Source organism: Neovison vison, chromosome 1, assembly GCF_020171115.1.
Source record: "Neovison vison isolate M4711 chromosome 1, ASM_NN_V1, whole genome shotgun sequence".
Taxonomy (NCBI): Eukaryota; Metazoa; Chordata; class Mammalia; order Carnivora; family Mustelidae; genus Neogale; species Neogale vison.
In genome coordinates this window covers 121,251,844-121,323,932 of record NC_058091.1, presented here as the reverse complement: position 1 = coordinate 121,323,932, position 72,089 = coordinate 121,251,844, and the positions used below count along the sequence as shown (strand labels likewise).

Here is a 72,089-nt window from a genome sequence, read left to right as displayed (position 1 = left end):
GGAGTTTAACTGTATTTTTCACTTTTTTTCAGATGAACTCCAAGCAAATCTTGGTACGTTGTGTCCTTTTCCCAGAAGTTTCTGTGTCACATTTGTAGGAGACATTCTGGTTCTTAGCTCACTTGTTTCTTTCTTTCTTTTTTTTTTTAAAGATATTATTTATTTATTTGACAGAGAGAAATCACAAGTAGACTGAGAGGCAGGCAGAGAGAGAGAGAGAGGGAAGCAGGCTTCCTGCTGAGCAGAGAGCCTGATGCGGGACTCGATCCCAGGACCCTGAAATCATGACCTGAGCCGAAGGCAGCGGCTTAACCCACTGAGCCACCCAGGTGCCCCAGCTCACTTGTTTCTTATGTTGCCTTTCAGATTGGAGGAAATCTGTTTACCTGGCTGGTGAGTGACTGTCCGGATGTCCTTGGGTCTCTTGCGCCCTAAGCCATAGCTTTCCCTCTCCGTTTCATGCAGAGACACATGGACCCATCCCTGGTGCAGAGGTGGAAACTGGTGGGAGGCAGAACTTGCTCCACGGGCTTTCCTCAGCTGGGCTATTGTTTCGCACATGGTGCTTTGAAACCTGGAGTGATGGGGGTCACTGGAGTCCGTGGTGCATCTTGGGTTGATCTACCCGCCTCCTTTGTAGGATTTTAGTCTTCACTGCAACTGGTTCTCAGTCAACCTGAATACTGTGGAACATTTTAGAGAAACTATATAAATAAATGGGGTCATTAAATTTAGGAATGTGATCCCTTCACATAACACCATTGTGGGAGAGTCTTTTCTCTCCCGTTCCTGGAGGTACTGATCACAAAGTGTTGGGTAGAGAACTGGGCAGAGCTTGGGCGAGAATGTCATGGGATAAGCTGTCAGTGATCCAGTGATAAGTTTTCAGAGAATGTTGGCCAATTTTACCTTAGAGCTCACCTAACATCCTGGTCCTTAATTAATCTCCTCTTTTGTGTTATTTCCCATATGTCTCTTTCCTGGAAATCATTAGATGTAATAATGATTTCTTACACTCATAATGTAAGTATGTATAATGTATAATAATGTATATATTATTCCCTAAAACATTTTCATACATTGTATAATTTTTGAACTTTAAAGCAATTGAAAGCAGATGGAATAAAAATTTTACATTTTTTTTCATGTGAAAATTTCTTTATTTTGGGATGTGATTGATATTGGAATTCATTTCAGAAAAATTTTGTGGATGAAATTTGTTAGTATGATGCATTTTTTTTTGGTAATCGAGAATGGTTGGACACTGTATTTTTCTTTGAAGGAATACTATTTTTTATTGAAAATTTATTTGAAATGCACATTTTGGCTTATTGTTGAATCCCCCTGCACCCCTTAAAAAAAAGAAGAAACAAATTTAGATGTTGACTGTATTTATGCTGAGTACCTCCCACACTGCTACCAACTTTTTAAACATGAAATTTCTTTAGAGATTAAAATTCTTCTCCATTGGCCCCAGGAGGCCTACCTGACTCTTACGGGTTCAGTGTTTCTGCAGAAGTTGTGTCTCTTCTGTTGTTCAGAAAACCAAATGCATATAAATAACTGGCCTTGCAATGCTTGTGTGCATAAAGTTGAATGAATAACATGAGTTTTTTCACCTTAGAGATTTTTAAAAAAAGATTTAATTTATTTATTTGACAGACAGAGATCACAAGTAGGCAGAGAGGCAGGCAGAGAGAGAGGAAGGGAAGCAGGTTCCATACCGAGTAGAGAGCCTGACTTGGGTTTGATCCCAGGACCCTGGGATTATGATGTAAGCGGAAGGCAGAGGCTTTAACCCACTGAGCCACCCAGGCACCCCCACCTTAGAGATTCTTTTTTTTTTTTTTTTTTAAAGATTTTATTTGTTTATTTGACACAAAGAGAGATCACGAGTAGGCAGAGAGGCAGGCAAAGAGAGAGGAGGAAGTAGGCTCCTCGCTGAGCAGAGAGCCCAATGCTGAAGGATCCCAGGACTCTGGGATCATGACCTGAGCTGAAGACAGAGGCTTTAACCCACTGAGCCACACAGGCGCCCCTACCTTAGAGATTCTTTTTTTTTTTTTTTTAAATATTTTATTTATTTATTTGACAGAGAGCGATCACAAGTAAGCAGAGAGGCAGGCAGAGAGAGGAGAAAGCAGGCTCCCTGCGGAGCAGAGAGCCCAATGCGGGGCTCGATTCCAGGACTCTGGGATCACGACCTGAGCTGAAGGCAGAGGCTTTAACCCACTGAGCCACCCAGGCGCCCCAGAGATTCTTAATGTCATAATCAGTCGTTCAATTCTGTGTTATTTTCATTTGTCTCTTTGGACTCTGCTGAATTTATTTATTTTTAAAATTTTGTCTCTTCTGGTTAAAATTGTTTTTCTTGGTTGACTCTTGAGTCCACTTGTCTGTAGGAGAATAGAAGTTGAATAGTTAAAAGTGCTTTTGATTTTTAATTTAACTGTCATTTTGATGGTTTTACTATTCAACCACATGTATCTTTTTAAAAAAAATTTCTTTTCAGTGTTCCAGAATTCATTGTTTATACAGTAAACCCAGTTTTCCATGTAATACGTACCCTCCATAATACCCACCACCAGGCTCACCCAACCTCCCACCCTCTTCCCTTCAAAACCCTCTGTTTGTTTTTCAGAGTTTTTATTTTAATGTTGTGGTTTTTAAGACTCAGAACACTAACTTGGCAAAGGTCACACAGCAGCAATTGGCAGGCATGGAACTCAGCCTGCAATGCCGGCTCTCCGACCTGTGGTCTAGGGAATTTCCCAGAACATCCTATTGTCTGCCCATGTTAGGAGGGTATCTCCTCTCTAGCCTCTCTCCTTACTCTGTTATAGTGTCACCTGTAGCACAGAGAGGAGGCAAGTGCCAGTAGATCAATGCTATGCAGACTTGTTCTGGCTTATGTCTCACCACAGTGTCTTCCCTTTCAGCCTTGAAGAAGGCTAAATTGTATGCAGGTAAGTGACTCAGTTTCCCGTGGCTTTACCTTCCCAGCCTCCACTGTGCCACCTTCTCTGTCATTGGACCTCACACCAGGATGGGGTTGGTGTCCCTAATCTCCTTGTTATGTTTGTTGTGTCCTTCTGAAGATTGCAGGGACTGTCCTTGGGAACACAGATCTGCCTCTATTCTGACCCATCCTCTACTGTAGGTTGCTGTTAGAATTAGCAACACCCTCTGAATGTACCTTGTTCACTAATAGTTTTGTTGGTACAGTGACAACAGAGTGCTCATTTGTAAGGGCATTTGGACCATGGCATTGACGGTGTACTTCAGAATTTGCTGTCTCTGGAAGATTTCAGAAATCAAGCTTGCCTGCTTAGGACTCAGGTCTTCCTTAAGGGATCTTTGTTTCTGAATCCATTTTGTCCTGAAATTCCTACCTCTTTTTGGATCTTGCTTTGGTTTTCCTGTTTTTTTTTTTTTTTTTTCCCCCCCTGTTTCTCTGGAGTGATGGTCTTCATTTTGTTTCTGCATGCTCTGACTCCTTGTCCAAGCCAGGTATCTTCCTCTAAACCTCCATGGTTGTTTTGGAAGTAGTTTTCTTTAGGTCAGCTGTTCTGATTCTCAGATCCAGAGCCTCCAGGATGTGTAGGGAGTTCTGGTAATGGGTTTGTGATATTCTGACCATTATATACAAAATCTTATGTAACGTGTTTGTATTATAGCATTAAGAAATTGATTTTTTAAAGGACAGTAACTTATAATTGTTCACAACAATTATCACTCCTTTTAGGAGAATTCTGGATTTACCTGATGAGCTCAGTACTGGATAGATTTATTAGGGGCAATGTGTGAGGATTTCAATAGGAGAAGCTCAGAGGAGTGAAAATTGTTTACCAGAGAAAATTTGGGAGTAAATCAGGGAACAAAAAGCTGATTGGAGAAGAGAGGAGGAGATGGGAAGGAAAGTAGAGAGCCTGTGATTCCTCTCAGAGACACTTTGGGTGACTGAGAGTAGAAGAGACAGTTTGGGTGGCTTTGGGTAGGAGAGAGACCACAAATGACAGCCATGGTTGTTAGAGTTTGAAGTACACAGAGGACATGCAAGTTATTGGGTGCACAAAAAGTAATAAACTCCTTGATACATGTTTGAGAGATACCTTAAAAGACTTATATTTATGTTAATGTGTTTTGAATTAATTCTCTAACTGGGTTTGCTTCACATAATGAGGCCATCTCACTCTTCCAAAGTTGTCGGGGGAGGAGTGTGATCCTAGGGTTGCAGAATATGGGTCCCATGTTGTCGGCAAATATTAGAGAAAGTGTCCTGTTCTTATTTTATAATTGTTCTAATTTTGTTCTGGAGTCTCTGTCCTGTCGGAGGTAACAGCTTTACCATGCGGACTTCTCAGGGTCTAATGACAGATACACATTTGCTGTGATCAGTTGACTTTTCTTCTTCCCAAAAGGGAGTATGAAGTTTGGAGGAGTTTATGCTTTGCGTCACTGAGGGATGGGGTCCCTCTATTTTTCTCTTGTTCATTTCAGGACCTCACTTTATAGAGGGTAGCTTGATGTTGTCCTTAGGATAATTGGGTTTGAGGTTCCATCTAGGTTTTTGGAGAAATTGTTATTCCACCCCTGCTGCATTTGTATCTTTAGTTCCTTAATCTTACTCACATCTGTAAAGTCCTCTCTGCCAAAACTTATTCACAGTTTCTGGGGATAGGACACAGCCATACTTGGGGGCTGATCATGTGTGGTGTCTCCTGCTGCTTTTGATCTCTCTAGGTGATTATAGGGAGAAGCAGGGATGTTTTTCCTTGCAATACTCCATGATATAGGGAAGAAAATTCATTACTTTCTTTCACTAGATGCATGTCTTTCTTGCTTTGAACTTCTCTCTCTCCTTCCTTGAATCTTCTTCATTACCTCTTGATAGGGAAGATTTCTCTGGTGCCATATCCTGAGTTCTCCTCACCCATGGCTGAGAGTCATCCTCCAAGTGAAGATCCACCAAGTTCTATTGCCTCTACCATGGCTTTGAGTCAACCTGCAAGTTCAGTTCAGCCAGTTCTTTATAAGTAAATGGAGGCCTCATAAATTTTGATCTCCTCGGTTCTTTCTCAAGAAAACTTAGCTTTCAGGATGGATATGTGGCTAGAAATTGAGAAAGCCTATTTTGATAATGAAATCTGTGCAAAGAGCCTTCTTTTTAGGTCAGTATCCAGCCCCTCAGTGGTGTTAAGCTTTATGGCTTGGGTTTCATGGGAACATTGTAACATGACGGCTGTGGGTGTATGATAGAGAGAGTGTGCATGTGTGTGTGTGTGTGTATGTGGTGTGTGTGTGAAAAAGAGAGAGAGAGAGAATTAATGTATGTGAAAAATAAATTTATCAGGTGAAAGCTTCTAAAAACATTTTCCCCTATAAGTCTTGGTTCAGTGTATTTCAGAGATAGGTACTAACACTGGTTTGTACAGTCTCCTCAAGTATCTGATTTGTTTTTCACATTTGTGCAATGTGGTTTTCTTGTAGATTGGCGGAAGGAGAAGTTTCAGGCCTGTGAGTTACTTCAGTTGTTTGGTTGCTCCTACTGCTATCCCATGGCTGCTGACATCTTCAGCTTGCTGTGGTGATACAGATGCTGGCGTCATCAATGGTGGTGGGGTGGGATGGGGTGGTAAAGGTCATGAAGCTGGGAATACTGGGTGTGACTGATACTGGATATAAATGGGTATTCTTTAGTGTTGGAGTCCAGTCTGGCCCTCAAGGGCCCTGTGACATGTCTAACCCCCAGATCAGTCTTATGCTTACTTCTTCTGGTTGGAGGGCTGTGTGCTTGAGCCAGAAGGCTCTCATCTCAGGAGCTTTGGTCCTCCCTGAATGCAGCTAGGTGTCTGGGGGTGGGGTGGTGGTTGTGTGCCTTGTTATGTGGTAAGGCAAGTCCTTGAATGATTGCTAACTGTCTCTGCAGGGTCTGTCAGTCTGGATCCAGAGTCTGCCCATTCCAGCCTTGATGTCTCTGATGACAAGACTAGTGTGACCTTGAAGGACTCAACCAAATACACAGAATTTGGGTTCTATAGCATCTTGGGTCATGAAGGCATCACATCAGGGTGCTGTTACTGGGAGGTGGAGATCAGGAATGCAGAAGAAAAAAGTGAGTGGGCCCTGGGGGTCTGTAGGAGAGATGTGGAGAGGAAAGACTGGTACCAGGAATCCCCAGAAAACGGGTTCTGGGTTGTGGGGATGTATTCATTCTCTTCCCTCCCATATATTTCAGAACACTTTGTGCCAATTCCCAAGAGGGTAGGGGTTTTCCTGGACCTGAAGGAAGGGGATGTCTCATTCTACAACATGACTGATGGTTCCCACCTTTTCTCCTTCTCTCTTGCTTCCTCCTCTGGGACTCTGTTTCCATACTTCAGGTTGAGGGAAGGAGATGTGTCCCTGACCATCTGCTCTGGGGTGGGTGCGCCTGTGCAGCCCCCTGTACCTGTTAATAACCCTCCTTGTTCTTCAGAGGAGCCTGCAAGCCTCTCAAGACAGGGGTTCAGTTTAGGCTGTGGTGTTGATGGTGATCTCCCAGAGGCTGAATCTCCATTACTCCCCTGTGGTCCTGAAGCTATGTCCCCATAATGCTTCAACCCTGTCCCAGATTCCTCATAGTGGCTCCTCCTGGAGCTGCGCATTCCCAGGGGTAATAGCCTCTGAAGTTAGTCCTGAATGACCAGGTGGCTTGCCCTTCTTTTCTGGATATAGACTGCTGGGGTGAGTTTATGAGAATAGTCGGTTCATGCCTTATGCTCAGGTAGTAGAAGATAAATGTTGACTTTTTCAGCTGTAATGGGGTTGGCTGAATTTTGCTATTGGAAGTCATGTTTCTTTTGATCATGAACATTATTTCATGGAGTCTTTGTATTGTTTTTATATGAAATAAGATGTCTGAATTATGCTGAAAAATTAAATGGTGTTTATTTTATATAGTTTGAGTTGTGCAGATGAACCCAGAGGCTATGGTGGGTTACCAGCTCTATTTTAGGAAATGTGCACTCTGACTAAAAGACATTGTCCATCTGAACAGTTCTGAAGAAATGTATGGCTAATGGACTTGAAGAAGATTGGAGTGTAATATTCTATTGTACGTGCTTCCTATTCTGGAATACTTATCTTAATGAACCTTAGTAAATATCTGTTATTTCTTAAACACTGGTGCTGCATTAATTCAGGGAATGGGAAATGAGAGTTTGGGTTTCCTTGTGAGTCAACAGTTGGAGAGAACGGAACTGCTACCAGAATAAAGAGGTAAATGAAGATGAGTGTTTTCAGACCCTGGATGAATTGCAGAAAGCTTTGTCCATGAGCACAGTTCCAGAATCTATGTACGGCTTCTCAGTACTTCTAGTCCAATTGTAAAGGTGGATATAACCCACAGGAAACACAAGGAAGCCAGACTGTTGAGGACTCAGACCTTAATGAAGAAAGGTTTGTTGGCTCCTGAACTAGAACACCGACCTGTTGTGGTTCTGGGAGAGATGAGGAAGACACTGAATTGGAAGTGGGAGCAGGAGGTCACAGATCTCAATTCCTGCCTGTGACCAAAAATAGGAAAAGGACTGGAGTCAGGTTGCATATTTCTTTCTTGTCATGTAGATGTGTCCTTTGTATTAATTATCTGTTTTCCTTCTCCCTTCTAACCAGTATGATTTTATGCAAATTGTCCCTGGTAATATTTCAAATATAATCTCTAGGTAACAGATTAGTCAAATGAGTGTGGCTGGACTTAAGGAATAAATATAACTGATTCAATGCCTGAGACTGCCTGTTTATTCCATTTTGGGGAAAGAGTGAGAACTTTTTTACTTGTTTAAGTGTAGCTCTGTAGATGGGTGAAAATGTGCAGCTGTTGTTTTGTTATTTGGAAGTTCCAATGTGAGTAAATGGTGTATGTGGAAGTTGAGGAACTAAAAGTGTGAAAACTGCCCATTATCGAATCACTGTATTTTGATTAAAATCTACCCTGTATGTGCCCTACTTGTTGATACCGGATATCATAAATGTTTCATTTTTGCCATGTGGCACATTTGGCACAGTCTTTGTCAGTTAGTGCACTGTTGGGTTTGGCCATCAAACCCTGAGATGGTGAATGAAAAGACTCCTCCAGACACCTTCATAGGTGAAAGGAGAGGCCTGGGGACCAGACACTCTAGTGGCAAAAGGCCTCCAGGCAAGCTTTGTCTCCAGTTTCATTGGGGTCATATCAATACACCAAGCACAAGCACAAAGCAAGGAGGAAAGAGTAGCCTTAATGGTCAGGACAATAATATGTGGGGCAGCGTGTGGTAAGGACAAGGAGGCTAGGAGCTCATGAAGTACATGAGCACCACATGTGCCTGTTTCTCCTCAAAATTCAAACATTTACTCCCTAGATGAGACCCTTGAGCTGCAGTAAGAATGTGGCCACTTTCAGCCAAGAAATTTTGATGGAGGCCTAATGCTCTGGGCATTCCTCCTTTGTTTTTCAATTAGACTCATCCAGGGAGGCATATGCAAGTCAGATTTTGTGAATGCAGACACTGGATTCCTACAGGGCACCAGAGGGAACACAGCAAGATGTAGCAGGAGTAAAAGCTTTTTTCTTTTGTTTTGTTTTGTTTTTTTTTGAACCATATTTTAATTTATTGGCATTGTCAATCGAGAACAAGACAGGATTTCTTTTCATGCAAGGAGATAGTTTTCTTTCTTTCTTTTTTTTTTTAGATTTTTTTTCCTTAATTTATTTGACAGACAGAGACCACAAGCAGGCAGAGAGGCAGGCAGAGAGAGAGAGGGGGAAGCAGGCTCCTCTCCGAGCAGAGCCGGATGTGCGGCTGGATCCCAGGACCCCGGGATCATGACCCCAGCCAAAGGCAGAGGCTTTAACCCACTGAGCCACCCAGGCACCCCGGGAGATCGTTTTCAATCTGTCATAACATGGATCCACACATCTTTACCTTGGAAAATGTAGCATTTCAAGCTTTAGCCAGGGTAGATTACTCTTTTTTCAGTTTCACAATTTTTGCAGTGCTGCCAGAAGTCTTCTCAGCATTTGCTTTGAACTCGGCCTTCAGTGCATCTCTCACTACTTTTGCACAGATCTGGGAGTACTGGATGTAGCTGAGCCCAGCCTGTTGCCAGTACGCCACCTTGATGTCACGAGGGTGGGCATGTCAGGTCGAATCACGAGGATGCCTCAATGTTGGCTCGACGCACGGCCCAGCAGCAAGAAGGACTCTTTGTGTTTTTAAAAAAAGATTTTATTTATGTATTTGTCAGAGAGAGATTGAGTGAGCACATGCAGGGAGAGTTGCAGGCAGAGAGAGAGAAGCAGACTCCCTGTGGAGGAGAGAACCCAAAGCAGGACTTGATCCCAGGACTCTGGGATCATGACCTGAGCTGAAGGAAGACATGTACTGAGTGAGCCACCTAGGTGTCCTAGTTTTGGTGTCATTTCCCCCTTGATCTTATAATGCTGCTGACAGTGGCTTGGAGAAGACTTAGATTCTCTTGCCTTTGGGTGAATGAGTATGGCATCGTAAGCAGGTTGTGTTCTAGAGGGCTGCCTCCCAGGGAATCTTGCCAGTTTTCTAGTGAGGGTTTTCCTGCCCAACAGGCTTAGTCTGCAGCATGTTGGTGAATTTCTTTCCTATCAGGGGACTCTGGTCCCACCTGGTCCAATAAACAGAATGTCAGTCTTATTCTTTCAAATGTATTCCGTTTTTTGGATGCTCTACCTCAGTTCTAGAGGAAATTTCTGCTTACTGTATCTTCTACTTCTGGTTTCCATAGAGCTTTATTTTATCTCGTTCATAATTAAATACCTCTTTCTTAATAATTCTTTCTATCAGATTTTCCCTGTTAAAATGACTGATTTGGCTTCTGCCTCCTGACTGGACACTGGCTGATACAAACGTCTAAACTGAACTGTATGTTGGAACAGGGCACTTCTCATAGTATATAGGAAAGGGTAGTGGAAGAATTTTCAAATTTACCAAACAACAACAACAACAACAACAACAACAACAACAAACCAATAAAGTCATAACTATACTCTTTGGGATCTGTGCATATATTTTAAATGCTCTACATGTTAATATATTATCTGACATGTTCATCTCCTCCTTCCATATGGCTTGTGGCTTTATGACACTGGATTCCTTTTAGATGGGCTATGGTATATTTCCTTCGAAATGGAGGGGAAAGGAAGGTATGGATGTGATATGAATTATCCACACAAAAAAGAGGAATCTTTTGAAACAAGTGTACCAGTTGCCCATGTAATTCCAAAAAGAATGGTTAAAACCATCATTCTTGGGAGGAGTGAGGTCAGCATCATGGCAGAATGAGTCCTTCCATTTGTCTCCCCCTTTCTGTTTACAACTAGTAGGATTCCAAAACCCAACAAAGTTTCCTCTGCATAGCACACCAGATGCCAAAGAGATCCATCCATGTTTACATGTGAAGAAGGCTGTATTGGGCCTCATGGAGACCAGAGCCCACGCAGCTTGGTGGGGCCTGCTATCCTGGCTTCTACAATGCTCACCTGTGACTCCTGTGGCCAAGGAGCTAGGGTTGGAAAGGAGTGACTGAAAGGCTACTTGGTCCTGTGGGCTGTGGCTGGAAGACCCCCTAGTTATGAAGCCATAGAGCAACGTCCTCTGAGGTAGGGTATCTGTGACCAGGAGGGGACAGTTAGGGGAAGGAAAAGGCAAGGGAGGGAGGCAGAGAAGAAGAAACACTTTATGCACTGTCTGTCCTGAGAGTTCAGCAAGAGAACTCCCAGGTCCCTGGGACTCCTGAACTTGAGGATCCTCCTCCTGGAGTGTGGGGCACACCTAAAGCCCAAGGGCTTAGTACATACTGGGCCCTCCAGTGTGCCAGCCTCCTACTTTTTTTTTCTTTAAGCTTGGTCTATACAGCTACCAGGGCTACTCTGGTAAGAGAAACCAGAAACTTGTTCTCTTCTGTCACCTGCTGTAATACTAAAGAAGGGCCTCTAACCTCCCACCCATGAACTGTTAGAATCAAAGTTAGCACATTTTTACCTACAAAAGGTGTTGGCTACTTCAAACTATTTGGCATAGGAAAATCTCATTAAAGAGCATGAAAAATTATGGTAATATGGTTTTGCTAAAAGAAAATGACAGTTCTCCAGCCACCAACCCTACATTTACAGAAGATTGTGATCTAAGTAATAGAGAATTCAAAATAACTGTCAGAACAGAATTCAGCAAGATACAAGAGAATCAGGCAGTTCAATGAACTCAGTAATAAAATAAATGGATCAAAGGAGTACTTTACCCAAGAGACCAAATTTCTAAAAAAGCACCAACCGAAATTCTGGAGCTGAACTCAGTAAATGAGATGAAGAATGCATTAGAAACATTGGAAATAGAGCAAATCAGGTGGAAGGGAGAATACATGATCTGAAAGGTGGAATCTAGAAATGATTCAGGTGGAAGTGAAGAGAACTAAGGTTTATTCTTTTTTTTCAAAGTGAAGAAACCCTGGGGTGCCTGGCTGCTTCAGTTAGTGGAACTTCTGACTCTTGATCTTTGGATTGTGACCTGGAGCCCTACGTTGCATGTAGAGATTACTTAAAAGAAAAACAAGCTTAAAAAATGAAGAAATCTGGCAAGAGCTACCAGTCTCCTTTGGAGAGCCAGTTAAGAATAATGGCTCAAAAGTGTTGACTGAGAACCCCCCAATTCTGGGGAAAGAAGTGGATATAGACGTCTGTGAAGTTAATATATAACCTTATTATCTCAATACAAAATACCATCTCCAAGACACTTTCCAAAGACACTGTCAAATGTCAAAGATAAAGAAGGAATCTTGAAAGTATAAAAGAAAGCAATGTAAAAAATGAGCCCCCATAGGCGAGATTATCAGTAGATTTCTCAGCAGAAACTCTGTAGGCCAGGAGAGAGTGGAATGACATACTCATAGCATTGACAAATAAATATTGCCAGACAAGAAATCTGTACCCAGGATTTATCTTTCAGACATGAAGGAGAAATAGAGACTTTCCCAGACAAAAAAACTTGAGGGAATTCCCCAGCACTAGTCCTGCTTCCAAGACATATTGGGCGGAACTTTAATACTGTAATGAAAAGATGAAGGTACAGAGACTCTGAGTAAGCTGGCAGACAGAGTCAGAAACTGTAAGTTTATTTTAGAAAAGGGCATTAAACACTTAATGATAACAACAATGGCTAAAGTTATTAAAAATAACTAGAGCTACTAGAGTTGGTAACAAACCCATACCAGGAAAAGAGTTTGTGACAGCAAAAATGTAAAAGGGGAAAAGGACAGCCATGTAAGCAAATGACAAAAAGTTGCCAACAGCAGGAAAAGCACCATTTAATCTATGAGACAGTTTATGCAAACCTCATGGTAAGACAAAACAATATCTAGAGCAGAGAGAACTAAAAGGGTAAAAAAGGGCAAACTGAGGGAATCATCATGGAAAACCAGCAAGTGATAAAAGTAGACAGAAACACAAAGAAGAAATAATAAAGATACAAAACAACCAGAAAAGAAAAGATAAAATGACAATAGTAAGTCCTTTTATATCAATATTCACTTAAATGTAAGTGGGTTGACTTTACCAATCAAATGACAGAGTGCCTTGATAAATTAAAAACATAGACCCAAGTATGTGATGCTTTCAGAAGGGTCATTTTAGCTGTAAGGACAAATGTAGGTTTATAGTGAGAGAATGGATGTGGATAACCCAAGCAAATGGTACCAAAAAGAAAGAAGGTGTAGTCAAGTGCATATCAGACAAGATAGACTTCACGCCAAAAAGAAGATATAACAGTTGTAAATACATGTGCCCTCAATACCTGAGTATTGAAATACATTAAACAAATACAGATCTTAAGGGAGGGATAGACAACAATCCAATAATAGCAGGGGACCTCAATACCTCATGGTCCACAATAGTTTTATTACCCAGATGCAGAATCAGCAAGATTCTAATTCTAATTTTAAACAACTGAGGCCAGACACCTGGTTCTTGGACTAGTCTTGAAAGCATATGCAGAACTATATTGTATTAGTTGCATTATTACCTTAGCTGCACGTCACATTTTATTCCCTACTGAGGACGTTTTTGCATCTCTTAACCTCATGCGTGATCAATCACTTACTTTGCTTTTTACCCCTACTCCCTGTTTACCCACTGATTATAGAAACCTAATGGGGAGTGGAAAGAAACTTTTGTCTTGAAATTATCTGACATACCTGATCTTTCCAGGTCCTGAATGGGGTACCTTATTTTCTGGAAGAATATAGAGCTCCAGATTGTTTCAAGGCCCACCCTCTCAAGGTTTCCAGAAACACCTCATCCTCCTCTCATACATTCACCTCCTTCCCCAAACAAGTAGTGGCTGTCCCTTTTCCTCCAGAGGGCAATGCAGCTTTGGGAATGATAGCCAGCCTTCTCACTTGGTTTTCCTTGCGAAAAGGAAGCTTTCTTTGCCTCAAAACCCATGTCTCAGACATTGGCTTACTGGGCATTGGGTGCTCAACTAGTCCGAGTTTGGTAACACAATCAATAGGTCAAAGAGGAAATCAAGAGGGAAATAAAATAATGGTTTCAAACAAGTGAAAATGAAAATACAATATATCAAATTTTGTGGGTTGCAATAAAAGCAGTTCTGAGAAGAAGTTTAGAGCAACAAAAAATTAGAAAGATGTCAAACAATCTACCTTTATACTTCAATGAACTAGAAAAAGAGGAAAAAATTAAGCCCAAAGTTTACAAAAGGAAAGAAATAATAAAAATCAGAGCAGAATTAAATGAAATAGAGGCTAGAAAAACAATCAAAAGGATCAATGAAACTAAAAGCTGGTTCTAGAAGATGATGAACACAAACTGGCAAAAAGTTAGCTAGTCTAAGAAAAATAAGGGACATAGTACTGTACGGTGACTAATATAATAAAAAAGAATAAAAGAGGGTTATTACAATGGATAGGACAGGAATATGTAGAATCATAAAAGACTATGAATAATTGCATACCAACAAATTATATATCTAAAGGAAATGGGTACATTCCAGAAACACACAACTGACAAAGACTGACTTAGGAAGATGTAGACAACCTGAACAGACCAGTCTAGTCATCTGAGAGGCACAGGTGGAGGCTGAAGGGCAGGAAGACAGGCTTGTAGGGGAGCCGCAGATACCAGAGAGCCTGGGGTTGAGGAACACATGGGGCCTATAGGTCCCCACATTGTGACTGGCATACACAAGGAGCTCTCCTTATGGCCATTCTCTGCCCACTAATAACCAGATTAGCTCTGACCTGGCTGAGTTCCAAGAGCCCCCTCAACTTGCCTCTGTATTCATTGTGGAGCCCTGGGCACCAGGAACTTTGGAACAGTTACAGTGAGATTCCAGAAAAATGGCATCTCCACTCCATTGCTATCCCTGCCAGAAAGACAGCTCTCCCTGTGGTCCTGCCTATTTGTCTCTTTCCCCAGAGCCCAGCTGTTGGAAGATGTGCACTGGGACAATGTCCCTGCAGAGAAGGGGCAGGTCTTTCTACTACCATCTGACTAAATAGGACAAATACTGGCTCTGCCTTCACACCAGTGTGAGGAACCCCAGCCCTCAGGACATTTATCCAGGCCCCACTCCTAGCATCCTGCTCAGCCACCATTGAGGTTTTCTGAATGGTAAAGTGGACTCCAAAGTCTCTGTTATTGAAGAGAACTTGTTAGAGGACAAAGATTTGTTGAAGCCATGCCATGCTTGGAAGCTGTCCTTATGTTCTTCCTATCTTAGTCCTGTGAACTCACTGCAATTAACACTTAACTGATGTTAATCAGAGCACCATGTGCTCCCTGACCAGCCTGCCAATGTGCCTGCCCTTCCACCAGCCATGAACACAAGAAGCTCCCTACCTGATCTCACCAACCTGCACTTTCCCTGGCACTTCCCAACCCCCCAGGGCCCTGAGGAGATAGCCTACCCCAGCCTGAGTGAGGGCATCCGTACCTCCAAATTAAGACACAGCATGATCCACCTCAGGATCAGTGGGAGCCAGTGCCTGGACCAAGTTTGGGCTATGATGAGGCAGGACTTCACTCCCTGCTCAGCTACCCATCCTGTGGTCTTCCCTGAGAAATCCCAACCCCTAGGCTTCCTGGAGCAGTCCCCATCCCCATGTTCAAGGCTCTGATAGCCACCCCTCAATGTTAGCCTCCTTCCTGGGCCACCCTTCACTCTGGCTCTCTCATCCTCCAATTCCTGCCCCTCTGCTTCCTCTCCTGTGCTGGGTACCCCCCCTTACCCAGCTTCTTCCCCTGGAATCCCTTCCTGCCAACACCATGTGCCCCTCAATCTCCTGAGCTTGCCCAAAGGCCCAGCTGACACCCAAGAGCAGCTGCCTAAAAAGTTTTTGACAACAATGTCTTACACCTTGTCCTGCATCACTCAGGGTGTCCTCCTGGATACCAGCAAATTGTCCATTGACCAGAGGCTGCCTCCATATCCATGCAACCCCCCAAATTTGGTTCTGCCCACCCAGCCACCTACCCCAAAGCCTCTATAGCATTCAGCAATGTCCTTTCAGGCCTGCCCAATGTAACCTTCAGGTGGGCAGCCCCTGGGCAGCCCACCACACCGTGGGACACTATACCCACCCAGCTCAATGGGCATGAGCAAGAATTTTACCATCAGCCAGTGAGGGACTTCAGCCTGGAAAACCTGTTTCCTCACAGCGTGGTCTTTGATGACTGCTGATAGGACTTGTTTGTCCCCTGGCACGCACACACTCTGTCTCAGCAGCAAGAATGGTTTAGCATGGAGGCCCAACAACCAGCCTGATGTTGGATCCCCCAGCTTTTCTGAGGGGCCTTTATTTTTAGGGGACAAATGGCCAATTAGTGGCCTTCAGGACCTCCATGCCCTCAACCACCAGGACTTGACCCTCTGTTCCTGCCATGGCTCAGGGCCCAACATCATCCTCCCAGGAGAGTCCTCCCCAGGTTATTGTAAGGAGATTTTGGCAGCCCTGGCTGGAGTGCCTGGCTTTGAGGTGTCAGCAACCTGACTGTTGCCGGGGTTGGGGCTGGAGGAGTTGTTGCACATGGAATCACTGGGCCTGGAATGATTTCACATGCTGAGCAACCCCTATGGCTTCCTGGGTGATCCTGCTGTGGAGGACTCATTCTAAAGTCAGCATCTGCAGTGAGGAGCCTCATCAGCCTCCCTCTTCTTGGCCCTGCTCCATCACTGTTCCTTTTATCCATTCCCCTGGGTCAGGAGAGACTCTACTCTGCCCACAGAGCCTCTTTCTAACCTGAATGAGGGCACCGAAGAATGAGGAAAAGCCAGGGGTTTGTCCTGGGGATCCCTGAATTCTGCACAAGGGTTGGGTCCAGTGAAGCTCAAGGGGGGCCCAACACTTAAAACTTGTAACTCAAGAGATGGAGTAAGCAATCAAAAAACTCCCAAAAGAAAATCTCTTGGTCAAATGGCTTCACTAGTGAATTCTAATGAACATGCAATGGAAAACTAATATCAATACTCCTCATTCTTCCAGAATGTTAAGGAAGAGGCAACAGTTTCAAATATATTCTACAAAGGCAGTATTATTTTGATAGCAAACCGGAAAAGGATACCATCACAAAAAAAAAAAAAATAAATAAACCAAGCAATATCCTTGATGAATACAGATGGAAAAATTCTCAGCAAAACATTATCAAACTGAGTTCACACATTAAACAAATTAAACACCATGGCTAAATGGAATTTATCTGTGGGATGCAAAGGTAGTTGAACCTACAAAGATCAATAAGTGTAATTTAGTACATCAAGAAAATGAAAGATAAAAATCACATGATCATCTCAAAAGTTGCCCAAAGAAATTAGACAAAATATACCATTCTTTTATGACAAAAAATCTTAACAGATTGGGTATAGAAGGAACATACCTCTACATAACAAAGGCCACCTACAGGAATCCCACAGCAAACATCCTACTCAATGAAGAAAAATTGAAAGCATTTCCTCTAAGAACAGGAACATAACAAGGAAGGACACTCTCATCACCTCTATTCAGTATAGTAGCGGAAGTCCTAGCTAGAGCAATTAGGCAAGAAAAAGAAATAAAAGCCTTCCACATCAGGAAGGAAGAAGTAAAAATGTCACTCTTTGCAAATATCATGTTACATACAGAAAAATCTGCAGAGTCAATAAAACAATCTGTTGAAAGTAATCAATGATTCAATAAAGTGACATATTACAAATTGTCTTACAAAAATCAGTGGCATCCTTTTACACTAACAGTGAAGCATCAGAAAATGAAAACAGCATCAAAAGCAACAAAATAGGAATAAAAGAAACCAGAGAAGTGAAGGACCTGTACAATGAAAACTACAAGACTGAAGACACAAACAAATGGAAACACATCCCATGTTTATGATTTCAAGAATTAATACTGTTGAAATGACCATATTACACAAAGCCATTACAGAGTCAACGTGATCTCAATCAAAATACCAAATACTTCTATTTCTACAGAAATAGAAGAAATAATTCTGAAATTTGTGTGGAAGCATAGGAGACTCCAAATAGCCAAAGCAATCCTGCAAAAAGAGAGCAAACCTGGAGGTAGCACATCTTCTCATTTCAAACCATACCCCAAAGGCATAATAACAGAGTACAACGTGGTAATGGCACAAAAAGCAACATATGCACCAATAAAACAGAATAGAGAGCCCAGAATTAAATCTCAACCCATGTGGTCAACCAATAATAGGTAAGGAAGCCAAGAGCACCCAATGAAAAGGATAGTCTCTTCAAGAAATGGTCCTGGGGGAATGCCTGGCTGCCTTTGGCTCAGGTCATGATCCCAGTGTCCTGGGATTGAGTCACACATCAGGCTCCTTGCTTGGCTCCTTGCCTCTGCCTGCCACTCTGCCTGTGCTCGCTCTCTCTCTCCATCTCTGACAAATAAATAAATAAAATCTTAAAAAAAAAAAAAAAAAAAGAAAAGAAATGGTGCTGGGAACCCTGGAGAAACACAAGGAGAACAATGAACTCTTTGGATCATCTACTACTTTCAGAATATATTTTGAATGTGCAGCTAATAAATATGTACAGACATTATACAGATTATAAAAAGAAATTCAAGCAACATGTTAAGAGAGTTAAGTTCAAAGCTTTCTAATAGAAGTTCCCTTTTTAATAGTAGAAGTTCTAATATGATTTCTGTCTCCCCTCCTGCCTGTCTGATCTCTGGAGCACTCCTATTGCTGGTGCTCCCAATCTGATGCCCTCTGTTTAGAGCTCAGCTGAGCTTGGGGTGCACCTGGCTCCTGTAGGATTTGGCCACACAACCAAATGACCCTTGACAGGTGTTCTCCTATTATTGAGCTTCTGTCTCTCAAATTTACAATGAGGAAAGACTCTCCTCTGAGGATTAGAGTAAATTATTGAAATGAAGTACATAACGTTCAGAGTGAAATGGCACCTGGTGAACGGTGGGTCTGATTATTTGGTGAAGGTCAGCAGAGAGCAGGATCCTGGCCTCATGGTTTCAGCATACAGTCCAGCCTCTGCAGATAAGTTTCTCTGACAGAGACTCTGACACAGGCTGATTCCAATCAGGCTCTCAGGGTTGCTCAGGGTCTCCGTTGCTTTTTCTGCCCCAGACCTCTCTCCCTTGATGCTTTCAAGGTGAGAGGCCAAGGTGCCAGTTCTCCAGGCCTTTTCCCATAACTTGGCATTCACATCCCTTCCACCCGGATTTGCCCATTTCAGCCTTGACCTTGGATGGGCCTGACCTACATGGGACTGAGAGAGTGAGTACATTCTTTCAGGTCACACTTGCTCTCTGCAAATGATTCACTGACATCGCAGGGACTGAGGAATGCGATCGAGACACTCTGGGCACTTCTGTGACTATGTACTGAGTGAAGTCTTTCACTGATGGAGCAAAATACATAGTGTCCTGTATTTTCATACCTTTACTCTAAATGTGCTCTGAAGAATTAAGCCGTGACACATAAATGGATGTGCAATAGGTTCAAATATCTCAAATATCTTTCCTGCTGCCTGTCGATTGCTTTTAAAAATTACAGTCTCAAAAGAAAAAAAATTACAGTCCCATTAACTGGAGGTAGGTTAATCATAGTCCTATTAACTGGAGGTAGGTTAATCTAATTGCTCACTAATACTTGAAACCATCCTAAGGGGCTTTAAATCAGTATATTCGGGCAGACTAATAACGAGTTTTTCAAGAGAAGGTAGTTCATTTGGGAGTAACTCACCTTCAGTTTTAAGAGGAAAATTCTTATTTTCCCTCCCAGTTTGTCAATCATCTTCTCCACCTGACAGCAGTGGAGGAAGATGATGAGAATGAGGAGGTGCTTGAACTATCTGAATCTGTTGCACTGTCCAAGTCCGAATCCGAGTCCGAAGAGTTTAGAGAGTCCGGGGTCCCCACCGGCTCTGCCGCGCCTGGGGCGGTGACGCAGTTCCCTCCGTGAGGAGGTCCGGGCCTTGACTGTGGAGCGAATTCAGGTGGTTGCTCCTTGGCAGGCTGACCTCCTTAACCTGTCTGGTGTCCTGGGACACCACATCCGACTGCAGTGACGGCCGTGACGCTGGGACAGGTATACAGCCCCAAGACTGCACCGCCTGACCTTGGCCATCCCCCAAACCGGTGCCATTAAATTTCAGAGTTTCCCGCTGAGCCGCGGTGGCCTCAACTACTTCTAAGGTGTCACTCCAGAGGGCACTGACAGGCTCACAGCTCGCTAGGAAAAAGATAGGACCGTGCGGGTTGTAACCGCATCTGCGCCAGATTTCCCGTGTTTCTAGGGTAACTGCACCTGGACCTGCCTGGAGACACACCCCCGTCTCTTACACAGCGGCACTTCCGGGGGAGCCTACTCTGCGCTTGTTTTTCTTTTAATTTCTTATTTACTCTTTGTTAATTAGTGAGTATAATAAAATTTCTCTAAGTGTCTATATGAATGTCTTTTTCCTTATGTGCGAGTCCTTTGCCTTTTTATAGCTCAGGGCTTTGGTGGGAGTGATACCTCCTCACTTTCCTTGGAATCTCAGACATTAGAGCGGATTGCCTACTCAGAGGGTGCTGGGACAGGGCCCACTGTCACATGCACTCTGCAGCTGACCTCTGGGTGGACATCCGCATGCTCCAACTCTTGGGAGTTCCTTAAGGAATTCTCAGAGGCACCTTTGTTTTGATACTTCGGTTATGGGATGACAATCTATTGGGAGGGGCTGTGCTCACCAGAGGGGCAGATGTGTAGGCTCAGAGGATGGTGAACATTCCTGCTGTACCCTTTGATGGCTCATAGCAGGCTGCCAGGGCAAAACTCAGCCCACCAGCTAAAATAATGCTGGTTAGAGGAGGAAGGAAAATTTTGAAAGGCCAAAAGAATACTATCGTGAGTGCGTGTTTGTGTGTGTGTGCTGTCATATTCCACATCTATCCAGGTAGCAGACAAGCAAAAAACTTTACCCCGCAGTGGAAGATAACCCAGTGAACTCTTCATCTTAACAGTGTCAAAATAACTGAAGCTCTCTGCAAGCCCGAATGAGTGGTATGATATATGCAAAGTGCTGAAAGGGAAAAGAAGTTCAACCAAGAAGAATGTACTTGACAAGACTATTGTTCAGATTTGAAGGAGAGGTCAACATCTTCCTAGAGAAACTAAAGCTAAAGGAGTTTATCACCACCAAACCAGCCTTACAATAAATGTAAATCTGACTTTTTAAAAAGGGAACATGAGGGGTGCCTGGGGTAGCTCAGTGGGTTAAAGCCTCTGCTTTTGGCTCAGGTCATGGTCCCAGGGTCCTGGGATCGAATCCCACATTGGGCTCTCTGCTTGGCAGGGAGTCTGCTTCCTCCTCTCCCTCTGCCTGCCTTTCTGCCTACTTGTGATCTCTGTCTGTCAGATAAGTAAATGAAATCTTTGAAATGGAAAATGAGTGGCCAGAAATTACATAAGTAAGTTATGAGTAAAAATATGTAAAATACAAAAAAATGTAAATATGATAGCTTGTACATAAAATATGGAAGAGATAAAGAAAAAGAAAGAGAATTTTTTTTAAAAGAATGTGTTTGTTTTTTAAAAAAATTTTATTTATTTATTTGACAGGGAAAGAGAAAGAGAGAGAGCACAAGAAGTGGGAGCAGCAGGCACAAGGAGAGAGAGAGGCAGGCCGCTGAGCAGGGAGCTGGATGTAGGGCTCTATCCCAAGATCCTGGGATAACACCTGAGCTGAAGACAGACGCTTAACTAACTGGGCCACCCAGGGATGTGTAAAGATTGTGTTTAGACTCAAGTGACTGTCCAATTAATATACACTGCTATAACGCAGAATATTATATAAGAACTTCAGGGTAACTGCAAACCTAAAGCCTGTAGTGGATACACAAAACTAAAAAAAGAGAAAGCCAAACAACACTACAGAAACTCATCAATCAAAAAGAAAGAGAGGAAGATAAGGAGACAGGAACAGAGAACTACAAACAACCAGACAACAAATAAAATTTCAGTAAGGACATATGTGTCAATAATTATGTTAAATGTAAAGGGCCTAACTGTTCCAATCAAATGACAAGGTAAAGAATGGATAAATAAGCAAGACCTATCTATATGGTGCCCAGAAGAGATCATCTCAGATGTAGAGATACATGCAGAGTAAAAGCTAAGGTTGGAAAACGTAGATGCATGCGTTTAGAAGCAAAAAAATAACAACACAAACAAAATCAAAACAAAATGAAAACAACCCAGAGAAGAAATGCTTATATCAGAAAAAATGGAATTTGAAACAAGGATTGTAACAAGAGATAGAGAAAGACATTACATAATGCAAAAGGCTAAATGCAACAAGAGATATAAGAAGTCTAAGTATCTATGCACCCAACACTGAAGCATCTAAATACAGAAAGCAAATATTAATGAACATAAGGAGATGAGATGATATGGTACAGCAAGAGTAGAGGGCTTTAACCCCAAAGTACATCAATGGATAGATCATCAATGTAGAAAATCAATAAAGAAATAATGTCTTTGAATGCGAAATGAGACCATGTGGACAACACAGATGTATACAGACCATTCCATCCCAAAACAATAGAATACACATTCTATTCAAGTGTATATGGAACATCTAGAGTATATCACATGTTAGGGCATAAAACAAGCCTCAATAAATTTAAAAAGATTGAAAGCATGCCATGCAACTTTTTTTGACCCCAATGGTATGTAACTAGAAAGCAACCACAAGAAAAAAACTGGAAAACACACAAACACGTAGAGTCTAAACAACATGATACTAAACATCTAGGGATTCAACAAAGCAGTCTAAGAGAATAAAAAAATGGGATATATATATAAATATATAAATATTTATAAAAAGTGGAAACATAAAAAAACAAAAATATTCCCCTCCATATAATAAAAAACATAAAAATAATGAAAATGATGAGACAATGGTAAAAAAAATCTTTGAACACAGGGAAAGCATTTTGTTAAAATTTAAATTCAATTAGCCAATGTATAGTACATCATTAGTTTCAGATGCAGTGTTCAATGATTCATCAGTCGCATATATACCCAGTGCTCATCACATCGTGTGTCTTCTTTAATGCCCATCATCCAGTAACCCCATACCTCCACCAACCTCCCCTTCCACAACCTGCAGTCTGTGTCCCAGAGTCCAGAGTCTCTCATGGTTTGTGTCCCTCTCTGATTTATTCCCTCCCTTTGAATGAATCCATATGATAATTGTCTTTCTCTGACTGACTTATTTTGCTCAGTGTAATACCCTCTGGTTCCATCCACATTGATGTCAATGGTAGGTATTCATCCTTTCTGATGGCTGAGTAATACTCCATTGTATATATGAACCACATCTTCTTTATCCATTCATCTGTTGATGGACTTTTCAGCTCCATCCAGAGTTTTGCTATTGTGGCTATGGTTGCTATGAACACTGGGGTTCACGTTCTTCTTCTTTTCACTACATAAGTATCTTGGGGGTAAATACCCAGTAGTGCAATTGCTGGGTGGTAGGGTACCTTTATTTTCAAATTCTTGAGGAACCTCCATACTGTTTTCCAGAGTGGCTGTACCAGTTTATATTCCCACCAACACTGTAAGAGGATTCCCCTTTCTCCACATCCTCTTGTTTCTTGTCTTGCTGCTTTTTGCCATTCTAATTGGTGTAAGGAATCTCATTGTGGTTTTGATTTGTATTTCCCTGATGTCAAGTGATGTAGAGCATTCTTTCATGTGTATGCTGGCCATTTGTATGTCTTCCTTGGAGAAGTGTCTGTTTATGTCTTATTCCCATTTCTTGACTGGATTACTTTTTTTTTGGTCTTGAGTTTGAGAAGTTCTTTATAGATCTTGGATACCAGCCCTTTCTCTGATATGCCATTTGCAAATATCTTTTCCCATTCTGTGGGTTGGCTTTTAGTTTTGTTGATTGTTTCCTTTGCTGTGCAGAAACTTTTAACCTTAAGTCCCAATAGTTCATTTTTGCTTTTGTTTCTCTTGCCTTTAGAGACATGTCTTGCAAGACTTTCCTCTGGCCAAGGTTGAAGTGGTTACTGACTTTGTTCTCAGAAATTTCCGGGACGCCTGGGTGGCTCAGTTGGTTGGACGACTGCCTTCGGCTCAGGGCGTGATCCTGGAGTCCCGGGATCGAGTCCCGCATCGGGCTCCCAGCTCCATGGGGAGTCTGCTTCGCTCTCTGACCTTCTCCTCGCTTGTGCTCTCTCTCACTGTCTCTCTCTCTCAAATAAATAAATAAAATCTTTAAAAAAAAATTTCCATGGATTCCTGTCTCACATTTGGGTCTTTCATCCATTTTGAGTTGATCTTTGTGTATGGTATGCAGTTCTCTTTCTTCAGTCACATTATAAATGTATAGAAATGCAACTGATTTCTGTGCATTGATTTTGTATCCTGTCATGTTGCTGAATTGTTGTATGAGTTCTAGCAATTTTGGGGTGGAGTTTTTTGGGTTTTCTGCATAAAGTGCCATGCCAACTGGGAAGAGAGAAAGTTTGACTTCTTCTTTGCCAATGTGAACGCTTTTTATTTATTTTTGTTGTCTGATTGTTGAAGCTAAGACTTCTAGTACTATGTTGAACAATAGTAGTTGACTGGGCATCCCTGTCATGTTCCTGACCTTAAGGGAAAAACTCTCAGTTTCTTCCCATTGAGAATGACATTTGCTGTGGGCTTTTCATAGATTACTTTAATGATATTGATGTATTTTCCCTCTATCCCTACACTTTGAAGAGTTTTAATGAAGAAGGAATGCTGTATTTTGTTTTTCTTCATCAATTGGAAGGATCATATGGTTCTTGTCTTTTCTTTCATTTATGTATCTACCACATTGATTGATTTGTGAATTTTCTCAGTGTTGGTTTTGATCTCTCCTCTTTCTCATGGTTTCCTTAATTTGAGTCCTTTCTCTTTTCTTTTAAACAAAATTTTTGGGCTTTATTTATTCATTTGTGGGAGAGAGAGAGAGCCTGAGTGAGCGAGAGAGAGAACAAGTTGGGGGATGGAAGAGGAAGAAGCAGACTCCCTGCTTTGCAGGGAGCCTGATGTGGAACTCGATCCCAAGACCCTGGGATCATGACCTGAGCTGAAGGCAGTTGCTTAACTGACTAAGCCACCCAGGTGCCCATAGGTCCTTTTTTTTTTTTTAAAGTCTCGCTGGGAGATTATCAATATTAATAATTCTTTCAGTGAACCAGCTTCTACTTTCATTGATCTGTTCTACTTTTCATCTGGTTTCTATTTCACTGATTTCTGCTCTAGTCTTTTTTATGTCTCTTCTGTTTCTCTTCTCCTGCAAATATAGCTTAGTTTAAGCTGTATTTGCTGTTCTTTCTCCAGTTCTTTTAGGTGTAAGGTTAGCTTGCGTATTTGAGATTTTGCTAATTTCTGAGAGAGGCTTGTATAGAAATATAACTCCCTCTTAAGACTGCTTTTGCTGTATCCCAAAGGTTTGAACAGTGTGTTTTCATGAATTTTTCAAGTTCTTTAATTTCCTCGTTGACCCTTCATTCTTTAGTAGGATGCTCTTTAACCTCCAAGTGTTTGATTTCCTTCCAAATTTCCTCTTGTGATTGAACTCAAGATCAAAACACTGTTGTCTGAAAATATGAAGGGAATTATCCCAGTCTTTTGGTATTGCTTGGGACTTAATTTGTGACCCGGGATATGATCTGTTTGGAAAATGTTCCATGTGCACTTGAGAAGAACGTGTATTCTGTTGCATTAAGGTAGGTTTGTTGCCAGCTTAATGTTTCTACCTAATGTGTCTAAAGGTTAAGAACCGTTTGTCTTGAGCTGCTTTCAGGATTTTGCTTTCATCTCTGAAATTTGTAAGCTTCACTATTACATGTTGGGGTGTGGATCTATTCTTCTTGATTTTGGAAGGGTCCTCCCTACCTCTTGGACTTGAATACCCATTTCCTTCCCCAGATTAGGGAAGTTCTCAGCTATGATTTGCTTAAATATAACTTCAGGCCCTCTCTTTCTCTTTCTTCTCTCCAGGGACCCCCAAAATTCCAATATTGTTTCATTTGATGGCATTGCTGATTTCTCAGTCTCCCCATTTCTCAAAGTCCTTTAGTTGTTCTTCTCTCTTTTCCTCAACTTCTTTCCTTTCCATCAACTTGTCTTCTATGTCACTTACTCTCTCTTCTGGCTTATTTACCCTAGCTGTTCAAACATCCAGTTTAGACTGCATCTTAGTTAAAGCATTTTAAATTTCGACCTGATTGGATTTCATTTTGGCACTAAGAGACTGTCTAGTGTCTTTTATTCATTTTTTCAGGCCTAGCCAGTAACTTTAGACTTATTATCCTGAATTTAATCTCCAACACTTTACTTATATCCATATTGATTAGATCCATGACAGCATTAACTCTGGTTCTTTCTTTTGTTGTGGATTTCCCCTTTTAGTCATTTTGTTCAGAGAAGAATGGATGAACAAGTGAAATAAATAAAAAATATCAACCATGATCCATGTGAAGTACACACCAGACAAATCCAAAGAGGTCAAAACCAAAAAGAAAAGAAAAAGAAAGAAAGAAAAAAAAAGAGAGGAAGAAGAGACAATATAATTTCCCAGATGGACAAAATGGGTGTATGTCCTGGGTGTATTTTAGTCTGTTTGTTAGAAGACATTAAATCCCAAAACTGTAAAGAAAGCAAAACTTATATTCACACAGAAATAAAATAAATATAATGAATGGAAGCCAAAAAGGCAGAATATATTGATAAAATGTAAGTGTGAAAAATGGAAGTTAGAAAAAGACTTAAAAAATTGAGGAAGACACAAAAAAATGAAAAGATATTCCATGCTCATGGATTAGAAGAACAAATATTGTTAATATGTCTATGCTGCTTAGAGTGATCTACACATTTAATGCAATCCATGTCAAAATGCCATCAACTGATAGAGGGGGACAAAATGGCAGAGGAGTAGGGGACTCCATTTCAACTGATGCCCTGAATTTAACACCCATGAAATTTAACACCCATGAAATCAGCCTGAGATGTACATGTCTGGATCTCTATGGGGACAGAGGATCTCCAGTTGAGAGGTACAAAGGATGGAGTTGTGATTGTGCAGACCAAAACCAGGGGATAAACAGAAGGGGAGGGGCCCACCAGAAGTTACCCACTGGAAAGTAAAACAATATCGCAGTGCAAAAAGATCCAGCACCTGGGGACCAGTGATAGTTTGCAGATGGGTAATGGTGGGACAGAAAGGGCCCAATATAACAGCACTCGAACAGAATCCAGGAGCTTATGGGGAGATTGCTGGACCAGGGAAAGCACTTGTGAAGATATGTGCCTGTGGACCTGGGGGGCTGGCCTTCGAGCAGGCAGCTTCTGCAGCTGCCACACTCGCCCAAACAGACTGGGATCACTCATGGTCTTGGTGGCACAAACATGCAGCCAGGAATACTTTACCCAGCATGGCTATCATTCAGAACATATGTGGTGACAAAGAGCTTCCAGGACAGGCAGAAACTGAAAGAATATTGACCACTAAGCCAGCCCTGCAAGAAATATTAAGGGCGATTCTATAAAAGGAGAAAAACCCCAAGAGTGATATAGAACAGAAGTATACAGAGGCAGTTTACAGAAACAAGGACAGGAAGCATGATGACAATAAAATCCCATCTTTCAATAATCACTTTCAACACAAATGCCCTAAATGCTCCCATAAAATGGCACAGGGTTGCAGATTGGATAAAAAGGACCCATCCACATGCTTTCTATCAGAGACTCATTTTGAATTTAAAGCTAAATGTAGACCAAAAGTGAAGGGATTGAGAACCATTTTTCATGCCATCGGACCTCAAAAGAAAGCTTAGGTAGCAATTCTCATATCAGACAAATTAGATTTTAAGCTAAGGACTTAGTTAGAGATACAGAAGGATAGTATATCATTCTTTTTTTAAAAAATATTTTATTTACTTATTTGACAGACAGAGATCACAAGTAAGTGGAGAGGCAGGCAGAGAGAGAGAGAGGGGAGAAGCAGACTCCCTGCTGAGCAGAGAGCCCGATGTGGGGCTCGATCACAGGACCCTGAGATCATGACCTGAGCTGAAGGCAGAGGCTTCAACCCACTGAGCCACCCAGACCCCCCAACAGTATATCATTCTTAAAGCATCCAACAAGAGGATCTAACAATTGTAAATACTTATGCACCCAACATGGGAGCATCCAACTACATAAGCCAAATGTTACCCCAAAATTAAAAAGTATATATTGATAATAACACCATAATAGTAGGAGACCTCAACACTCGACTCTCAGCAATAGACAGATCATCTAAGCAGAAGAGCAAAGAAGAAACGAGAGCCTTGAATGACACACTGCACCAGATGAACCTCATAGATATATACAGAAAATTCACCTGAAACAACAGAATACTCATTCTTCTCAAGCACACATAGAACTTTCTCCAGAATAGACCACATACTGGGTCACAAATCAGGTCTCAACCAATACTAAAAGACTGAGAAGATTTCCTGCATATTCTCAGACCACAATGCTTTCTTTGAAACTGGAAGTCAGCCACAAGAAAAAGTTTGGAAAAAATTCAAACACTTGGAAGCTAAAGATCATCCTGCTTAAGAATGTTTGGGTCAACCAGGAAATCAAAGATGAATTTAAACAATTCATGTAAACCAATAAGAATGAAAACACATCATTATAAACCTATGGGATATGGCAAAGGCAGTCTTAAAGGGGAAATACATAGCCAAAGAAAGTCTCAGAAAAATAGGAAAATCTCAAATTTACCACCTAACTTTACATCTTAAGGAACTGAAGAAAAAACAAGTGAAGCCTAAGCCACACAGGAGAAGAGAACTAATTAAGATTAGAGGAGGGATCAATGAATTAGAAACCAGAAATGCCAAGAGCAGATCAACAAAACTAGAAGCTGGTTCTTTGAAAGAATTAATAAGATCAATAAACCACTGCTAGACTTATCCAAAAGAAAAGAGAAAGGACCCAAATGAATAAAATTGTGAATGACAGGGGAGAGATCACAACTAACACCAAGGAAATAGAAACAATTATTAGAGATTATTAACAACAAACACATGCAAATAAATTAAGCAATGTGGAAGAAATGGATGGCTTCCTGGAAACCTATGAACTACCAAGACAGAAACAGGAAGAAATTGACAATGTGAAGAGACCAATAGCCTGTAACAAGATCGAAGCAGTGATAAAAAACCTCCCAAAAAAGAAGAGTCCAGGACATGATGGATTCCCTGGGTAATTCTACCACACATTCAAAGAAGAAATAATACCAGTTCTCCTGAAGCTGTTTCAGAAAATAGAAACAGAAGGAAAACTTCCAGACTCATTCTGTGAGCCCAGCATTGCCTTGATCCCCAAACCAGGCAAAGACCCCATCAAAAAGGAGAATTTCAGACCCACATCCCTGATGAATATGGATGTCAAGATTCTCAAAAAGATCCTACCTAACAGGATCCAACAGTACTTAAAAAGAGTACATTAAAAACAGTATATTAGAAGATTATCCATCAGGACGAGGTGGGTTTTATCCCTGGGATGCAAGAGTGGTTCAACATTGGCAAATCAATGTGATAGAACACGTTAATTAGAGGAGAGGGAAGAACCATATTGTTCTCTCAATTGGTGCAGAAATAGCATTTGACAAAATATAGCATCCTTTCCTGATTGAAACTTTTCAGAGTATGGGGATAGAGGGAACATTCCTCAATTTTATAAAAACCGTTTATAAAAAGCCCACAAAGAATATCATTCTCAATGGGGAAAAGCTGAGATCCTTTCCCTTAAGATCAGGAACACAAGAAGGATGCCCACTATCCCCACTGTTGTTCAACATAATACTAGAAGTTCCAGCCTCAGCAATCAGACAACAAAAGGAAAGAAAGGGTATTTAAATTGGCAAAGAAGTCAAACTTTTTCTCTTCACAGAGGATATGATACTTTATACGGAAAACCCAAAAGACTCCACTCCCAAATTACTAGAACTCATACAGCAATTCAGTAATATGACTCTGGCAAACAGTATGGAAGTTCCTCAAAATGTTGAAAATAAGAGTTACACTCTGACCCAGCAATTGCACTACTGGGTATTTATCCCAAAGATAAAAACATAGTTACCCAAAGGGGCACGTGCACCCCGATGTTTATAGCAGTAATGTCCACAATACCAAACTAGGGAAGGGCCTAGATGTCCGTCAACAGAAGAATGGGGAAAGAAGATGTGCTTGATATATCTATATCTATATCATCTATATCTATATTCATCTATCTATATATCTACACACACACACACACACACACACACTAGAATATTATGCAGCCAATAAAAAAAAGAAATCTTTCCATTTGCAATGACATGGCTGGAACTAGGGGGTATTATGCTAAGAGACATAAGTCAATCAGAGAAAGACAACTATTGTATTATTTCGCTGATGTGTGGATTTTGAGAAACAAGGCAGAGGATCATGGGGGATGAGAGGAAAAAATGAAATAAAATGGGATGAAACCAGTGAGGGAGACAAACCATAAAAGACTTTTAATCTCAGGAAAAAACTGGGGGTTCCTGGAGTGGTGGACACTGGGAGGGATAAGATGACTGGGTGGTGGACATTGGGGAGGGTATGTGCTATGGTGAGTGATGTGAATTGTGTTAAGACTGGTGAATCACAAGCCTGTACTCCTGAAACAAATAATACATTATATGTTCATTAAAAAAGACTTAAAGATGTGAGGGTGATCTGACTGCAGCATCTGTCACCCCATTGTTCACCAGGGTTGATTCGACTGATCTGGCTAGCTAGGCAGGTGTCCCCTTTCTCCCTCACCACTCCATGTACATCCCTCCCAAAGTTGTGCACGCAGTCAAAGAGGATGACCTTTCCCAATAGAGGAGAGGACCGCTCTTGTGTCAAGGGTATACAAGTAGCTGCGCTCCCCTGCTAGAACCTCCAACAAGCTCTCAAGGTCCATTTGTAGAAGAACCTAGGGTAGTCAAGCTTCCAACACCCCAGACACACCCAAATGAGGCTCTGCACGTGGCAGTCTGCCTTAAAAAAAAAAAAAAAAGGCAAAAACAAAGGATCAATAAAGAAACTAATTGAAAGGGAAATAAAATAAATAAGAAAAGGAAAAATTTTAAATGAAAGATAAACAAATCATGAAAAAAGAAAAAACACCTTAAATTCTCTGTATTATTTTCCTCTAGTCCTAGAGTTTTGCAGTCCTGTGTGCTCTGTAAACTTGTTGTTCCCAGTTGTTTCATCTGGTCTTCTGGGGAAGGGGCCAGCTGCCCTGAATCTCGGGTGCCTTTGCCTGGGCAGAATTGCACAGCCCCTTGTCAGGGGGCTGGACTTGGGCTGAGCTGCTATTGATTGCTCTATGTGGCTTTTGTTTCCCAGAGGTGTTCTGCGTCTCTCTAGAGGATGAAAACAAATAAGGCCTTGCCTGATCTTGAGTCCTGGTGCCAAGAGATGGCAGTCCCCTCTCTTCACTAAACCCTCTGGGATAAGTAGTCTTCACTTTTGTGTGTGCCAAAGTCTAAAGACTCCTGTGGTGTGTGCTTGCTCGGATCATATTAGCAGAATGCAAAAGCTCCCTGAATTTCTGTCCTTTGTGGTCCCCACACAGAGAGTGGTCACCCAGTCATGCACTCCTTCATGCTGTCCTTCCTGGGGAATGCATATGGCTACAGGTTTTCTGTCCTTTGCAGTACCCCTACACTCTGAGGGATTGCCCAATTGTGCACACTCCTGTGCCATCCCTGCTGGAGGAAGTCACAGGGCTGCCACTTTTCTCTCCTTTGCAGGACGCCTGTAGGAGTGCTGTCACCAGATCACGCTGCAGTTCATGGTTTATGGTGAACTGAGTTGAGGGTCCTCTCCCGGGTTTGCTGACCCTCACTGCTTTCTTCATTCCAATGCTTAGGAACTCTGTCTGCTCATGCATCCCTGTTCTTTCTGTGACCCTGGAGATTCTAAGACCACACTGTCACACCTAGGATTCTGCCCTGCTTCCAACCTGAGCACCTTTCAGGCACGGATGTCTCTCATTGGAGCAGATTTATAAAGGTTCTAATATTGGGCTCTGGGGCTATATCACTTTCTAGTAGATAATTTACAGAGGCTCCCTTCCTCCACTGATTATCTTCTGAGATATCCCCTCAGATTCTCCAGATGTCCTACTTTGCAAAAAGTAGTCGCTTTTTGGTTTGTAGAATTCCCGTAATTCTTTCCTTACATCTCAGTTTGAATTCATAGGTGTTCAGAATGATTTGATAGTTATCTACCTAAATTCTGGGGACCAGATAAAATGAGGTCACCTACTCTTCTGACATCTTGCCTCCCTCCCCAAAATGCAAATTCTATAATCCATGCAAGAAGAGGTGACTTATATCATACATAATGAATTAACAGATCTTGTTCAGTCCTAGGTCACACATTGTGCAACACAGGTTTCCCTTCCCTGTATTTACATAAACTAAGTCACCATCCACTGCACACACATCCACCGTCTTAGTGTTCATAAACACAAGTTTCCAATTTCACATCAGGTATTGGCAGTCCATCCCCTTCAGCAACCAATCCAAATCCCCTTCAGCAACAAATAATGATTGATCAGAACTATCAAGATCTTACGGCACCTGGGCTGCTCAGTTGGTTAAGCATCTGACTCTTGGTTTCAACCCAAGTCATGATGTTCCAGGTTGTGAGATGGAGGCCTGTGGTGGCTCCATGGTGGGTGTGGAGCCAGCTTAGCTGTATGGATGGATCCTCCAGCATGGGGATTTTCTTCAGCTCTAATGATAAAGAAAAGCTCTAAAGATGCACAGTATTACTACTAGGAGAAAAGGTAGTTGCTGTAACTGACATTTCTGTAGAGTCACAGACGGATGAGATGTGGAGGGAGCAGCTTCCTAGTGAGACTGGATTCACTTTTGCACCTGGGAAACCAGGGTATTAAGAAGAGATCAGGGGGATACCTTAAAAGAAAGGCAAGTCAAAGGACTGTAAGCCTGCATTATTGCCATAACCTTGCTATAGACTTACTGATAAACATCATTATTTTGACTCTCTGTATATAATTCTGTGTAAAGCCACAAAATTATTTTCCATACTTGTCCACTTCCTCACTGCATACTACAACAAAGGACCCTTCTGCTCAAAGACCCAACGGAGTAGTGTGTAAGCATTTTGAGGCATAATTTTGAAAACACCATTAAGGCTTACTCTTCTCAACAAAGTATTCTGTCCCCTTAAAAATATAAGGACTATTTTCAGCCCCTTGCAGGTCTGGCATCATAGATAGCAAATATTGCAGTGGGCCCAGGGTGTGTGGACACCAGATCACAGTAGAGTGGCAGCTCTCTTCCTATCCATTCAACACCTCCAAGTACATGCTTGGAAAGGAGGAAAACATATATTTCCTTTGTCTCTCATCCACAGTGAGCAGTTGTCAAAGGTAACAATTCTCCAGGATGGTTAGCATCCTCTTAGAGCACCCAATAACTCATTATTTGCAGTTAAAGCTTGGATGTAATAATACCTTGCTTTATTAACTACCTCTTGTCACTTGAAAAAAGAAGCAAAATTGAAATAAAACAAAAGCACTTATTTGGGGTCTTAGAATTGCAATAAAGCAGGGCCATCTGTACCCCAATGTTTATAGCAGCAATGGCCATGGTCGCCAAACTGTGGAAAGAACCAAGATGCCCTTCAATGGACGAATGGATAAGGAAGATGTGGACCATATACACTATGGAGTATTATGCCTCCATCAGAAAGGATGAATACCCAACTTTTGTAGCAACATGGACGGGACTGGAAGAGATTATGCTGAGTGAAATAAGTCAAGCAGAGAGAGTCAATTATCATATGGTTTCACTTATTTGTGGAGCATCACAAATAGCATGGAGGACATGGGGAGATAGAGAGAAGGGAGTTGGGGGAAATTGGAAGGGGAGGTGAACCATGAGAGTCTATGGACTCTGAAAAACAATTTGAGGGTTTTGAAGGAGCAGGGGGTGGGTGGGAGGTCGGGGTACCAGGTGGTGGGTATTATAGAGGGCATGGATTGCATGGAGCACTGGGTGTGGTGCAAAAATAATGAATATTGTTATGCTGAAAATAAATAAAAAATAAATAAAAAAGAATTGCAATTCAGGAATATAGATTCATGTAGTAACCCAAATTGTGTCCCACTAGGGAACAAAAAAATTGAGGGTTTTTACAACAACAAGGAATGCTTATATACATTGTTAAAAATAGTTATGATTGGTGTTGGTGGTAGAAAACTAATCTCAGCTAAACAGAACTGGTTCTCTGATGGCTAGAGCCATCATTGAGCAAAAGTCCATTACTGCTGCAAGTTGCAGAAGTTCCTACAGAGACCCTGGAATATTCCTGGTTTGGCCTTGTTCAAAAGTTCATTTTTCCACTCAGTGACGACATGTGTAAGACCCACCTCCTTAATGGTCTTGGGCTCCATTTTAAAACCTCTCAACATAAGTGACCCCATTTCTTTTCACCTCTCACACATTTCAAAAGGTTAGAAGTCATATTTTAAGCATACTTTTATGTATATATATATATTTTTTAAAGATATTATTTATTTATTTGATAGACAGAGATCACAAGTAGGCAGAGAGGCAGGCAGAGAGAGAGAGAGGAAGAAGCAGACTTCCCACTAAGCAGAGAGCCTGACGCAGGGCTCGATCCCAGGATCCTGGGACCATGACCTGAGTCGAAGGCAGAGGCTTTAACCCACTGAACCACCCAGGTGCCCTCATACTTATTTTTTTAATGTAAAAAAGACCTAGGACACTTTCAGCTACTAAAATTATTTCCTACAGCTGTCAAGTCACAAGCCATACTTATTTGTTTCTTCCCTAATGGTCCCTTAATAATAAATTTTATTAGCATCAGGTTATTATTTATAATGCAAAAACAGGAATGAACAGAGTAGTAAAATTTTCTATTTCCTGTATCTTTTCCAGTAAAATGTCTATTTAGAAGCTCAGGGTTACTGTATTATCATTTCTATTTTGAAATCAGCTGGACAAAAATAGGAATTGATGTTCTACCAACACAAGTTTTATAAAAAGATCATTCTAGCTTCACAACTGATTCAGTCACATTTTATTTAGATTAACTAATTCGACCTAAATGAAAATGTTAGTAACTTTCTAGCTTAAATTCAATTAGTTTTAGTTACTGGTAGAAAGCCTAGATACCCAACTTGGCTGTTAGAAAAAATGGTAAACAGGTATTCCTAGAGGTCAGTATGCTCAGTGCCTGTCATGCTGACTACACACAACAGGCACAGAGCAGATATGTGTGGATGGGATGATGGAAGAGTAGATGAGGAGTGGACAGAACCAACTGAGCAGGCAAGGAGGAAGGAAAAGCAGGAGGTGAGAAGGAAGACCCAGAGAGTCCCTGATTCCAAGCTGTACACATAATATGATACAGAGAATAAGTACAGAGACATGCAGATGATGGCCATTTAGGTCCATCAGGTAAAAATAGGAGAGGATTATGCTACGTAAAATAAGTCAAATGGAGAAAATCAATTATCATATGGTTTCACTTATTTGTGAAACATACAAGGAATAGCATGGAGGACATTAGGAGAAGGGAAAAATGAAGGGTGAAAAATTGGAGTGCGAGATGAACCATTGGAGACTATGGATTCCGGGAAACACACTCAGGATTTTAGAGGGGAGGGTGGTGAGGGATGGGGCAATGGGTGATCCTGGTGATGGGTATTAAGGATGGCAAGGATTGCATGGAGCACTGGGTGTAGCATGCAAACAATGAATCTTGGAACACTACATCAAAAACTAATGGTGCACTGAATGGTGACTAATAACACAATAGGAGAGGAAATGGGATTTCAGTCAGCCCTTTAGATGCTAAAGCAGGAGAGACAAGCAGTGTGTTCTAAGAGGGTCTGTACTGTGTCAGCCAGCAACATTGGGCTGCTAGGACCTCCATGCCAGCTGGGCTCAGGCTGGATTCCCAAACCTGCAGGGCCACCAGTGTGGACAAGGCTGATACCCAGAAAATCTTTCTGGGGTGGCAGCTTTCAGCCAGCACAGTTACTCGCCACTTGGACTGGCTCCCTGATGAAGTTCTGGGCATTCTATAATCAAGACTCGTGGGTGTCTCCTACTAGAGAATATCTCAAACCATCCTGCACTGCCCTGCTCTGACAAGGCAACCCAGAGCCCTCCAGGTGTGTCTTCAGGAGCAAGAATAACCACATTTGTGTAGATTAGCTCTTGGAATGAGGCAGTGGCCAGGAACACCCAATAGCCCACTACTGGAACCCAGCCTCTCCCTACAGATGCCCTGGTTCATATTCCAGACTCTTCTGAACTGTGTCACCCATGGATGTGTGGTCTGTACTCTGATAGTTGGCCTTTGTCTCTTGGGGCCCCCCAGGCCTGTTGGGCTCAGTCTGGACCCCAAAACTGCATAGCATCCAGAGTAGACAGAGCCTACTCCCCCAAAATCTTCCTGAGGTGGCAATTTTCAACTGAGGACCATCAATCCTCATTGGGACTGGCTGCCTGATGGTGTCCTGGGCTCACCAGTAATCAAGTTTCTTGTGAAGGATACTCTAGCCAGTCAGCTGGGCTGATGCTGCGAAGGCAGGACCATTTCCTCCATCTCTGCCTTCAGGGGGATTATGCACATTTGTGCAGAGTAGAGCTTGCATTTAGGCACACACTGGGTCCTGCAAAGAGCTGAATCCTGTGACCTAGCTCTTCAGACCCTTGTCTTTCTGGATCCCTGACAGCACCAATCTGCACAGCAGCACATGTCCAGCATACATACCTTCAGCAGACCATAGGTGTCAGGGCCCTCCAGGCCTGGGGAGTTACTGCCTGTCCCCAAATGATGGTTGAGACTAGAGGATAGTGGAAGCCCAGCTCCCATAAATCATTCTGAAGCAGCAGTTGCAAACTGGTGAGTCAGTCCTCATTTGAAGCTGTTGCCTGTTTAGGATCCAGGGCTTCCAGGTCTCTCTTACTGGAGGAGTCACTGGCCAGTCGTCCTGCTCCTTGTTGACTAGGAAGTCCACTATCCTCCAGATTTGCCTGAAGGGGGAATGGGCACACTCTTTATTATGTTAAGACTTGGTGCTTGCAAGTAGGCATACCTGGGCTAGCCACCCAGCCCTGATCGGGCTAGTCACAGCTGAGTTGGGAGATCCTGAACTTCCAGGTTAGAAAAGTGTTTCATGAGTTCACCCAGGCCAATATTTGTGCCTCACTCACATAGGAAACATGAGTACTTCCTCAATAAAATCAATGTGATCTCTCAGTTCCTGTGATGTCATGGGTACCTTCACCTTCTCCTAGGCCACGGGAGAGGGCTGGAGACCTCGGTTCTAATCCTGGGCTTGCCATTAACCAGCCATATGACTCTATCTGGACCCAAGTCTCTGCAAGCCCCTGCCCCTCATCTGTAAGGGGTGGTACTAGACTTAGGACATCTCCAAGCTCCATGATGATGTGGCCCCTCCCTCTCCTCACTAAGTAAATGGGACATGGCTGAACAGGGGACTTTCCTGCATGATGTTCCCTCCTTCCTACAACAAGCTGTTTCTACATGTGCATGTTTCATATTAAGTTTTCTGTTCCTGGGAAGGTACAGAAGTCATCATTTTGCTCCAAAGTGAACTTGGGAGTGCACCGGTCCCTGAGCAGAGAGAGTGGTGGGATCTGGCCACCTCATGTGCAACAGCCCTGAGCAGGGACATCAGCAGCCCTGCTGGTAGGGAACATTTGCCTCTAGCCTGGTGGCACCAGTGGCTCCTCAGGACAGCAGCACCTCCCCTCAGCTCATCCTCCTGACAGGCTCTCCCTGTGCCCTTGGCTCTGCCACAGCCCAGTGCTCACTGCAGTGCAGGGAGCCCCTAGCAGGCCAGATAATGGACTCTCACCTTGTAGTTTATTCTCCCAGTGAAGTCAGTAAGGGCTCTGCTGTGCACCCTAGGCTTGTGACCAAGCTATTAAGAGTCACATGAAAAGACGAGTCAGCAGAGCTGCTTGAAGCAGCAGGAAGAATGGGCTTTCTCCCATTTGCAGCTCCCAATCTGCTGCAAAGATGTGAGCCCATTCCTCCACACTTGCTAGAGGTCCCAGAGGCACCATAGACATTGCCCCGTGAGGAGTGTTAAAATCAGAAAGCCTTTCCTGTGGTTAAGAGACATCATCAGCCAAGGATAGTTTGGCCTGGCACTGAGCAAAACATGCATGGTTTGTAGAGGAGCTCATGATACTGCTTCCACATGGGCAGTGGCCAGGAACTAATGCCAGCCTTTTCTTGCCTCAACGTCTATCCTCAGCTGGCGAACCCAGGTTGAAAAAGGACACTACTTCCTACAGATAGGGCACCTGGTCCCATTCCTCAGCAGTTCTAAAGCACAGGATGATGGACAGCAGTTCTCTGAGGGACAGTGGGGTCTCAGCCAACCCTACTGCAGGATCCCCACCTACCCTGGGCCAGCTCAGCTGGGCCTCCATCATGCTGGGTGTCAGTCTACATTGCAGCATCTGAGTGCTCTGAAGTCACATGGCTTCCCAGATACCATCTCATGCTTAGCCTACCACCTCCCATTTTGATTCCTTTATGATCTCCAAAGTGTGGGGACCTCACTCTAAAAATGCTATTGCATTTTATCATCCTCACATTCTCTGGGGAACTGGAACCAGTGGCCAGACCCATAACATTGAAAGTCTTGTGAAACCAAACCAGTGATCACTTTCAAGTGGCACCTGAGAGGCTTAGCCTGTGTCTCATGGCACTAGAATATGTGTGTGTATAAATGCATGACATGTATTCATTGTGTTGTTATAGCTATGTATTGAAGCCAGCATAATTGGTGGACATGGTAAGTGAGAGGAAGTGAAGCATCTTGGCGGTGCCTATTGAAGCAAATGTGAATAAAAGAGGCTCTTAGGGGGACAAGACGGCGGGGAAGTAGGAGGAGGCGCCTTTTAAACCTTTACCCTAAAGTGAGCTGATTACCAACCAAAGAACTACGATCACCCATGAAATCAGCCTGAGATCAGAATTATACACGTCTGGATCTCTACAGGGGCAGAAGATGCCAGTGGGCAGGTAAAGAAGAGTGGGAGTGGCAAACTGATATCAGAAGATAAACAAAAGGGGGAGGGAGCCACCAGAGGCGACTGGTTGGAAAGTAATACCCCTAATACAAGCGAGCGTGCCCTGTGTCTGGGGGCCAGCATTAACTTGGAGACTGGTTGAAAGCACTTCAAAAGAGCGAAAGATCATGGGGGGGGGTGGGGATTGTGGGAATCGGGGCTGCTAGGGACAGGGGCTTAAGTCCCTGGTCCCAGGATAGCCTCCCCTGGCGCTGAGCCAGCGAGAGTGCGGCGGAGAAACCAGGTGTTGGTCCCTAAGCCACCAGCGCACCGAGAATGCATGGGCTCCAGCTCCTGTGAGGGGCTGGGTGCCTCAACAGAGGACAGAACGTGCAAGCCCTGCTATACAGCCTGAATTGCGCATGTCCCTCATTCTCCCCTGAAAGAGGTACACAAAGGCCCTGCCGGTGCTCTTTGACTCCTGCCATTGTTTCAGAGCCTAAGAGGCGCGCCCCAAAATTTCTCCTGAAAGAGGTGCGCGAAGGCCCAGCCTGGTGCTTTCGGACCTGCGCCCCGTTCTCAGAGCCTGAAAAGCGTGCGCGACCCACAGCTTCCCCTGAAATTGGTGCACGCAAGCCGGGCACTCTTAGACCCAGAAAGACCAGGCACTCCCAGCCCCGGCCAGTGGGAAAATCTCAGTGTGTGATCGCTGCTTGGAACCTCTCTGGCAGTCTGGAGCTGCCCAGACAGCTGCCGTGGTTTTGGGTGCAAGCAAAAGATTCTGCATCCCCAGGGACCGCGACTTGGAACCTGCTCTGCCAGCAGCCAAAGGGGAACTTGTTTGGGCTCTGCAGTCAGAATGAGGCTTCTGAGAGGGAGGACAGGGTTCAGTTTGTTTTCCTCTAAAACTACAAAAACCATCAAAAGCGGCCAAGGTGAGAGGAAAAAAAAAGTGAACAAACATAAAAACCACCAGAGAACAAAAGCCTGAAAAAAATCAGTTTCCTCAGAGCCCACCCCTTTGAGTGGGGCGGGGGAACTTAACTCAGGGAACGTCATTGAAAACCCACATGGCAGGCCCCTCCCCCAGAAAACCAACCAAGAAAGGAGAAAAAAAAGAAAAAGACTACAAGAGAACAACCACTACTACTTCACAGGACAACTTTTATTCTTAATGCGTTCCTACTATTCTGGTTCTTTTTTTTTTATATATATAGATAATTTTTTTAACCTATTTACCATCACAGTGAGATGTCCAGTACATCAAATTTCATAATAACCTTCTAACCTGAACTTTTTGATATAAACACCTGTGTTTTTCTTTTGTATTTCTATTTTTTGAATTTAAAAAAAAAGTTTAGTTTAGTTTAGTCTAGTTTATTCCTTTTATTTTTATTTTCTAATATTCATATAGAGTTAAACTTCAAAGTAATCCCCTTTCCCCAATCAATACTACCCCTATAGGTAAACCAATTTTTAATCCCCCTTTTTCTTAGGAAAGTTGAGTCATTTAACAAAGATATCAAGATACATCCAGGAGGAATCAAAACAACCTTCCTCGCCCACACTGCAAACTTATAACCACTCTCCCATATTTTTCTTCCACCATTGTTTCTGTGTTTTTGTGTTTGTCCTGATAGTATATAAACCTTACGCTTGGGGTTCTTTTTGATGAGGTTCTTCCTTTATTTGCATATATATATATATTTTTTTTTTCCTCTTGTCGTATACTTTTATCAGTCTTTGTGTTTGTCTGTCTTTGTTTGTATATGTCATAAATCTTACCTTGGGGCCCATTTGGGCTGAACTTTCTCTTTCATCTTTCCTTTCTTTCCTGTCTCTCTCTCTCTTTTTTTCTTTTTCATCTCTTTTGTCTCTCATATGGGTGGAGAATCCTGATTGCTCAGAAGTGTTCCAGGGTGCACCTTGACTGCACCACGGTCGATACATCCAGCTACATCTCTTCAGTCACCTCTCACCAAAATGACTAGGAGGAGAAACACCCAACAGAAGAAAAATACAGAGGATGGACCTTCTGCAACAGAGTTAACGGCTATCAACATAGACAATATGTCAGAAAGAGAATTCAGGTTAACAATTATCCAGGCAATAGCTAGTTTGGACAAAGCCATGGATGACCAAATGGATTTGATTAGGGCCGAACTGAAAGTGACCAGACAGATGTTCACAATGTTAGGGCTGAGCTGAAAGCTACCAGGGAAGAGGTTCACAATGCTCTCAATGAATTCCAATCAAATCTAAATTCTCTCAAAGCTAGGGTAACTGAGACAGAAGACAGAATTAGTGATCTGGAGGACAAACAGATAGAGAGAAAGGATCAGGAGGAAGCCTGGAACAAACAGCTTAGAAACCACGAAAACAGAATCAGGGAAATAAATGATGCCATGAAACGTTCCAACGTCAGAATTATTGGAATCCCTGAAGGGGAGGAGAAAGAAAGAAGTCTAGAAGATATAGTGGAACAAGTTCTTCATGAAAATTTTCCCAATCTTGCACTATGGAGTATTATGCCAATCTTGCGAATGGAACCAGCATTCATGTACTAGAGGCTGAACGGTGTCCACCCAATTATACATTCCAAAATAAATCACGGCACCTGATAGTCAAATTGAGGAATCATAATTATAGGTACAATCTCTTGAAAGCCGCTAGGACAAAGAGGCTCCTTACTTACAGAGGAAAGCCCATCAGAATAATGTCCGACCTGTCCACAGAGACCTGGCAAGCCAGAAAGGGCTGACAAGATATATTCAGGGCATTAAATGAGAAGAACATGCAGCCAAGAATACTTTATCCACCAAGACTGACATTCAAAATGGATGGAGAGATTCCAAGAGTTTCCAAGACCGACAAGGCTTAAAAGACTATGCAACCACCAAGACAACACTGTAGGAAATATTAAGGGGGGTTCTATAAAAGAGGAAAAATCCTAAGAATAGCATTGAACAGAAATATAGAGACAATCTACAGAAAGGAAGACTTCAAAGGTAACTCGATGTCAATAAAAACGTATCTATCATAATCACTTTCAATGTGAATGGCCTAAATGTACTCATAAAATGGCACACGGTTGCAGATTGGATAAAACGACAGGACCCATCCATATGTTGTCTACAAGAGACCCATTTTGAACCTAAAGTTACACCCAGACTGAAAGTGAAGGATTGGAGAAGCATCTTTCATGCCAATGGGCCTTAAAAGAAGGCTAGGGTAGTGATTCTCATATCAGATAAATGAGATTTTAAACTAAAGACCATAGTCAGAGATACAGAAGGACACTACATCATTCTTAAAGGGACTATCCACCAAGATGATCTAACAATTGTAAATATCTATGCCCCCAACATGGGAGTAGCCAATTACATAAGAAAACTGGTAATCAATATAAAGAATCATACTGATATGAATACATCAATAGTAGGAGATCTTAACACACCTCTCTCAGAAATAGACAGATTATCAAAGCAGAAAATTAATAAAGAAACAAGAGCATTGAATGACTCATTGGACCAGATGGACCTCATAGATATATACAGAACATTCCACCCTAAAACAGCAGAATACTCATTCTTCTCAAGTGCACACGGAACCTTCTCCAGAATAGACCACATACTGGGTCACAAATCAGGACTCAGCCGATACCAAAAGACTGAGATTATTCCCTGCATATTCTCAGATCACAATGCTTTGAAACTGGAGCTCAATCACAAGGAAAAGTCCCGAAGGAACTCAAACACCTGGAAGCTAAAGACCACCTTGCTTAAGAATGCTTGGATCAACCAGGAGATCAAAGAAAATCTTAAACAATTCATGGAAACCAATGAGAATGAAGACACTTCGGTCCAAAACCTATGGGATACAGCAAAAGCAGTCCCAAGGGGGAAATACATAGCCATCCAAGCCTCGTCAAAAAAATTGAAAATTCCAGAACACAGCAGCTGTGTCTACACCTTAAAGAACTGGAGAAACAAAAACAAATCAAACCAACTCCACACATAAGAAGGGAAATAATCAAGATTAGAGCTGAGATCAATGAGGTAGAAACCAGAGAAACAGTAGAACATATCAATGAAACTAGAAGCTGGTTTTTTGAAAGAATCAATAAGATTGATAAACCATTGACCACACTAATCCAAAAGAAAAGAGAGAAAGCCCAAATTCATAAAATTATGAATGAAAATGGAGAGATCACAACTAAAACCAAGGAAGTAGAAACAATCATCAGAAGTTATTATCAACAGTTATATGCCAATAAGCTAAGCAACCTAGATGAAATGGATGCATTCCTGGAAAACTATAAACTCCCAAAATTGAACCAGGAAGAAATTGACAACCTGAATAGACCGATATCTAGTAACAAGATTGAAGCAGTAATCAAAAACCTCCCAAAAACAAGAGCCCAGGACCTGACGGATTCCCTGGGGAATTCTACCAAACTTTCAAAGAAGAAATAAGACCTATTCTCCTGAAGCTGTTTCAAAAAACTGAAGCAGAAGGACAACTTCCAGACTTTCTATGAAGCCAGCATTACCCTGATCCCAAAACCAGGCAAAGACTCTACCAAAAAGGAGAATTTCAGACAATATCACTGATGAATATGGATGCTAAGATTCTCAACAAGATCCAAGCAAACAGGATCCAACAGCACATTAAAAAGATTATCCACTATAACCAGGTGGAATTCACCCCTGGGCTACAAGGATGGTTCAACATTCGCAAATCAATTAATGTGATAGAACAAATTAATATGAGAAGAGAGAAGAATCACAAGGTCCTCTCAATCAATGCAGAAAAAGCATTAGTCAAAATCCAGCATCTGTTCCTGATTAAAACGCCTCAAAGTATAGGGATAGAGGGAACATTCCTGAACTTCATAAAATCTATCTATGAAAAATCCACAGCAAATATTATCCTCAATGGGAAAAAGCTTGCAGCCTTCCTGTTGAGATCAGGAACATGACAAGGATGCCCACTCTCACCACTCTTGTTCAACATAGTACTAGAAGTCCTAGTGACGACTATCAGACAACAAAGAGAAATAAAAGGTATCCAAATTGGCAATGGAAGAAGTCAAACTCTCTTCACAAATGACATGATTCTTTATGTGGAAAACCCAAAAGACTCCACCCCAAACTACTAGAACTCATACAGCAATTCAGCAACATGGCAGGATACAAAGTCAATGTAATTTCTTATACACTAACAATGAAAATACAGAAAGGGAAATTAGAGAATCGATTCCATTTACTATAGCACCAAGAACCATAAGATATCTGGGAATAAACCTAACCAAAGAAGTAAAGGATCTGTATTTGAGGAACTACAGAACGCTCATGAAAGAAATTGAAGAAGGCACAAAAAGATGGAAGACCATTCCATGCTCTTGGATCGGAAGAATAAACATTGTTAAAATGTCTATATTGCCTAGAGCAATCTATACTTTTAATGCCATTCCGATCAAAATTCCACTGGTATTTTTCAAAGAGCTGGAGCAAATAATCCAAAAATTTGTATGGAATCAGAAGACACCCTGAATCACTAAGGAAATATCAGGCTACCTGATTTCAGGCTTTACTACAAAGCTGTGCTCACCAAGACAGCATGGTAGTGGCATAAAAACAGACACATAGTCCAGTGGAACAGAGTAGAGAGCCCAGATATGGACCCTCAACTCTATGGGCAAATAATCTTCGACAAAACGGGAAGAAATATATAGTGGAAAAAAGACCATCTCTTCAATAAATGGTGCTGGGAAAACTGGACAGCTATATGTAGAAGAATGAAACTCGACCATTCTCTTACACCGTACACAAAGATAAAATGGATAAAAGACCTCAACATGAGACAGGAATCCATCAGAATCCTAGAGGAGAACATAGGCAGTAATCTCTTCGATATCAGCCACAGCAACTTCTTTCAAGATATGTCTCCAAAGGCAAAGGAAACAAATGCGAAGATGGACTTTTGGGACTTCGTCAACATCAAAAGCTTCTGCACGGCAAAGGAAACAGTCAAGAAAACAAGAAGGCAACCCACGGAATGGGAGACGATATTTGCAAATGACAGTACAGACAAAAGGTTGATATCCAGGATCTATAAAGAACCCCTCAAACTCAACACACACAAAACAGACAATCATATCAAAAAATGGGCAGAAGATCTGAACAGACACTTCTCCAGTGAAGACATTCAAATGGCTATCAGAGACATGAAAAAATGTTCATCATCACTAGCCATCAGGGAGATTCAAATTAAAACCACATTGAGATACCACCTTACACCAGTTAGAATGGTCAAAATTAGCAAAACGGGAAACAATATGTGTTGGAGGGGATTTGGAGAGAGGGGAAACCTCTTACACTGTTGGTGGGAATGCAAGTTGGTGCAGCCTCTTTGGAGACCAGTGTGGAGATTCCTTCAAGAAATTAAAAATAGAACTTCCCTATGACCCTGCCATTGCACTACTGGGTATTTACCGCAAACATAGAGATATAGTGAAAAGAAGGGCCATCTGTACCCCAATGTTTATAGCAGCAATGGCCATGGTCGCCAAACTATGGAAAGAACCAAGATGCCCTTCAACAGAAGAATGGATAAGGAAGATGTGGTCCTATACACTATGGAGTATTATGCCTCCATCAGAAAGGATGAATACCCAGCTTTTGTAGTAACATGGATGGGACTGGAAGAGATTATGCTGAGTGAAATAAGTCAAGCAGAGAGAGTCAATTATCATATGGTTTCACTTATTTGTGGAGCATAACAAATAACATGGATTACATGGGGAGACGGAGAGGAGAAGGGAGTTGAGGGAAATTGGAAGGGGAGGTGAATCACGAGAGACTATGGACTCTGAAAAACAATCTGAGGGTTTTGAAGGGATGGAGGTTGTGAGGTTGGGGGAACCAGGTGGTGGGTATTGGGGAGGGGAAAGATTGCACGGAGGACTGGGTGCATGCAAAAACAATGAATACTGTTACGTTTAAAAGAAATAAAAAACTAAAATAAAATAGAAAAAATGAAAAAACAAAGCAAAACAAAAAAAAGATAAAGTCATTTACTACTTTCTAGTAAAACATTAATTCTGAGACCCTTGGGATGTATATCGGTGGACCAAAGTTCATAAGGTAATTGCTACCATATTTTGGGTGGGGCTGCTTATGATTATCACAGGGAAGTAAAACTACAAAGAACAAAGCTATAGTGGTCAAACGTGAAAGGAAATCCTTGAGGGAGCTGCAGAAGTGTTGTAATATGTACACCTGTAACCTATGAGCCACAGCAAATTCTATGCTTTGTTCTGTTTTCTATCATCAAATGTTTATCCAAAGATAATAAAAATATGAATTTGATAAGGCATAAACACCCCCATATTTATTGTAACATTATTTATAATAGCGAAGATATGAAAACAATCTACAGGTCCACTGACAGACGGACAAGGGGGAGGCAGTATGCATAAACAGAATAGAATTGTATGCAGCCAGAAGAAAGAATGAGATTGTGCTACTTGCGATAACATGGATGGATCTAGAAGGTTTTATACTAAGTGAAAGAAGTCAGACTGGGAAAGACAAATACTGCATGATTTTACTCATATGTGGAATACAAACAAACCAAATGAATAAGTACACAAACAAAAGGTAGAACCAGACCTGTGAACACATAATATAGCTTGCCAGAGGGGAGATGGAGTGTGGTGTGGGCCAAAGTGGATGAAGAGAGTGGGAGCTAGGCTCCCAGTTAGAAGATAGGTACACTTGTGGAGAGCATAGAATAATGTTTAACTTGTTCAATCAGTGTGTTGCCATCTGAAAAATAACAACATTGTCTGTCAATTACACTCAGATAAAAATGGGTCATAAAAAATTAAAATAATTTGCTTTACCTAATTAGAGGTTTTTAAAAGGTGGGTTTAATACTTTCTACCAAGTTCATAATTATTTTTACCTTAGCCATTGTTTTAAAGCCTAGGTATTTGTCTGGAAGTGTTTCAAAAGCACTTGAAGCTATTATGTGCTATTATATTATATGCTAACAGCTATTATATGGCTGTTCAGGTAGAAAGTGCAATCCTAACACCTCACTAGATAATTTATTTTGAGCAAGAAAAATCATTCATAGCCAGTGAATAGTGTTTGTTAACAAATAGTTGGACTGTGAGCCTGATGAGCTGGCAGTGTGTGGGTGAGGGGAGTGAAGTTTGCTGTTTGGTGTCTTTCCTGCAATGTGTCCAGGTGTCTTTCCAGTGTCCTTCAGGAAAATCTTCCCTGTGCTTTGTCATTCCTTTCCCTCCTCTTCCAACAAGGGATCCAAGGGCCAGCATTCAAGGGAGATAAGCTTTCTGGCTCAATCATGCTGGGCCATTGTTGAATCCAAGGTCCCCTTCCTTCTAATCTCTCTCACTGAGTTGTATGGAGCTGGGGGCTGGGCTGGGCTTGAGGACTGGGGTGTGTGCGGGGCAGTGTTGGTGCAGCTCCAGACCTCCTTCTTCTAGAAAGTTCCTGGATGAAGGCTTATTAGATGGCAAGGCTCATGTCTTCCTACATCTCTGTTGCACGTGTGAGAATGAAGTGTCATAAGAACAACTTGTGTAGCCCAGGTCCTGGCACTTACTAGGTACTCAATAAATTAGTTTTTTTCCTTCTGTTCTTGTATAAAATTCCCCTAATGTCTCTCAGGCCCCAAGGAGACTCCCTGTTGGGCAGGGAAATTTGGTGGCAGTGGGGGATGGACCTACAGGCTAATATTGGTCCTTGTGCATTCATTATTTTTTCAATGAAGATGGGTTTTCCCAATACTCCTGACTCTAAGTGGATATTGTCAGAAATGCACATTTGGGGATGACAGCATGGGATGTGTTTAGGTATATCCAGAAGTCCTGGGTTTACCCAGAGTTTTAATATTTCTGGCCAGATATCTGGGTAGAAATTGCATGCATTGATGCATCAGTCTTTGTTTCAAGGTCAGTCTTTGTTTCAAAACAAATATAGCAGATCATTCAGAACAATCAAAAGTGAACACGGGCTGAGAGGGACTTTGCTGGGAGCAAGGCCAGGTCATTGGTCCCAAACAGGAAAATGCTAGGGAACTGCAGGACAGGGTGTGTGTGGTGGGATCCACAGTGTCCTTTAGGAGAATGTAATCTGACTCTTATACTTCTCAGTCATTCCCTGGTCATATTGAGGGATCAGGAGAAGGAAAGCATGCAGAAGCTGGCATGTTATTCATTGTGAGGGGTCTGTGTCTGGGCCCTGTGTCCCTGGGCCTCTGTGGTGGCCTATGACTCATGCAGGCATGGAAAGGGCCCCTGTGCTGAGGTGGGAGGGGTCTGGTCCTGTGGGCTGAGCAGGCTGGGAATGTTTCCAAAGGGCTGGGTGGGCTTTCTTGGCATCAGGGTTGTGGGGCTCCCACCCATCAGCACACTGAGCTGTAGGAAAGGCTGTGCTCTTGCTGGGGACTGTTGCCAGCCCTGAGCCTTGCTGTCTGCTCTGAGGCCCAGAGCTGTGGGATGGCCCTGCCTCCTTTCTGGAGGTGTTCACCTGCCTCCTGTCCTGTGTCTCCCCAGCTCTAAGGAGATGGAGGATTGCTGCAGGGGCTCTTTGCTCGCCCATCTCCCCTCCCTGCTTCTCCTCTTGCAGCTGCCTGCTGGGGGCTCTGCAGGTGAGTGTATCCTCTCCCCCTCCTTATATGTCCCAGGGGTGGGTGAGAGCCCCTGGAGCTCTGCTGGTGTCTCATCAGGACAGATGGCTATTGGTGGAGGCCCTGGCTCTAGACAGATTCTGGAGATGCCCCAACTGTTATTTGAAATTAAACACATAAGGACAATCCCAGAACTGTAAAATAAGGGCAGGGCAGCATAACAGCTCTCTAATGAGTTTATGTCTTATAAAGTAAAAAATGTGAATTTCACTAAGAAAAGTAGAAAATGAATTTCCCCTTATTTCTTGTTCCCTGTCTCTATTGGTATCTAACCACTTATTTTGTTATTAATTCATTACATCCATGAATACTGACAGTGTGTCCAGTGTGTGTTAGGTGCTACTCTATGTACAAAATGACAGAGTATCTCTCTTCACAGAGCTCATTCTGGCAGGTGACAGGGAGTAGTAAATACCACAAACCTGTACTATGTATGACTGATGGAGGAGTGGAGAGCATGGGACAGGGAAATAGAGGAGAGTGTGGAAGGGAGAGATGCAGGAGGGCTGTGGGCTGGTTGTAATGCTCTATAAGGTGGCCAATGTAGGTAGTAAGATGGGATGAAGCATGGTGGAGGCAGTGTGTTATCCTGTGAGGATCACCCAGGATTGAGGGATTCAATCATGTGGAGCAGCCAGAGCAAACCTGGAAGTGTGCTTGTGCGTTCAGGGAGCCAAGGAAGTTAGTGTTGGCTGTAGCAGAGTGAGGGAGAGGGAGAGAAGCAAGGGTTGGGGGGTCAGAGAGCATGGTCAGGTCATCCTTATAGGGCCTATGGGCCATATGGGGAACTGTGAAGCCATTGCAGGGCTTTGAGTAGAGGAGGGACATGGTTTTGCTTGTGGATTGAAAGAGTCATGCACAGAGGTTTGGGAGAGAATAGTCACAGGGAGTGTAGTCACTCTTATCCCACAGGTGAGGCATATAGTGAGTCAGCCAAAGTTGAGTGGCACAAGGGGTGAGAAGTCACTCTTCTGAGGTCCAGCATGGGTGTTTCTTGGAGAAGTGTCCTGTTGTGACATGTCCATCAGTTCTCAGAAGACCAAAGACTGTGAAGGGGTGCAGCAGTGAAGTGAAACTTTTGTTGTAAGAAGTAGTAATTTTCAACCTATAGGTGATGGAGTGGGGCAGGCTTTAACAGAAATAGCTGTGAACTCTAGGTTTAGTGCAAATGTAATTCACCAGAGTACTAAGATATGGGACAAAAATCTAACTTAGGAATAGGTGTGGGTAAGTTCCTGAGTTGGCTGAATGAGCAGAGAGTTCCCACCTAGGCCACAGGTGTTTTGTGGTCAGTTTTCAGTCCTGTCCTAAGAGGAGGCAGGTTAGAGCTATGGATCTGAGTGTGGTCCCTGGAACATTAGTTACAGAGTCCCCACCACCCCCTTAGAAATACACATTCTTAGACCCACCCAAACCTACTGAACCAGGAGCTCTGGGGGTGGAGCCCAGCCTTCTGTGTTTCACAGGACTTTCTGGTGATTCTGATGCCTGTGGAAAGTTAGAACCACTGAGTTAGAGAGTCCTTCATGGAAGGGCCTGGAGTCAGGAGGACAGGCCGCTGAGGAAGTCTCTTTGACATCATTGCTGGGTCTCAAGTATGTGGTAAAAGAATCTTGCCTAGGTACAGAGTGGTTAAAGCTGAGTCCTTCAGGTCAAGACTTCCTATCTGACACTTACCCCACTTGTCTGGGCCTCCCACCTGACAGTGTTTTCCCTTCCCTGTCCTGCATCTCTCCTGATTTCTCATCCTTATGTCTGTGTCCACAGAGGAGTTTGTGGTGATTGACTCCTCAGAACCTATTGCAGCAGCTCTGGATGGGGACATCATGCTGCCATGTTGTGTGTTCCCAACCATGAATGTGGAGAACATGGAGCTGCGGTGGTTCTGCTCAAATTTCTCAGAAGCAGTGTTCATCTGTTAAAACCAGCAGGAGCAGAGAGAGGCGCAGTTGGCCCAGTACACAGGGTGGACCTCACTGGTGAAGGAATTTCTCACCTGGGGAGAGGCCATTCTTCACATCCACAAGGTTCAGGTTTTTGACAACGGGCTATATACCTGCTGCTTCAGAAAGGGAAGCTTCTATGAATCTGCCAGTTTAGAGCTGAAGGTGGCAGGTGGGTCATTGATCTATATTTAGGGTGCTATAGTATTGGAGCTGGGAACAAACTTGGGGCCACGTAAATCAGCCCCTCATTTTACAGCTGAAGGAAAGGAGGTGTCTTCACTTATTCATTAATTCAGTGTGCATATAGAATCCCCATGAAGTGTCAGTTCCCTTTGTGGATACCTGGAGGCATTACTGAACCAAACCATGATCCTTGCTCTGTAGAGTTTATTTTCTAAAAACAAATAAAAGTGTAAGCAGTTGGGTTATAGAGGGTGTTAGGTAGTGGTGAGTAGGCATTTGGAGAAGTGGCTATCTGGGGGTGAGAGTTCCAAGCATAAGAACAGCTATATGATATAACCGAGTTAGGCATGTGGCAGATGTGTTGGGCACACAGGGAGGCCCCGTGGTTGGTGAGAGATGTGAATAGTGGGGTGGGGAGAGGTGAGAACCCTGACATAAACAGGTGTTTCTGGACCAGGTGCACAGAGAAGAGATTGATCAGGAAACTTTTGTGAGTAGCACATACTTGAGAAGGTACTTGGGATCACCAGTCTCTTCCAAAGGGCCTTTGGCTTGTGGTCTGGACTATGAGGGGCACAGAAAGCATGGTGACTGTGGTTATGAAGAGTTAACCATACAGTCCTGGGGCTGGAGTGTGTGTTCCCTTGGGAGTGCAGGAATGGGAACTGGGGAGAAATGGACAGCTGTTTAGTGGAGGAGAGGCAGATGTGAGAGTATAGAAGGCTTTTTGTGCTATGTAACAGAATTTGAATGTAGAGGTGAAGAAATCTTAAACAGAGTGGTGTAGGGTGGGTCATTTGCTTTGACAGTGTGAGGGAGGATAGATGAAAGGTGAGGAGACTGAAGGCATGAACGTAGTTACACAGAGGAAGGTTGGCTCTCCGACTTCATGTGGGGTCTCTGGGCTGGGAGATATTTGACTTCAGAGAGGTTTGGAACTAGACACCAATGAGTCAGTAGATTTGGTGATAGGTGAAGGGGGAAGAGGGGACTACAGAGAATCTTAGGGTTTCTCTTTTGCCAATTGTTTAACTGTAGTAGAAATATTGATAATTATATGTTATTTCCCAATTGTCATGATGCTGTGTAACACACAGTACAGAGCTCTCAGTGGCAGATAGCTATTTATTTAACTTGGGCATTAAGTGAATTTAGCTGATGTAGGCTTGGTTTGGCTTCTTCTTTTTCTCTTCATTTTTCCAGTTTAATTTTTTTTTATTTAAATTCAATTATCCAACATATAGTACATCATTAATTGCAGATGTAGAGTTCAATAAGTCATCAGTTGCATATAACACCCAGTGCTCATGTAGTTAGCTGCCCTTTTTTTATTATGTTATGTTAGTTATCATCATTAGATTTAAAAAAATTTAGTATTTTATTTAACCCAATATATCTGAAATGTTAACATTTTTCAACATATAATGACTTTTTAAAATTAAAAAACAAATTTTCAGTGTTCCAAGATGCATTGTTTATGTACCACACCCAGTGTTCCATGTGCCCTCCATAATACCCAACAGCAGGGTCACCTAACCCCCCATTCTCCTCTCCAAAACCCTCAGTTTGTTTCTCAGACTCCACAGACTCTCGTGTTTCATCTCCCCATCCAATTTCCCCCAACTTACTTCTCCTCTCTAACTCCCCATGTTCTCCGTGTTATTCCTTCTGCCCCACAAGTAAGTGAAACCATATAATTGATTCTCTGTACTTGACTTATTTCACTCAGCATAATCTCTTCCAGTCCTGTCCATGTTGATACAAAAGTTGGATATTCGTCCTTTCTGATGGATGCACAATATTCCATTGTGTATATGGACCACATCTTCTTTATCCATTCATCTGCTGAAGGGCATCTTGGCTCTCTCCACAGTTTAATGACCATGGCCATTGCTGCTATAAACATTGGGGTACAGATGGCCCTTCTTTTCACGACATCTGTATCTTTGGGGTAAATACCCAGGAGTGCAATGTAGGGTCATGGGGAAGCTCTATTTTTAATTTCTTAAGGAATCTCCACACTGTTTTCCAACATGGCTGCACCAACTTGCATTCCTACTAACAGTGCCAGAGGGTTCCCCTTTATCCACATATTCTCCAGCACTTTTCGTTTCCTGTCTTGTTAATTTTGACCATTCTAACTGGTAAGGTTGTATCCGAATGTGTATGTGTTTTTTTAATGGTGTTTCTTAATCTTTATTTTTTTTCTATTTTTTTTATTAATTAATTTATTTTCAGAAAAACAGTATTCATTATTTTTTCACCACACCCAGTGCTCCATGCAATCCATGCCCTCTATAACACCCACCATCTGGTACCCCAACCTGCCACCCACCCCGCCACTTCAAACCCTCAGATTGTTTTTCAGAGTCCATAGTCTCTCATGATTCACCTCCCCTTCCAATTTACCCCAACTCCCTTCTCCTCTCTAATACCCCTTGTCCTCCATTATATTTGTTATGCTCCACAAATAAGTGAAACCATATGACAATTGCCTCTCTCTGCTTGACTTATTTCACTCAGCATAATCTCTTCCAGTCCCGTCCATGTTGCTACAAAAGTTGGGTATTCATCCTTTCTGATGGAGGCATAAAACTCCATAGGGTATATGGACCACATCTTCCTTATCCATTCGTCCATTGAAGGGCATCTTGGTTCTTTCCATAGTTTGGCAACCGTGGCCATTGCTGCTATAAACATTGGGGTACAGATGGCCCTTCTTTTCATGACATCTGTATCTTTGGGGTAAATACCCAGGAGTGCAATTGCAGGGTCATAGGGAAGCTCTATATTTAATTTCTTTAGGAATCTCCATACTGTTCTTCAAAGAGGCTGCACCAACTTGCATTCCCACCAACAGTGTCAGAGGGTTCCCCTTTCTCCACATCCTCTCCAACACATGTTGTTTCCTGTTTTGTTAATTTTGGCCATTCTAACTGGTGTAAGGTGATATCTCAATGTGGTTTTAATTTGAATCTCCCTGATGGCTAGTGATGATGAACATTTTTTCATGTGTCTGATAGCCATTTGTATGTCTTCACTGGAGAAGTGTCTGTTCATATCTTCTGCCCATTTTTTGATATGTTTGCCCGTTTCATGTGTGTTGAGTTTGAGGAGTTCCTTATAGATCCTGGATATCAACCTTTTGTCTGTACTGTCATTCGCAAATATATTCTCCCGTTCCGTGGGTTGCCTCTTTGTTTTCTTGACTGTTTCCTTTGCTGTGCAGAAGCTTTTGATTTTGATGAAGTCCCAAAAGTTTATTTTCGCTTTTGTTTCCTTTGCCTTTGGAGACATATCTTGAAAGAAGTTGCTGTGGCTGATAACGAAGAGATTACTGCCTATGTTCTCCTCTAGGATTCTGAATGTGGTTTTGATTTGAATCTCCCTGATGGCTAATGATGATGAACATTTTTTTCATGTGTCTGTTGGCATTTGTATGTCTTCTTTGGAGAAGTGTCTGTTCATATCTTCTGCCCATTTGTTGATATGATTGTCTGTTTTGTGTGTGTTGAGTTTGAGGAGTTTTTTATAGATTTTGGATACCAGCGCTTTGTCTGGAGTGTCATCTGCGAATATCTCTCCCATTCCGTGGGTTGCCTCTTTATTTTGTTGACATTCCTTTGCTGTGCATAAGCTTTTGATCTTGATGAAATCCCCAAAGGTCATTTTTGCTTTTGTTTCTTTTGCCTTTGGAGACATGTCTTGAAAGAAATTGCTGTGGCCAATGTTGAAGAGGTTAATGCTTATGTTCTCCTCTAGGATTTTGACAGATTCCTGCTTCATGTTGAGGTCTTTTATCCATTTTGAGTTCATCTTTGTGTATGTGTAAAGGAGTGGCCAAGTTTCATTCTTCTACACATAGCTGTCCAATTTTCCCAGCACCATTTATTGAAGAGACTGTCTCTTTTCCACTGGGTATTTTTTCCGGTTTTCTCGAATATTAGTCAGTCATAGAGTTGTGAGTCTTATCGTGGCTCTCTACTCTGTTCCACTGGTCTATGTATCTGTTTTTGTGCCAGTACCATGCTGTTTTGGTGACCACAACTTTGTAATAAAACTTGAAATCAGGCAACATGATGCCCCCACTTTTGTTTTTCTTTTTTCAACATTTCCTTAGCAATTCGGGGTCTCTTCTGGTTCCCTACAAATTTTAGGATTGCATGTTTTGCATCGATTGAGAGGACCATGTGATTCTTCTCTCTTCTCATATTAATTTGTTCTATCACATTGATTGATTTGCAAATGTTGAACCATCCTTATAGCCCAGGGATGAATCACACCTGGTCATAGTGGATAATCTTTTTAATGTGTTGTTGGATCCTGTTTGCTAGGATCTTGTTAAGAATCTTAGCATCCATATTCATCAGTGATATTGTCTGAAATTCTCCTTTTTGGTAGAGTCTTTGCCTGGTTTGGGGATCAGGGTAATGCTGGCTTCATAGAAAGAGTCTGGAAGTTTTCCTTCTTCTTCAATTTTTTTTTTCTTTTCTCCAATTTATTTATTTTCAGAAAAACAGTATTCATTATGCAAGCCGTGCCCTCCATAATACCCACCACCTGGTACCCCAACCTCCCACCCCCCCGCCACTTCAAACCCCTCAGATTGTTTTTCAGAGTCCATAGTCTCTCATGGTTCACCTCCCCTTCCAATTTACCCAAAAGCACATACCTGCTTCAATTTTTTGAAACAGCTTCAGGAATAGGTGTTATTTCTTCTTTGAACGTTTGGGAGAATTCCCCAGGGAATCCGTCAGGTCCTGAGCTCTTGTTTTTTGGGAGGTTTTTGATGACTGCTTCAATCTCGTTACTAGATATCAGTCTATTCAGGTTGTCAATTTCTTCCTGATTCAATTTTGGTAGTTTATAGTTTTCTAGGAGTGCATCCATTTCATCTAGGTTGCTTAGCTTCCAGCTCTTTGAAAAGTGCTGGTGGAATTTTGATTGGGATGGCATTGAGCGTATAGATTTCTCTAGGCAGTATTGACATTTTATTTTTAAATTTATTTATTTTTTAAAATTTTTTATTTTTTTAAAACATAAATATATAATATATTTTTATCCCCAGGGGTACAGGTCTGTGAATCACCAGGTTTACACACTTTACAGCACTTACCGTAGCACATACCCTCCCCAATATCCATAACCTCACCCCACTCTCCCAAATCCCCCTCTCCCAGCAACCCTCAGTTTGTTTCGTGAGATTAAGAGTCACTTATGGTTTGTCTCCCTCCCAATCCCATCTTGTTTCATTTATTCTTCTCCTACCCCCTTAATCCCCCATGTTGCATCTCAACTTCCTCATATCAGGGAGATCATATGGTAGTTGTCTTTCTCCGATTGACTTATTTCGCTAAGCATAATACCCTCTAGTTCCATCCACGTCATCACAAATGGCAAGATTTTGTTTCTTTTGATGGCTGCATAGTATTCCATTGTGTATATATACCACATCTTCTTTATCCATTCATCTGTGGATGGACATCTAGGTTCTTTCCATAGTTTGGCTATTGTAGACATTGCTGCTATAAACATTCAGGTGCATGTGCCCCTTCGGATCACTACATTTGTATCTTTAGGGTAAATACCCAGTAATGCAATTGCTGGGTCATAGGGTAGTTCAATTTTCAACATTTTAAGGAACCTCCATGTTGTTTTCCAGAGAGGTTGCACCAGCTTGCATTTCCACTAGCAGTGTAGGAGGGTTTCCCTTTCTCTGCATCCTTGCCAGCATCTGTCATTTCCTGACTTGTTAATTTTAGCCCTTCTGATTGGTGTGAGGAGATCTCTCATTGTGGTTTTGATTTTTATTTCCCTGATGCCGAGTGATGTGGAGCATTTTTTCATGTGTCTGTTGGCCATCTGGTTGCCTTGTTTGCAGAAATGTCTGTTCATGTCTTCTGCTCATTTCTTGATTGGATTATTTGTTCTTTGGGTGTTGAGTTTGCTAAGTTCTTTATAGATTTTGGACACTAGCCCTTTATCTGATATGTCGTTTGCAAATATCTTCTCCCATTCTGTCAGCTGTCTTTTGGTTTTGTTAACTATTTCCTTTGCTGTGCAAAAGCTTTTGATCTTGATGAAATCCCAATAGTTCATTTTTGCCCTTGCTTCCCTTTACTTTGGCAATGTTCCTAGGAAGATCTTGCTGTGGCTGATGTCAAAGAGGTTGCTGCCTGTGTTCTCTTCAAAAATTTTGATGGATTCCTTTCTCACATTGAATCCTTCATCCATTTTGAGTCTATTTTTGTGTGTGGTGTAAGGAAATGGTCCAATTTCATTTTTCTGCATGTGGCTGTCCAATTTTCCCAACACCATTTATTGAAGAGGCTGCCTTTTTTCCATTGGACATTCTTTCTTGCTTTGTCAAAGATTAGTTGACCATAGAGTTGAGGGTCGATTTCTGGGCTCTCTATTCTGTTCCATTGATCTATGTGTCTGTTTTTGCACCAGTACCATATTGTCTTGATGATGACAGCTTTGTAATAGAGCTTGAAGTCCGGAATTGTGATGCCACCAACTTTGGCTTTCTTTTTCAATATTCCTTTGGCTATTCGAGGTGTTTTCTGGTTCCATATAAATTTTAGGATTATTTGTTCCATTTCTTTGAAAAAATGGATGGCACTTGGATAGGAATTGCATTAAATGTGTAGATTGCTTTAGGTAGCATAGACATTTTCACAATATTTATTCTTCCAATCCAGGAGCATGGAACGTTTTTCCATTTCTTTGTGTCTTCCTCAATTTCTTTCATGAGTACTTTATAGTTTTCTGAGTATAGATTCTTAGCCTCTTTGGTTAGGTTTATTCCTAAGTATCTTATAGTTTTGGGTGCAATTGTAAATGGGATTGACTCCTTCGTTTCTCTTTCTTCTGTCTTGTTGTTGGTGTAGAGAGATGCAACTGATTTCTGTGCATTGATTTTATATCCTGACACTTTACTGAACTCCTGTACAAGTTCTAGCAGTTTTGGAGTGGAGTCTTTTGGGTTTTCCACATATAGTATCATATCATCTGCGAAGAGTGATAATTTGACTTCTTCTTTGCCGATTTGGATGCCTTTAATTTCCTTTTGTTGTCTGATTGCTGAGGCCAGGACTTCTAGTACTATGTTGAATAGCAGTGGTGATAATGGACATCCCTGCCGTGTTCCTGACCTTAGCGGAAAACCTTTCAGTTTTTCTCCATTGAGAATGAAATTTGCGGTGGGTTTTTCATAGATGGCTTTGATGATATTGAGGTATGCGCCCTCTATCCCTACACTTTGAAGAGTTTTGATCAGGAAGGGATGCTGTACTTTGTCAAATGCTTTTTCAGCATCTGTTGAGAGTATCATATGGTTCTTGTTCTTTCTTTTATTGATGTGTTGTATCACATTGACTGATTTGCGGATGTTGAACCAACCTTGCAGCCCTGGAATAAATCCCACTTGGTCGTGGTGAATAATCCTTGTAATGTACTGTTGAATCCTATTGGCTAGTATTTTGGTGAGAATTTTCGCATCTGTGTTCATCAAGGATATTGGTCTATAGTTCTCTTTTTTGATGGGATCCTTGTCTGGTTTTGGGATCAAGGTGATGCTGGCCTCATCAAATGAGTTTGGAAGTTTTCCTTCCATTTCTATTTTTTGGAACAGTTTCAGGAGAATAGGAATTAGTTCTTTAAATGTTTGGTAGAATTCCCCCAGGAAGCCATCTGGCCCTGGGCTTTTGTTTGTTTGGAGATTTTTGATGACTGTTTCAATCTCCTTACTGGTTACGGGTCTTTTCAGGCTTTCTATTTCTTCCTGGTTCAGTTGTGGTAGTTTATATGTCTCTAGAAATGTATCCATTTCTTCCAGATTGTCAAATTTGTTGGCATAGAGTTGCTCATAGTATGTTCTTATAATTGTCTGTATTTCTTTGGTGTTAGTTGTTATCGCTCCTCTTTCATTCATGATTTTATTTATTTGGGTCCTTTCTCTTTTCTTTTTGATAAGTCTGGCCAGGGGTTTATCAATCTTATTAGTTCTTTCAAAGAACCAGTTCCTAGTTTCGTTGATTTACTCTATTTTTTTTTTTTTTTGGTTTCTATTTCATTGATTTCTTTTTTTTAAAATTTTTTATTTCTATTCAGTGTAACAGTATTCATTGTTTTTGCACCACACCCAGTGCTCCATTCAATCCGTGCCCTCTCCAATACCCACCACCTGGTTTCCCCAACATCCCACCCCCTGCCCCTTCAAAACCCTCAGATTGTTTTTCAGAGTCCATAGTCTCTCATGGTTCACCTCCCCTTCCAATTTCCCTCAACTCCCCTTTCCTCTCCATCTCCCCATGTCCTCCATGCTATTTGTTATGTTCCACAAATAAGTGAAACCATATGACAATCAACTCTCTCTGCTTGAATTATTTCATTGATTTCCGCTCTGATCTTTATGATTTCTCTTCTTCTGCTGGGTTTAAGGTTTCTTTCTTGTTCTTTCTCCAGCTCCTTTAGGTGTAGGGTTGGGTTGTGTACTTGAGACCTTTCTTGTTTCTTGAGAAAGGCTTGTACTGCTATATATTTTCCTCTCAGGACTGCCTTTGCTGTGTCCCACAGATTTTGAACTGTTTGTTTTTTAAAAATTTTTTTAAAATTTATTTTCAGCATAACAGTATTCATTGTTTTTGCACCACACCCAGTGCTCCATGCAATCCATGCCCTCTATAATACCCACCACCTGGTTCCCCCAACCTCCCACCCACTGCCCCTTCAAAACCCTCAGATTGTTTTTCAGAGTCCATAGTCTCTCATGGTTCACCTCCTCTTCCAATTTCCAACTCCCTTGTCCTCCATGCTATTTGTTATGCTGGAAGAGATTATGCTGAGTGAAACAAGTCAAGCAGAGAGAGTCAATTATCATATGGTTTCACTTATTTGTGGAACTGTTGTGTTTTAATTATCATTTGTTTTCATGAATTTTTTCAATTCTTCTTTAATTTCCTGGTTGACCCATTCATTCTTTAAAAGGATGCTGTTTAGTCTCCATGTTTTTGTGTTCTTTCCAAATTTCCTCTTGTGATTGAATTCTAACTTCAGAGCATTGTGGTCTGAAAATATGCAGGGAATGATCCCAATCTTTTGATACCGGTTGAGTCCTGATTTAGGACCAGGATGTGATCTATTCTGGCGAATGTTCCATGTGCACTAGAGAAGAATGTGTATTCTGTTGCTTTGGGAGGAAATTATCTGAATATATCTGTGGTGTCCATCTGGTCCAGTGTGTCATTTAAGGTCTTTATTTCCTTGTTGATCTTTTGCTTGGATGATCTGTCCATTTCAGTGAGGGGAGTGTTAAAGTCCCCTACTATTATTGTATTATTGTTGATGTGTTTCTTTGATTTTGTTATTAATTGGTTTATATAGTTGGATGCTCCCACGTTAGGGGCATAGATATTTAAAATTGTTAGATATTCTTGTTGGACAGATCCTTTGAGTATGATATAGTGTCCTTCTTCATCTCTTATTATAGTCTTTGGCTTAAAATCTAATTGATCTGATATAAGGATTGCCACTCATGCTTTTTTCTGATGTCCATTAGCATGGTAAATTCTTTTCCACCCCCTCACTTTAAATCTGGAGGTGTCTTCGGGTTTAAAATGAGTTTCTTGGAGGCAACATATAGATGGGTTTTGTTTTTTTATCCATTCTGATACTCTGTGTCTTTTGATTGGGGCATTTAGCCCATTAACATTCAGGGTAACTATTGAGAGATATGAACTTAGTGCCATTGTATTGCCTGTAAGGTGACTGTTACTGTATATTGTCTCTGTTCCTTTCTGATCTACCACTTGTAGGCTCTCTCTTTGCTTAGAGGACCCCTTTCAGTATTTCCTGTAGAGCTGGTTTGGTGTTTGCAAATTCTTTCAGTTTTTGTTTGTCCTGGAAGCTTTTAATCTCTCCTTCTATTTTCAATGATAGCCTAGCTGGATATAGTATTCTTGGCTGCATGTTTTTCTCGTTTAGTGCTCTGAAAATATCATGCCAGCTCTTTCTGGCCTGCCAGGTCTCTGTGGATAAGTCTGCTGCCTATCTAATATTTTTACCATTGTATGTTACAGACTTCTTTTCCCGGGCTGCTTTCAGGATTTTCTCTTTGTCAGTAAGACTTGTAAATTTTACTATTAGGTTATGGAGTGTGGACCTATTCTTGTTGATTTTGAGGGGGGTTCTCTGCACCTCCTGGATTTTGATGCTTGTTCCCTTTGCCATATTGGGGAAATTCTCTCCAATAATTCTCTCCAGTATACCTTCTGCTACCCTCTCTCTTTCTTCTTCTTCTGGAATCCCAGTTACTCTAATGTTGTTTCATCTTATGGTGTCACTTATCTCTCGAATTCTCCCCTCATGGTCCAGTAGCTGTTTGTCTCTCTTTTGCTCAGCTTCTTCTTTTTTTTTTTTTTTAATTTTTTTAAAAAGATTTTATTTATTTATTTGACAGAAAGAAATCACAAGTAGATGGAGAGGCAGGCAGAGAGAGAGAGAGAAGCAGGCTCCCTGCTGAGCAGAGAGCCCGATGCGGGACTCGATCCCAGGACCCTGAGATCACGACCTGAGCCGAGGCAGCGGCTTAACCCACTGAGCCACCCAGGCGCCCCTTGCTCAGCTTCTTTATTCTCTGTCATTTGGTCTTCTATACCGCTAATTCTTTCTTCTGCCTCATTTATCCTAGCAGTGAGAGCCTCCATTTTTGATTGCATCTCATTAATAGCTTTTTTAAATTTCAACTTGATTAGATTTTAGTTCTTTTATTTCTCCAGAAAGGGCTTTTATATTTCCCTAGAGGGTTTCTCTAATATCTTCCATGCCTTTTTCGAGCCTGGATAGAACCTTGAGAATTGTCATTCTGAACTCTAGATCTGACATATTACCAATGTATGTATTGATTAGGTCCCTAGCCTCCGGTACTGCCTCTTGTTCCTTTTTTTGTGGTGATTTTTTCCGCCTTGTCATTTTGTCCAGATAGAGTATATGAGGGAGCAAGTAAAATACTAAAAGGGTGGCCGGCAACCCCAGGAAAATATGCTTTAACCAAATCAGAAGAGAACCCAAATTGTGAAGGGGGAGAAAGAAAAAAGAGGTTCAGAAAGAAAAAAAAACAAAGAAAAAAAAGAAAGAAACAATTTAAAAGGGAAAATGAATAAAGATAAAGTATGAGAAAGAAAAGAAATATATATGTTAGATAAACTAGTTAAAAAACGTTAAAAAAAAGAAAAGGGTAAAAGTTAAAATAATTTAGCAGAGGGGGGACAAGATGGCGGGGTACTAGGAAGAGGCGTCTTTTCAGCTGGTACCCCAAAGTGAGCTGATTACCTACCAAAGAACTCTGATCACCCATGAAATCAGCCTGAGATCAGAATTATACACGTCTGGATCTCTACAGGGGTAGAAGACGCCAGTGAGCAGGTAAAGCGGAATGGAACAGCGGACTGATATCGGAAGATAAACAAAAGGGGGAGGGAGCCACCAGAGGCGACCGGTGCAAAAGTAATACCCTGATACGAGCGAGAGTGCCCTGCGTCTGGGGACCAGCATTAACTTGGAGACTGGTTGAAAGCACTCCAAAAGAGCAAAGGATCGCGGGGGCAAATTGTGGGAATCGGGGCGGCTAGGGATAGGGGCTTAAGTCCCCGGTCCCAGACGGCCTCCCGGGCGCGGAGGCAGAGAGAGTGCGGCGGAGAAACCGGCTCCTGGTCCCTAAGCCGCCAGCACGCCCCAGAGCGCGGGGGTTCCGGCTCCTGTGAGGGGATGGGAGCCGCGCCGGTCTGCAGAACGCGCGCTAGCCCTACCACAAAGCTTGAGATGCGCGTGCACGTCGCTCCAGCTCTCCTGGGTTTCTAAGGCCCGGGGGCGCTTCTTGACCCGGGCCATTGTTCCAAAGTCTAAGGCGCGCACGCTCGAAGCTCTTCCCCGGACAGAGGCGCGCAAAAGCCCAGCCTGCGGCTTACGGACCCGCGCCCCGTTCTCAGTGCCCCAGACGCGCGCCCGACTCACAGCCACCTCTGAAAAGAGGTGCGCGCAAGCCGGGCACTCCCAGCCCGGGCCGGCGGCAAAATCTCAGTGTGCGATCGCTGCTTGGAACCTCTCTGGCGGTCAGGAGCTCCCAGACAGCCGCCACTGCCTTGGCTTTGGGGACGAGCAAAAGATCCTGCGCCCCCAGGGTCTTTAACTTGGAACCTGCACTGCCAGCGTCCAAGGGGGAATTTATTCAGCTTCTGCACCCAGACTGAGGCTTCTCTCTGAGACGGAGATCAGGAAGTGTTCCAGGGTGCACCTTGACTGCACCAGAGTTGATACATCCAGCTACATCTGTTCAGTCTTCTCCCACCAAAATGACTAGGAGGAGGAATGCCCAACAGAAGAAAAATACAGAGGATGGACCTTCTGCAATAGAGCTAACGGCTATCAACATAGACAATATGTCGGAAAGAGAATTCAGGCTAACAATTATCCAGGCAATAGCTAGGTTGGAGAAAGCCATGGATGACCAAACAGAATTGATTAGGGCCGAACTGAAAGCGACCAGACAGGATGTTCACAATGTTAGGGCGGAGCTTAAAGCTACCAGGGAGGAGGTCCACAATGCTCTCAATGAGTTCCAATCCAATCTAAACTCTCTCAAAGCTAGGGTAACTGAGACAGAAGATAGAATTAGTGATCTGGAAGACAAACAGATAGAGAGAAAGGATCAGGAGGAAGCCTGGAACAAACAGCTTAGATCCCACGAAAGCAGAATTAGGGAAATAAGTGATGCCATGAAGCGTTCCAACGTCAGAATTATTGGAATTCCTGAAGGGGAGGAGAAAGAAAAAAGTCTAGAAGATGTCGTGGAACAAGTCCTTCATGAAAACTTTCCGAATCTCACGAATGAAACCAGCGTTCATGTACTAGAGGCTGAACGGTCTCCACCCAAGATTATACACTCCAAAAAAACATCACGACACCTGATAGTCAAATTGAGAAATTATAATTGTAGGTATAATCTCTTGAAAGCCGCCAGGGCAAAGAGGCTCCTTACTTACAGAGGGAAGCCCATCAGAATAACGTCAGACCTGTCCACAGAGACCTGGCAAGCCAGAAGAGGCTGGCAAGATATATTCAGGGCACTAAATGAGAAGAACATGCAGCCAAGAATACTTTATCCAGCAAGACTGACATTCAAAATGGATGGAGAGATAAAGAGTTTCCAAGACCGGCAAGGCTTAAAAGACTATGCAACCACCAAGCCGATACTGCAGGAAATATTAAGGGGGGTGCTATAAAAGAGGAAAAATCCAAAGAATAGCATTGAACAGAAATATAGAGACAGTCTACAGAAAGAAAGACTTCAAAGGTAACTCGATGTCAATAAAAACGTATCTATCAATAATCACTCTCAATGTGAATGGCCTAAATGCACCCATAAAACGGCACAGGGTTGCAGATTGGATAAAACGACAGGACCCATCCATATGCTGTCTACAAGAGACCCATTTTGAACCTAAAGATACACGCAGACTGAAAGTGAAGGGGTGGAGAAGCATCTTTCATGCCAATGGGACTCAAAAGAAGGCTGGGGTAGCGATTCTCATATCAGATAAATTAGCCTTCAAACTAAAGACTGTAGTCAAAGATACAGAAGGACACTACATAATCCTTAAAGGGACTATCCACCAAGATGATCTAACAATTGTAAATATCTATGCTCCCAATATGGGAGCAGCCAATTACTTAAGAAAACTGTTAATCAAGATAAAGAGTCATATTGATATGAATACACTAATCGTAGGTGATCTTAACACGCCTCTTTCAGAATTAGACAGATCATCGAAGCAGAAAATCAATAAATAAACAAGAGCATTGAATGACACATTGGACCAGATGGACCTCATAGATATATACAGAACATTCCACCCTAAAACAGCAGAATACTCGTTCTTCTCAAGTGCACACGGAACCTTCTCCAGAATAGACCACATACTGGGTCACAAATCAGGACTCAGCCGATACCAAAAGACTGAGATTATTCCCTGCATATTATCAGATCACAATGCTTTGAAACTGGAGCTCAATCACAAGGAAAAGTTCCGAAGGAACTCAAACACCTGGAAGCTAAAGACCACCTTGCTTAAGAATGCTTGGATCAACCAGGAGATCAAAGAAGAACTGAAACAATTCATGGAAACCAATGAGAATGAAGACACTTCGGTCCAAAACCTATGGGATACAGCAAAGGCGGTCCTAAGGGGAAAATATATAGCCATCCAAGCCTTGCTCAAAAAAATTGAAAAATCCAGAACACACCAGCTGTCTCTACACCTTAAAGAACTGGAGGATCAACAACAAATCAAACCAACTCCACACATAAGAAGGGAAATCATCAAGATTAGAGCTGAATTCAATGAGGGAGAAACCAGAGATACAGTAGAACGTATCAATGAAACTAGAAGCTGGTTTTTTGAAAGAATCAATAAGATCGACAAGCCACTGGCTACACTAATCCAAAAGAAAAGAGAGAAATCCCAAATTCATAAAATTATGAATGAAAAGGGAGAGATCACAACTAACACCAAGGAAGTAGAAACAATCATCAGAAGTTATTACGAACAGTTATATGCCAATAAGCTTAGCAACCTAGATGAAATGGATGCATTCCTGGAAAAATATAAACTACCAAAATTGAACCAGGAAGAAATCGACAACCTGAATAGACCGATATCTAATAACGAGATTGAAGCAGTGATCAAAAATCTCCCAAAAAACAAGAGCCCAGGACCTGACGGATTCCCTGGGGAATTCTACCAAACATTCCAAGAAGAAATAACACCTATTCTCCTGAAGCTGTTTCAAAAAATTGAAGCAGAAGGAAAACTTCCAGACTCTTTCTATGAAGCCAGCATTACCCTGATCCCCACACCAGGCAAGGACCATACCAAAAAGGAGAATTTCAGACCAATATTACTGATGAATATGGATGCTAAGATTCTCAACAAGATCCTAGCCAACAGGATCCAACAACACATTAAAAAGATTATCCACCATGATCAGGTGGGATTCATCCCTGGGCTACAAGGATGGTTCAACATTCATAAATCAATCAATGTGATACAACAAATTAATATGAGAAGAGAGAAGAATCACATGGTCCTCTCAATTGATGCAGAAAAAGCATTTGACAAAATCCAACATCCGTTCCTGATTAAAACGCTTCAAAGTATAGGGATAGAGGGAACATTCCTGAACCTCATCAAATCTATCTATGAAAGACCCACAGCAAATATCATCCTTGATGGGAAAAAGCTTGCAGCCTTCCCGTTGAGATCAGGAACAAAACAAGGATGCCCACTTTCACCACTCTTATTCAACATAGTATTAGAAGTCCTAGCAACAGCAATCAGACAACAGAGAGAAATAAAAGGTATCCAAATTGGTAATGAAGAAGTAAAACTCTCTCTCTTCGCAGATGACATGATTCTCTATATGGAAAACCCAAAAGACTCCACCCCCAAACTACTAGAACTCATACAGCAATTCAGCAGCGTGGCAGGATACAAAGTCAATGTGCAGAAATCAGTGGTTTTCTTATACACTAATAATGAAAATACAGAAAGGGAAATTAGAGAATCGATTCCATTTACTATAGCACCAAGAACCATAAGATACCTGGGAATAAACCTAACTAAAGAGGTAAAGGATCTATACTTGAGGAACTATAGAACACTCATGAAAGAAATTGAAGAAGACACAAAAAGATGGAAGACCATTCCATGCTCTTGGATCGGAAGAATAAACATTGTTAAAATGTCTATACTGCCTAGAGCAATCTATACTTTTAATGCCATTCCGATCAAAATTCCACCAGCATTCTTCAAAGAGCTGGAGCAAATAATCCTAAAATTTGTATGGAATCAGAAGAGACCCCGAATCGCTAAGGAAATGTTGAAAAACAAAAATAAAGCTGGCGGCATCACCTTACCTGATTTCAAGCTTTATTACAAAGCTGTGATCACCAAGACAGCATGGTACTGGCATAAAAACAGACACATAGACCAGTGGAACAGAGTAGAGAGCCCTGATATGGACCCTCAACTCTATGGTCAATTAATCTTCGACAAAACAGGAAAAAATATACAGTGGAAAAAAGAGAGTCTCTTCAATAAATGGTGCTGGGAAAACTGGACAGCTATATGTAGAAGAATGAAACTCGACCATTCTCTTACACCGTACACAAAGATCAACTCAAAATGGATAAAAGACCTCAACGTGAGACAGGAATCTATCAGAATCTTAGAGGAGAACATAGGCAGTAATCTCTTCGATATCAGCCACAGCAACTTCTTTCAAGATACGTCTCCAAAGGCAAAGGAAACAAAAGCGAAAATAAACTTCTGGGACTTCATTAAAATCAAAAGCTTCTGCACAGCAAAGGAAACAGTCAAAAAAACAAAGAGGCAACCCATGGAATGGGAGAAGATATTTGCAAATGACAGTACAGACAAAAGGTTGATATCTAGGATCTATAATGAACTCCTCAAACTCAACCCACACGAAACAGACAAACACATCAAAAAATGGGCAGAAGATATGAACAGACACTTCTCCAATCAAGAAATACAAATGGCTATCAGACACATGAAAAAATGCTCATCATCATTAGCCCTCAGGGAGATTCAAATTAAAACCACATTGAGATATCACCTTACACCAGTTAGAATGGCCAAAATTAACAAAACAGGAAACAACATGTGTTGGAGAGGATGTGGAGAAAGGGGAACCCTCTTGCACTGTTGGTGGGAATGCAAGTTGGTGCAGCCTCTTTGGAGAACAGTGTGGAGATTCCTCAAGAAATTGAAAATAGAGCTTCCCTATGACCCTGCAATTGCACTCCTGGGTATTTACCCCAAAGATACAGATGTCGTGAAAAGAAGGGCCATCTGTACCCCAATGTTTATAGCAGCAATGGCCACAGTCGCCAAACTATGGAAAGAACCAAGATGCCCTTCAACGGATGAATGGATAAGGAAGATGTGGTCCTTATACACTATGGAGTATTATGCCTCCATCAGAAAGGACGAATATCCAACTTTTGTAGCAACATGGACGGGACTGGAAGAGATTATGCTGAGTGAAATCAGTCAAGCAGAGAGAGTCAATTATCATATGGTTTCACTCATTTGTGGAGCATAACCAATAGCATGGAGGACAAGGGGCGTTAGAGAGTAGTAGGGAATTTGGGTAAATTGGAATGGGAGGTGAACCATGAGAGACTATGGACTCTGAAAAACAGTCTGAGGGGTTTGAAGTGGCGGGGGGGTGGGAGGTTGGGGTACCAGGTGGTGGGTATTATAGAGGGCACGGCTTGCATGGAGCACTGGGTGTGGCGAAAAAAATAGTGAATACTGTCTTTCTGAAAATAAATAAATTAGGAGAAAAAAAATAAAAATTAAAAAAAAATAATTTAGCAGAAGGAGAAAGAAAATTGAAAAAGAAAAAAAAAATTAAATTAACCACAAGACTAAAGAATCATGGGGAGAAAGCCATAAGTTCTGTGCTTTGTTTTCTCCTTCTCTGGAATTCCGCTGCTCTCCTTGGTATTGAAACTGCACTCCTTGGTAGGTGAACTTGGTCCTGGCTGGATTTCTTGTTGATCTTCTGGGGGAGGGGCCTGTTGTAGTGACCCTCAAGTGTCTTTGCCCCAGGCGGAATTGCACCGCCCTTACCAGGGCCCCGGCTGAGTAATCCTCTCGGGTTTGCTTTCAGGAGCTTTTGTTCCCTGAGCGCTTTTTGTAGATTTCCAGAGGATGGGAATAAAAATGGCGGCCTCCCAGTCTCTGGCCTGGAGGAGCCAAGAGCCCGGGGCCCCACTCCTCGGTGTGCCCTCAGAGAACAACGCCCAATTACTCCCGTCTCCCTGGCCTCCAGCCACGCTCCGAGCTCACTGAGTCTGCGACCGGTTCAAGGTAACCCCGAGCTGAGAGCTTACTGTCGGCTCTGCCTCTGTAGCCGGCTTTCCCGTTCTAATACCTGCAAGCTCTGCGACACTCAGACACCCCCGTTCCTTCCCTGACCCCGCGGGACCTGGGACCACACTGACTGCACATGGGTTTCACCCCATTTAGCCTCTGGAGTGATGTCCCTCAGTGGAACAGACTTTTAAAAGTCCTGATTTTGTGCTCTGTTGCTCCGCTGCTTGCTGGGAGCCGGCCCCTCCCCCTGCGGTCTAACTTCCCGTCACTTTGGATTCACTTCTCCGCCAGTCCTACCTTTCAGAAAGTGGTTGATTTTCTGTTTCTAGAATTGCTGTTCTTCTTCTCTTCGATCTCCTGTTGGATTTGTAGGTGTTTGCAATCTTTAGATAAGCTCTCTAGCTGATCTCCTGCTACCTGAAGTAGTCTCAGCCTGCTACTTCTCTGCATCTTGACTCCTCCCCCTCAATGTGTTTTTTTTTTTAAGATTTTATTTATTTATTGGACACAGAGAGAGAGAGAGATCACAGGTAGGCAGAGCAGCAGGCGACAGGGTGGGGGGGAGCAGGCTCCCCGCTGAGCAGAAATCCAGGTGCAGGGCTGGATCCTAGCACCCTGAGATCATGAACTGTGCTGAAGGTAGAGGTTTAACCCAGTGATCCACACAGGCACTCCTCAATGTTGTTTTGATATTTATTTCCCTGATGGCTAGTGACGTTGAACATTTTTTCATGTGTCTGTTAGCCATTTGTAGCAGTATTCGGCTACTCTTAACTGGGCTTGCTCATGCATCTTTGGTCATGTTGGGGAAATATAATTAAAAGGAAATCTCTGAGAAATCTCCTTCACACAGATAGTGGGAAAGAAAACCCTTTAATTATAGAATTAGATTTACCAAAATGTGATGTGTATCATAGGCAATCTTTGAAGAGATGCAAAGACAAAGAAAATCACTCTTTTCCATAGCTGTGCAGACACAGCTCATTACACATATATACTCAGGATAGATGGTTACTAGCTCTCAAGTAAGTGGACATGACAGCACCATCTGTCACAAATAGTTCACCCTAGATTTACATAGTAATAGGGTGATCATCTATGTTAGCTAGTTGACCTCATCCAGAAGAAAAACTAAGTCTCCCATTTTTAAAACAGCACGTGGTTTTACACAAGGATCCTGTTGCCCACTGAGGTAAGGCCCATACCCTGGCACAGGAAGGAGGAGAGGGGGGTGTTGTCTTCTTTGAGTGAGCCGTTCAAAGAGAAGTTTCCCAGATCTTTGAGAAAGACATTCCTGGATCACAAAGCTGTCAAAAGGCCTATCTGTGTTTTTCAGTGGACTTATGTACATTTCAAAGAAGAGAGAAAGCACCCACAGTCACAGGTTTTCTCAATAAATGATGAAAAAAAAAAAAAGGAAGGGACTTTCTTCCTTTATTTTCAACAGGGACAATTAAGCCTTTTTGCCTTAATTTTTATTTGTCCTGACAGTGGACCTTGGCTGGTTTGCTTACATGGGTGTTGTTTAGCTGGCTCTTGGCTGGTCTAGGACAACTTTAGCTAGGAAGGCAGTGCTAGCCTGAACATGTCCATTACATGGGAGAGGGCAAGGTAAATGGCAAAAGCAGTTTCCAAACACTGCTGGAGTCATATTCCCTGAACTCTCAGTGGCTGAGCCAAGTCACCTGATGGAGCCTAGAAGCAGTGTGTGAAGGCACTAACAGTATGTGGCCGAGGGTGAGCTGGATGTGAGGAAGGCTGAAGGATTGGAATGTTTTCATCATCAGGCTATCAAAGATGGGACCAAGTATGAACCTGTTCAGGATTTGATTTTGAAGCATCTGTGAGGAATTCAGGCAGAGGTAACCCTCAGGGATGTGGATATTAGGGAGGATGCTCAGGAGGTAGTTAGATTTTTTGAAGGTGAAGTGATGTACCAAGTGGCAGTGTATGTGCAGATGACCTGGAGAGTATGTGAGGTGAGAAGAGCAGAGAAGGATGGAATCTGAGAGAAAATTCCTCCTTTTGTCACTCTGGACAATGGACTTCCCACCCTCATGTTTAGGGAGAAGAAACCTGCCTTCTGTGCCTACCACATGTCCCCATGATCCTTCTTCTTTTTTTTTTTTTTTTGTGGTAGGACCCCTCCTTTGCTCCCTGCCATGATCATTCCCCAGTGGAGCCCCCAGAATGCAATGCTGCCCTTGGAGGTGTGCACAGGAAGGCTTTGCTTGCATCCCTGGGCTCTAGGAGGCCTCCCTGTACTCTCTTGAAGATATGGGCTCTGCCGCTCCAGTGCTCATCACAGGGCCAGAGGAGGATGGGGTCCGAGTGGTGTGTAAGGCGTCGGGGTGGTTCCCAAAGCTCCAGGTACAGTGGAGAGCCCTCAGTGGAGAGAAATTCTTGACATTTCTGAGACTCATGTCCAAAATGCTGAAGGGCTGTTCAGTGTGGAGGCTGCGCTGGTGGTGAAACATAGCTCTTTGGAAAATGTGACCTGCTTCCTTTTTAACCCAATCCTGAGCCAAGAGAAAGCAATGGCCATTTTTATCCCAGATGTGCTGTTTCCCTCTCCCAGTAGGGCCATAGGGAGGGACTGGGAGTCCCTGGGTGTGCTGGGTGGATTGTTCTGGGCCATGCTCCTGACGGTGTTTTTGGCCGGTCCCAGAGGACTTCTTTCCCTAGACTTTTCCCTGGATGTCAGCTTTCATGGTGATCCTGACCTTGTTGATATTCTTACTCTTTGGGACTGCCTACTACACCAAGAAAGAACAAACTGCTAAGTGCCAGGAGATGAAGGAATGGAATGGGAGAAACTCCGTAGGGAAAAGGACGAGAACCAGCGGGGAAAGGAGGAGGCACTGAAAGCCAGAGGTAAGGCAGGGCAGTGGCTACGGTCTGTGAGTGTGACAGCCAGTGCAGAGGAAAAGTGGACAGAGGGCCCTTGCTGGAGCAAGTGGCTGAGGAGGTCGAGAGAGGACATGGAGCTGTGGAGGCTCGATGGATCTGGAGCTATGACTTCTAGGATACTGACATGTGCATTTGTGGGTTTGTCAGGTGCAGTCTTTGCTGTTCTTAGAGATGGGGGTTCATGCTCATTTCTCACTTTCTTTCAGAAGAACTCCAAGCAGATCTCAGTAAGTTCTGCTTTTTCTCTAGACGTTTCTGTGTCTTTTTTGAAGGAGACCTTCTGGTTCTTAGCTCACCTGTTTCCTTTGTTGCATTTCAGACTGGAGGAAATCTGTTTACCTGACTGGTGAGTGACTGTCCAGGTGTCCTTGCATTTTTGTTCCACCTAAATCAAGGTGTCTCTTCTCCTTGTTTCAGGCAGAAACATGTGGACCCTTCTCTGGGGCAGAAGCAGAAGCTGGTGGGAGGAAGAGCCCTGTTACATGAGCTTTCTCCAATCTGGGCCACTGTTTCCCAGCCAGTTCCTGGAAACCTGGGGGTGATCGTGGTTCCTGGAGTCTGTCATGCATCTTGGGGTTATTCCAATGCTGACCTGCATGCCATATTGCTAGCTCTTTAGCCTTCAGTGCAACTAGTTCTGTTAGCACTTGGAATCCAAA

The 72,089-nt window shown here is 42.4% G+C and overlaps 2 protein-coding genes and 3 pseudogenes across 2 annotated transcripts in view; 3 read left to right on the top strand and 2 right to left on the bottom strand.

Moving 5' to 3' along the window:
- The window catches only part of LOC122911265 (butyrophilin-like protein 1), a 12,783-nt gene extending 6,189 nt beyond the window's left edge, over window positions 1-6,594 (top strand). Inside the window, exons 5-9 of the mRNA XM_044255779.1 lie at window positions 33-53; window positions 367-393; window positions 2,940-2,966; window positions 5,491-5,517; window positions 5,930-6,594. Of these exons, the coding sequence (XP_044111714.1) occupies window positions 33-53; window positions 367-393; window positions 2,940-2,966; window positions 5,491-5,517; window positions 5,930-6,594 (767 nt within the window). The remainder of the gene's footprint in view (window positions 1-32; window positions 54-366; window positions 394-2,939; window positions 2,967-5,490; window positions 5,518-5,929) is intronic.
- Window positions 6,595-8,861: 2,267 nt separating this feature from the next.
- On the bottom strand, window positions 8,862-9,623 carry LOC122906212 (ATP synthase subunit epsilon, mitochondrial-like). Its single transcript, XM_044247974.1, has 2 exons — window positions 9,606-9,623; window positions 8,862-9,140 (listed from the first exon to the last, which is right to left on the bottom strand). Exons 1-2 carry the CDS (start codon window positions 9,621-9,623, stop codon window positions 8,988-8,990), a joined length of 171 nt encoding a protein of 56 aa, XP_044103909.1. The 3' UTR covers window positions 8,862-8,987.
- Window positions 9,624-14,244: 4,621 nt separating this feature from the next.
- LOC122906149 lies at window positions 14,245-16,182 on the top strand (annotated as a pseudogene).
- A 2,646-nt stretch (window positions 16,183-18,828) lies between these two features.
- Window positions 18,829-20,172, bottom strand: LOC122906096 (annotated as a pseudogene).
- A 28,129-nt stretch (window positions 20,173-48,301) lies between these two features.
- Window positions 48,302-71,803, top strand: LOC122911268 (annotated as a pseudogene).
- Window positions 71,804-72,089: the final 286 nt, after the last annotated feature.